The 60,948-nt window shown below is 66.4% G+C and overlaps 4 protein-coding genes across 20 annotated transcripts in view; all 4 read left to right on the top strand.

The window, feature by feature from the left end:
* Window positions 1-477: 477 nt before the first annotated feature.
* On the top strand, window positions 478-38,232 carry MTA1 (metastasis associated 1). Of its 3 annotated transcripts, none has more exons than XM_067708195.1 (21): window positions 478-637; window positions 14,268-14,335; window positions 18,827-18,920; window positions 22,046-22,096; window positions 22,494-22,620; window positions 22,790-22,853; window positions 25,196-25,313; window positions 28,337-28,439; window positions 29,214-29,313; window positions 29,939-30,127; window positions 31,448-31,522; window positions 31,656-31,714; window positions 32,106-32,221; window positions 32,463-32,614; window positions 32,705-32,894; window positions 32,989-33,078; window positions 33,974-34,126; window positions 34,257-34,292; window positions 37,017-37,048; window positions 37,336-37,487; window positions 37,576-38,232. In XM_067708195.1, the coding sequence occupies exons 1-21, from the start codon at window positions 610-612 to the stop codon at window positions 37,724-37,726; spliced, it is 2,148 nt and encodes a 715-aa protein (XP_067564296.1). In that variant the 5' UTR covers window positions 478-609; the 3' UTR covers window positions 37,727-38,232. The 3 variants fall into 3 exon arrangements, with proteins under 3 accessions (XP_067564296.1, XP_067564369.1, XP_067564222.1); XM_067708121.1 differs by lacking the exon at window positions 478-637 and adding an exon at window positions 1,085-1,370; XM_067708268.1 differs by lacking the exons at window positions 478-637; window positions 32,989-33,078; window positions 33,974-34,126; ... (2 more) ...; window positions 37,336-37,487; window positions 37,576-38,232 and adding an exon at window positions 1,078-1,370 and having other exon boundaries at window positions 32,510-32,614; window positions 32,705-32,844.
* A 3,540-nt stretch (window positions 38,233-41,772) lies between these two features.
* Window positions 41,773-47,242, top strand: LOC137207690 (cysteine-rich protein 2). Of its 3 annotated transcripts, none has more exons than XM_067707837.1 (8): window positions 41,773-42,124; window positions 45,101-45,195; window positions 45,278-45,335; window positions 45,692-45,832; window positions 45,915-45,983; window positions 46,063-46,157; window positions 46,468-46,525; window positions 46,608-47,242. In XM_067707837.1, exons 1-8 carry the CDS (start codon window positions 41,788-41,790, stop codon window positions 46,673-46,675), a joined length of 921 nt encoding a protein of 306 aa, XP_067563938.1. In that variant the 5' UTR covers window positions 41,773-41,787; the 3' UTR covers window positions 46,676-47,242. The 3 variants fall into 3 exon arrangements, with proteins under 3 accessions (XP_067563938.1, XP_067564111.1, XP_067564023.1); XM_067708010.1 differs by having other exon boundaries at window positions 41,946-42,124; window positions 45,150-45,195; XM_067707922.1 differs by lacking the exons at window positions 45,101-45,195; window positions 45,278-45,335 and having other exon boundaries at window positions 42,020-42,124.
* A 6,979-nt stretch (window positions 47,243-54,221) lies between these two features.
* LOC137207587 (cysteine-rich protein 1) lies at window positions 54,222-55,894 on the top strand. Of its 2 annotated transcripts, XM_067707639.1 has the most exons (5): window positions 54,222-54,382; window positions 55,284-55,378; window positions 55,450-55,507; window positions 55,588-55,634; window positions 55,760-55,894. In XM_067707639.1, exons 1-4 carry the CDS (start codon window positions 54,343-54,345, stop codon window positions 55,626-55,628), a joined length of 234 nt encoding a protein of 77 aa, XP_067563740.1. In that variant the 5' UTR covers window positions 54,222-54,342; the 3' UTR covers window positions 55,629-55,634; window positions 55,760-55,894. The 2 variants fall into 2 exon arrangements, with proteins under 2 accessions (XP_067563740.1, XP_067563820.1); XM_067707719.1 differs by lacking the exon at window positions 55,450-55,507.
* A 2,516-nt stretch (window positions 55,895-58,410) lies between these two features.
* TEDC1 (tubulin epsilon and delta complex 1) overlaps window positions 58,411-60,948 on the top strand; it is a 9,742-nt gene continuing 7,204 nt past the window's right edge. For 2 of the 12 annotated variants that reach the window (XM_067707446.1, XM_067707520.1), the window contains exons 1-4: window positions 58,411-59,156; window positions 59,254-59,410; window positions 59,623-59,825; window positions 60,115-60,270. In XM_067707446.1, coding sequence (XP_067563547.1) covers window positions 59,010-59,156; window positions 59,254-59,410; window positions 59,623-59,825; window positions 60,115-60,270 — 663 coding nt within the window. In that variant the 5' untranslated portion in view covers window positions 58,411-59,009. The remainder of the gene's footprint in view (window positions 59,157-59,253; window positions 59,411-59,622; window positions 59,826-60,114; window positions 60,271-60,948) is intronic. The other 10 variants (XM_067707205.1, XM_067707369.1, XM_067706871.1 and 7 more) reach the window with 9 other exon arrangements.

Below are 60,948 nucleotides of genomic sequence, written 5' to 3'. Positions count from 1 at the left end.
CAGTGGGGCAGGGACAAAGACCCCTGCCGTGAGCGGAGAGGGCCGGGCCGGGAGTCAAGAGGCCGCGGCTGGGCCGCTGCGCTTCAGGGAAGTGAGGGACTCGGAGGGGACCCTGCGACAGGAGGGAGGGTGGGAAGGAGGAGCGGGAAGCCCAGGAAGGACTCGGACCGGCGTGGACGGCTGGTGGGGGCCGCTGCGGGGAGGGGCTTGGGGAAGACCCCGGGGGGCGCGGGCAGGCGTCCGGGAGCGCGCGGCCGCGGGTCGGGTAACCGCCCACTCGGTGGGCGGTGGCGCCCGAGGCCCCTCCCTCCTCGCGGCCGCTCCTCCTCTTCCTCTCCCGCCCGCACCGCGGCCCTCGGTCCCTGCGCGGCCTCGGCGGCCTCGGCGGCGGCGGCGGCGGCAGCGGCAGGGGCGGCGGCGGCGGCGGCGGCGGCGGCGGCGGCGGCAGCGGCGGCGGCGGCGGCAGCAGCAGCGCGGCCCCTTTAAACCGCCCGCCCGCTCGCGCCCCCGCGCCTCGCGCCCGCGCGCCTCCATTTTCCCGGCCGCCCGCGCCGAGCCCCGCGCCCAGCCCGGCCCAGCCTGCGGCCTCCGCCGCCGCCGCCGCCGGACATGGCCGCCAACATGTACAGGGTCGGAGGTAAGGCCGCCGCCTGTCCGCCCGCCGCCGCCGCCGCCTTTATGCGCCGCGGGCCCGACCCTGCCACCCCGGGCCCCGCCGGCCCCCATCCCCCCAGTCCCCGCCGGGTCCCCATCCCCCCCGGGCCCCATTCCGTCCCCCATCTCTCCTCCCCTCCCTGCCTCGGTCCCAAACCGCCGCCCCGGGCCTCGCCATACCTCCGCCCGGGCCCCCTCTGCACCCCCTGCCCGGGTCCCCCGTCGTATCCCTCCCTCCCCCATTTTCCCTTCTTCCCCTTCCCCTCCTCCGCCCGCCTCCCCATCGGCCCAGCCCCCCCATCGGCCCACTTCTGGTCCCCTCCCTCCGCCTCTGCACCCCTCCCCCACTGCAGGCCGTCCCGGCTGGGCCGTCCTTCCCCTCCCCCGGCAGCGCTCACCCACTCTTCTATACCCCACCCCATCTCCTTCCCCTCCCCCCCCTTACTGAGCAGCCTGTTCCTCCTCCGCCACCTCTGCCTCGGCCATGCTCATCCCAACCCGAAGTGACCCCTTGGGCCGGCCCTCACGAGCCGGTGCGGGTAGTGGCCGAGCGGCGCACCAGGGAGGCGGGGGCTCTGCCCACCTGTTGGGGGCCGACCGTGTAGCCTGTTGGGCCCTGGCAGAGGAACTGTGGAAGGCTCTGAAGTCGCAGAGCATGCTTCCGGGCCAGCGACCTGGCGGGAGCCCCCGACCCCGGAGCAGAGCTGGAGCACATGGTCTGGGGGGGGCGGTGCTGGCTGTCCTCCTGGGAGCGGGAGTTTGGGGGCCGCAGGGGTGTGGAGTGCCCACCGGGGCAGGCAGGGCTGGCTCGGGTGCTGGGGTGGGGAGTGGGTCCCCTCTGGGGTGGGGAGCCCCATGCGTGGGAGCCCAGGGGCGGCTGAGCTACCCCTTGGGCCGGGCGTGTGCTTGGCGGCTTCCCCTAGCACGGTTCCCTCTCCGGGTCCTCAGCAGCCTGTGGTCACCCCGAGCATGCTTTTCTAAGACACCCCCAGACTTCCTGCTGCGTCCTGTTTCCCCAGCCCAGCAGGGAGGTGCCTTGCAAGGGTGCAGAAGGGGCAGGCAGCCCCCCGGTTAGGGGGTCGCTGAGCTGGCTGAGGCCCTGGGGGGCCGGCTTCCTGGGCTGTTCGTCCTCCCAGTTGGGCCCCAGGAAGCCGCCGGCTTTGGGCCTTGTCCCTCTTCGTGGGGCGGGGGCTCCGGGAGGCTGTGCCGCGGGTTTTCCATGGGGTTCTGAGCTGGTCCTTCACAGGGAGGTGAGGTGCCCACCCTCTCTGAGCCTGAGATGCTCACTTGCCCACCTTTGGTGGAGTGTGTCAGGGCTGAGGACGGCGCTGGCCTCGCTTACCAAGTGTCCTCTGTCCTCAGTCTGCGCGCTCTCTGGCCAGGTGACCCCGAGTGTCAGGCCAGCCTTGTCACCTTGGGCGTAAACCCCCATCTGTGCAGGGGGTCAGTGCAGCACCTGCTTGGCCGGCAGGCCCTCCCTTGCTCTCTCTGGCTCAGAGGTGGTCATGGGAATGGGGGCCTGTACCCCGTGTAGCTCAGGCCCCTGGCGGACGCCTGTGGGGAGCAGGCTGCAGTGTAGGGGCCCTTCTGGGAGGGGCCTGTTCATTTCCTAGCCTCGCCACTTCAAGCAGGAGCCTGCCGTCTGTGGATGGAGGCGGGAGGGTCACCCCCAGGACCGAGCCGCCTTCTCCGCCCCGGTAGCTTCGGCCTCTGCCTCACCCCAGCTGCGCAGCCCAGGGCTCCTGCCTCCCTTGCAGCTGCCCGTTCAGTGCTCCTCGAACCCGTGCCCTCTTGGGCCACCTTTCCGCAGTGCAGACCCCTCCTGGTCTCCTGCGCAGCCTGAGGCCCCTCCGGTCTGCCCACCCTCCAGCTCGCCCGGTGCCCCCTTGGGTTTAGCCAGCCGGAAGCCCCTCGGCAGGTGTGGTCTTACCTCCCATCCCAGGCGCTGGCCCTGCGGTCACATCGGCACGCTGAATAAACGAAGCAGTGTCCACAGAACGGAGGCGCCCAGCTCCTGGTTGGAGGAGGCACGGAGGCTGCAGGAGGAGGTGGCGGCGGCCGGGGGCTGGAGGCCCTCAGCTGGCCCCTGCTGCACTTTCACCCGCTGCCAGGCACTTCTGCCAGCCCCTGCTTCAGTGGGTGGGACCTCCACCGTGCCTGCCTGTGGGGACTGGTTCCAAGGGGAGCTGTCCCTGCCCCATCCAGGCCGTGGATGCCCCGATCGCCACTTGTGTCCACTCCTTGACGTACGGGCTTCAAGCCACCTATCCGGCTGCGAAGTCAGCGGGGACCTGGCCACCCTCAGACCTTCCCGTGCCTCAGTTTCCCCACGGTGTTGACCAGGATCTCTGTGTCCTGCGGTGCCTCCTCCAGGGGAGCGGTCTGCGTGTCCCCCGGAGGGTGTCCTGGAGGCCCTCCCAGGGCCTGCGTTGCAGGACCGCTTCCACTTGGACTCCCTCTTGGTCCCTGCAGTTCCGTCCCCAGTTTCTGTATGGAATCCCAAGGCGCTGCCCCAGGTCTGCAAGGCCAGTGGTTCCGGTGGGCGGGGTGTTGGCAGGTTGGCACCCTGTCCTGAGGTGCTGCTTGCTCGGGGTTGGGGGGCGGTGTCTGGATCTCTCAGGGCCCAGACAGAGGAAGGTACGCCCCTCTCTTGCTGGGGTTTGGCCCTGGCCTGGGGGGCACTGCAGAAGCAGAGTCTGGGAAAGCCCCCTCCCCGCCGCCCCTGTCGTCCCCACTCAGGATGCTCTACCTTTTCCAAAGGTGCCAGACTCAGCCAGGAAAGTGCAGGATGCCCGCTCAGTTCGGGTTTCACATAAACAGTTTCTTAGCGTAAGTTTGAGCCGAATACCGCATGGGAGGGACGTGCGCTAGGAAGTCGCTAGCGGAGCCCAGCGTTCTCTGGGTGGCCTGCATTCTGCCTGGCGGGCCGTCCCGAGGCCCTGCCAGGGTGTCTGGGCGGGGCGAAGGCATGGCTGCAGCTCTGTGCCAGCTGACTGGCCGGGCGGAGTGGGCCAGCCTGGGAGGGGACAGGGCCTGGTTCTTCCCCGGGAAGTGACCCAGCCTGGGCAGAGACTTGCCTTCGGCGGTGACAGCAAATGTGGTGGAGGAGGCCTGGGCGCGGGTGGCGGGGTCAGGGTCCACGAACCCTCTTCCTCTGGGGTCTGCGCTCTGCGTGGGGAGTGGGGGCACCTGGCCAGTCTTCTGGAACCAGCCGTGGACTGAGGGCACCACGGGCACCTCTTTTTGTCTCTGTGCAGAGACGTGCTGTCACGTTTCAGGACAGAAAGCAAACACCAACAGCTAGGAGCCACCGATACCACGGTCACTGGGGCGGTGGGTATGTTTTTAATGGGCGGGCTGCAGCCATCTCCCCTCAGGTCTCGTCTCTTGTTTTTCTTCTATCGTTGTAAGAAATTAACCCCCATTCTTTTGGATAGTTGATTTTTAAAAATATATTTTGAAAAGGTGATAGGAACACCCTAGTCCTCCAGGCAGCTTGACAGTGTCTCCGTTGCCCCTGCTGTTTTTGCCTTTGTCATCTGTATCCTGTCCTGTTGTCAGAAATGCTTCTTTGTTTGTTTAATTTTAACTTTTGACTAGGTAAGACACCCACACACGGGAGAATGCCAGACTTGTGCGGGGCCAGCAGGGACGTTCTCACGTGGCAGGGCGGGCACCCCTGCAGTGCGCAGTGGCCTTCCCAGGACGTGTGGACGTGGGTGCTGGCATGCGGGGCCCGAAGGGTGGCTTGGGTGAGGTTGGCACAGGGGCCCCTCCTCCCAGCTGTCTCCCGCTGAAGTTCGGGGCGGGGTGAGGGTGGTGGGGTGCCCTGAGGCCCCCCATGACCCCCAGCCTGCCTTCTCTCAAGAGTTTGATGTTGTACACAATGTCCTGTCCTGCCTTCCGTCTCTGTCCGCCCTGCACCCCTGTCGTCTGTCTTCAGGGAGCTGGGGGCCCGTGTCCTGTAGCAGTGGGCACAGCCTTCCAGGGGCTCTGGGGGCCCCTGTGTGGACGGACGAGGGTGCTGGTGCCGTCTCCACAGCCGGGGGGTCCAGGCTGACGTCGGGGTGAGGTTCCTGGGGAGGGCCTGGCGGGCGGGGCTTCCAGGGGTGGCCTCGGGGATGCTGCCCGTCGTCTTGCGCTGGCCATGCCCCTGCGGCCTCCCTGCTCCCGGTCAGTGGGATGCAGGTTGGAGCTGTACCTTCTCGTGGGACGCCTGCTCTCCCGGCCCTGCAGCGCCCTGATCCTCTCCTGGCTGCGATTCTTGGGCTGCCTGAGGAGATGACCCTTCTGAGCAGCTGGTCTGCTCCGTCTCCCCTACTTCAAACTGCTTAGTGGTTCCTGTGGTGGGGGGTCAACTCCCAGCATCTTCGGGGCCCCACGATTCGGCCCCGCCCTAGGGTGGCCCCCCATCGCCCCCCGACTGGGTCCTGGCCCTCTTGTTGCTGTGCGGGGGTCCCAGCTGGGCATGGGCCCCTGAGATGGAGGCCCAGGTTCCTCTGGGTGACGCGTGTGGCGGTGGTGACCGGAGGTGGGGGCTGCTTGCCTCGGGAGCGAGGGGCGTGGCTGCGGCACGCCCAGAGGGACCCCCGCGCTCGGCACCCCTGGAGGGCAGGCCCGCCACCTCCCTGCCCTCTGCAAGGCAGGGGTCCAGGCGGCCACACTGGCTCCCCGAGGGTCCGTCTGTGGACGTCGGGCAGAGTGGGCTCCTCGGGCTGCGCGGGCGGGGTTCCCCTGGGGGTCGCAGGAGGTCGCCTCTCAGAGGCGGCCGCACCCCGTGGGAGGGGACTGGGTTCAGCTCAGGGCCGCGGGGGGACGTGCTCCAGTGAACTCAGCCGTGGGCACCGGCCGGGCTTTCCCCGGCGTGCGGGTGAGGACGGCTCTGTCCCTCTGTCTGCAGAGATGTGCGGGACACCTGCCGTGCTCAGGCCTGGGACCCGGCCTCTGGCGCCCGCGTGACTGGCCATCAGCCTCCGCCCTGTGCTCCAGCCCCTGGAGGGAGGCCGGGCCCCGTGGTCATCGGCCACTTGCCCCTCCAGTCAGGGTCTGGCCTCCGTCCAGCGGGGTGTGTACGCGGGAGGCCTGGCTGGGGAGCTGGAGCCGCCGGGGCGAGGACAGAGGAGCGGAGGGGGCCCGCGTGCAGGCGTCCTGGCTCTGGGCTTGGTGGGGCCCAGGTGTAGCAGGTGAAAGCGGACATGGTCCTGCAGGGTCAGGAGTCTGGCTTCCTTCGGCGCCCCGCCGTTCCCGCCGCGGGGTCCCCAGCCCCAGGGGACCTGGTGGGAGGCGGTTCTGGAGGGATGCTGATGGGTCTGGCGGCCCTCCTGGGGTGTGCGCCCGTGTTCTTGTGGGGCCTCTGTCCCCGCTGGCTCCCCTCGCGCGGCCTCCTGGCTGTGACCAGCCCGCCCACTTGCTCAGCGGACACATCCTGTCCAGCCCCATCACTCCTCACGGATCATCTTTGCGAATCCGCCGTCTCCCTAAGGTTGATGTGTAGCGAGTGGAGCCACGAGGGATGGGTCCCCCGGCCTGTTTAGGACCATGCCACTTGAATTTTTGAGCTTTTAGTTGGAGATTTCAGTGTTTCAAGTGCCCCTCAGCATAGCCATGAAGTGCGTCCAGTATCCCTAAGCGCAGGGAGGCTACGGGCCCAGCACTCATGAATGGACGATGTGATGCGTACCGGATACGGTGTCTTTAAATGGACTCTCACAGAGGACAGGTTATATGTCGATCTGCTGATGAAGAGGTGACCCGAGGCTGGTGGGACCCTGACCCTGGGCTCCCCATGGGGCGATGGCTCAGTTCAGGATAGTTCGGTGTTAGTGGTGACATTAGGGTACATCATTACTAAGACAAATAGGAACGGTCTGTGTGTATTTTTTACATTTAAATTTGGGTCTATTGAAGTACACTTTTCAACACCCTTTTATGTGTGCGGTTCTTTGAGTTGGGCAGACGCACACCGTTGTGTAACTGCCGCACACGCTTCCACGTGTGTGGTCCTAAACAGGCCAGGAGGGGGAGGTAAGCGGCTAGACTGCTTCCACGACCCGAGTGTCCCTCTTGCCTTCTGTAGTCAGCCCGCCTGCGCCCCACCCCAGCTCTGGCAGCCCCGATCTGCCCCTGTTGCTGCAGATCGCCTTTACAGGGTGTCATGCAGCACGCTGGCTTCTTCATGGGGTGCGGCGCGTCCAGGACTTGTCCTCGTGTCGGTGGCTCATCCTCTGCTTGCTGAATAGGTTCCATCGAATGGACGCACCGAGGTGTATTCAGCAGCGAAGGGACATTGGGGCCGGCTCGGTCCCTCAGGCTGCTGTAACGAGGCGTGAGCCGCTGGGGGCTGGGCAGCCACAGATGCCAACTTCTTGCAGCTCTGAAGGCTGCAGGCCCCAGGTCAAGGCTCCAGCAGCCTCGATGTCTGGGGAGCTCTGTGGGGTCTCCTGTAAGAGCACTAATCCCACTGCGGGCCCCACCTACGCACCTCCCAAAGGCCCTGCCTCCAGATACCATGGCTTTGGGGTTAGGGTTTCAGCGTGACTTTTGGAAGGACCTGATATTCAGATCACAGCTGGGCCATTTCCAGGTTTTTTTATATATAATTTTTTATTTATTTATTTTATTTATTTTTGGCTGCGTTGGGTCTTCGTTGCTGCGCGTGGGCTTTCTTTAGTTGCGGCGAGCGGAGCTACTCTTTGTTGCGGTGCATGGGCTTCTCATTGCCGTGGCTTCTCTTGTTGCGGAGCACAGACTCTAGGCACGTGGGCTTCAGTAGTTGTGGCTCCCGGGCTCTGGTGCACAGGCTCAGTAGTTGTGGTGCATACAGGCTTAGTTGCTCTGTGGCATGTGGGATCTTCCCGGACCAGGGCTCGAACCCGTGTCCCCTGCATTGGCAGGCGGATTCTTAACCACTGTGCCACCAGGGAAGCCCCTATTTCCAGTTTTGGTGGTTGAGTGAAGCCGACCGTGAGCACCTGTGCTCAGCTTTGAGTGTGAACGTTTGTTCTTATGGGTGTTTCTCGTGGGTGAAAGTGCCCAGGGGTGGGGTTGCCTGGTGGAGTCGCCTGTCCGCAGTGCAGCCTCATTACTTTCCAAGGCGGCGGCATTATTTTCCTGTGCTCCCGGCAGCGATGCTGAGGGTCCTGGGTCCTCTGCACAGGAGTCTGACTGGCACACAGGTCATCTCACTAGAGTTTTGCTTCACGTTTCCCTAAGCATCCGTGCTGCTGGCCCCCTTTCCGCGTGTTTATTTGCCGTTCCTGTGCCTTTGGTCAGGCGTCTGGACAAATCCTTTGCCCGGTTTTTAAAATTGGAAAGAAGCTTACTGTTGAGTTGTGAGAGTTTCTTTTATATTCTGGATTTCAGTTGTTTACGAGATATGTATTTTGCAAATTTTCTCTTTTACAAGAGAGAAGTATATGAAGTCTGCCTACCCCAAGGTCACAAAGATTTTATCCTGTTTTCTTGTAGAATTTTTATAGTTCCAGGTTTTACTTGCAAGTGTAGGACCCATTTTGAGTTCATTGTTTCGTGTGTGGTAGAGGTGATGGTTCTCGGGTCCTTCCCCTTTTGCGTGTGAACGTCCAGTTGTCCATCTCCACCTGTTCACCTCTTGACCGCCCCCCCCCCGCCATCTGTAGGCACCTTGGTCCAACCCGTTTGCCATGGTGCCCTTTGTTCCTCCTCTCTTTTCCATTGATGCGGCCATGCTTGTGCCAATCCACGCCGTCTGGATTACTGTAACTTCACGGCAAATCTGGATCAGGTGGGAATCCTCCAACTTTTGTCCTTTTTCTTTTTGGTCGTGCCACGCAGCTTGCGGGATCTTGGTTCCCTGGCCAGGGACTGAACCGGGCCCTTGGCAGTGAGCGTGCAGGGCCCTAACCACTGGACCGCCGGGAATCCCCTGACTGTCCTTTTCCACGTTGTGGAGCCTGTTCTGGCGTCTCGGATTCCCCTGTAAAGGGTAGGATCAGCTTATTGGTTTCTACAGAAAGAAACTGTGGAGTCTTGATTGGGATCACGTTGAAACTATGGTTGAGATCAGTGTGGGGGAGAATTGGCATCTTCACCAGGACTGAGTCCTCTGCTACAGGGACTGGCAGGCTGCGGCCCACTGCCTGTTCCCGTGTGACTCATGAGCTAAGAATGGTTCCTACATTTTTAAACGGTTGAGAAACAAAATCAAAAGAAGAATGCTTTAGGACACATGAAAATGCCATGAAATTCAAATCGCAGTGCCCATAAATAAAGTCGTGTTGGAACGAGCCGTGCTCGCGCGTTTGCGTTTGTCCTCACTGCTCTGGGGCCTCGGTATGGCCGAGCGGCGGCGAGGTCGCCTCACCTGCTCACCTGCCCACCTGCGGTGCCGTCGTTGCGAATCACACCTACGTGTCGCAACTCAGCAACTCGGAGCCCTGTCTGCATCCCCGTCCCCGCCGGGCGAGCAGGGCACCCGGGCTTGGGAGGTGGTGGGTTTAGGGGCGTGGGCGCTGTGCCGAAGGGACGCAGCGTGTGTGGGTGCAGCCGCAGGGCTCTTTCACGGAAGTTCGCGAACCGGACAAGAGCCTCCAGCGGGGTCTGCTTGCTCATCGGCTGGGCAGGCGAAGCCGGTTACTGGTGGTGGCGTCATTCAGTCGTGGCGGTGGCAGCTGGCCGAGGAGCAGCCTTTGGGAGGCTGGTTGCCCGGGTTGAGGGGCTGGGAGTGGGCACGGGGTGCGCGGGATGGGCTCCCCATGAGGAGACCGGCCTCTGTGAAGAGTCCGCCTGGACCAGGCACAGCCGAGATGTTCAAAGAAGTGGGGAAAATGCCAGCCTCGTGCCGACTGAAGCGGGCTCTACTAGGATGCTGTGTCTGCCCGGCTGGGCTCGGGGAGCCGGGGGGACGTCGTTTCCGGTGCGGCCACCAGGGCATGGCGGGACAGGTCAGCCTGGATCGGAGCCCTCCCAGCACAGCAGCGTCCAGTCTGTGGGGCCTGATGGCGTGGAGAGGCGCGGGGCTGGCATCCTGCTCGTTGCACTGGGTCATCCATCCTCTCCTGTCCTTGGACATCGGGCTTCCTGGTGCTCAGCCTTTGGACTCAGGCTGATTCTCGCCACTGGCTCCGGTCCCCAGCTTGCAGACGGCAGATCATCTGACCTCTCAGCCTCCAGACCCACGTGAACTGACTCGTAGGACAGACTGCTATGTGCGCGAACAGAATTTGGTGTATGGAGCAGAACGGCTCGGCTGGACTCCTGGACAAAGCTTGTTAACACATCAGGTGCCTGGAGCCCGTGGTCCGTCGGGCTGCTTGTCAGCAGGCGTTTGTGCAAAATGTTGAGTCTCGTGCTTCATCCCACCTGTTGTGTCAGCGGTGAGCTGCACTTGACCTCGAGGAGTCAGCCGTCGTCAGTTCTGTGAATTTTTATCAGAAGTGGAAGCTGAGGACTTCCCTGGTGGTGCAGGGGTTAAGAATCCGCCTGCCAGTGCAGGGGACACCGGTTTGACCCCTGGTCCAGGAAGATCCCACATGCTGCGGAGCAGCTAAGCCCATGCACTGTAACTACTGAGCTCGCCTGCTGCAACTACTGAAGCCCGCACGCCTAGACCTAGGCTGTGCTACACAATAAGAGAAGCCACTGCTCGCCGCAACTAGAGAAAGCCTGTGCGCAGCAGTGAAGACCCAACACAGCCAAAATAAAAGGTGGAAGCTGAATATCTTGACTTGCCCTACCACGCAGCAGCTTGAGGGCGTAGCAGTGGTTAAATTTTACTGTGATTTCTTAAATTTGGGGCAGAAATTGGAATTTTTCAGAATGAGGAGAACACTCAACCACGAGTATCAAACGCTGAGTGCCTTTGGAAATTCGTTTCTGCTGCATGCTTGATGATGGCCCTTTGTGAACTCATCTCAGAATTGCATGAAATGGCCCTTCCTGCAGACTTATACTGTGGTACATCCATCTTGGTGATGACTGACGTTGTTTGAATCCCAAACTGCTTTATACGGTTTCTTACCGTCAGATGTTAAAACGAGAAATGGGATCTCCATTCCGACCCAGATTTGCATCGGGCATGTTTTCTGCGTTCAGACCACAGTCCCCGCAGTGTGTTCTGGGCCGCGGTGCGCGTGCGAAGGAGGTTTCTGTGTTTCAGAAGCCACGTAGCTGCCTTGAGGAGCTGCCCCACCATCTGTACTGTGTCACCTGCTGCAGTTCTGGGTCAGCAAAGCCATCACACTCATGGCTGAGTTTAGTACAACAAAAGGATATACACCAGAATCAGCAGAGGTAAAAAGGTCAAGGCTTCCAGCTGGCCTGTCCCAGGGCCCCAGGTGGTGAGACCACACGCAGCTCGATGTCCAGGCTGTTTATCCAGGTCGGTCACGTAGCCATGACTGACCATCAGCGTGGCTGGCCTTAGTGTCCAGCCCTCCGGAGGTCAGGTTGATCTCTGGCCCACCACAGATCACACTGTCGGCATGGTCTGTGTGGCCCGTGCCCCCAGGTGGGCAAAGGCTCCCATCAGGCAGGACCCTCCAGGGGCTTTGGGGCAACCTCCCAGGAGCAGGTCAGGGGCCACACCTTCCTTTGGATGTGCAGGGTGTGGATGACCCAGGCCTGCTTGGGTTCACCCTTCACTGCACAAATGCTGAAAGGGAAAGGTCGAGAGAAATCTCAGAGAGTCCAGTACGAGTGTGCTCAATTAAAATTTCATGCTTGCAGATGGATATCGTTGTTTGGGTACTTGTTATGCAGAAAGACATAGAGGCCGCGTCACAGGTCAGCATTAACAGGGACGTTGCGATGGGTTTTCGTGATCCAGAACGTGAACTTGAGCCCCGATGAAGCAAATTGTCCTCCCCCAAAGCAGAATTCCTTAGTAGGCCAGGATTATCACAAAAAAGTATACTCAATTATTATTGTTTGGATTTTAATGTCATTGGCAGAATGTTTGTGGAAATGTATTACGTTAGTACCCAAGTGATGTCTTTGGTTTAGCCTCTTGTTGTGCGAAGCCTGAAGTATTTACTCTCTGGCCCTGTACTGAAAAAGGTTGACGGTCTGTGTTTTGATCCATGATGTCTTATGTTACGATTTATTTAGATTTTGTTGGTTTTTCTCAGTAGCGTTTTGTAGTTTTCAGCATACAGATCTTGGCACAGAGCTTTTGATCTTCAGAGATCTGTAGGTTGTTAATACTTCAGTACTTGTGTGAGCTATTGGAAATGGTACTTTTAATACACTATTTTTGTATCCTATGAGCTTGCTAAACCCTCACTCGTTCGTTTTTCTTTTTTAAGTGAAAGCAGGTTTATGGAGAGGGCAACGCATGCCATAGGCAGAATGCAGTCCATCTCAAGGCACGAGCGGCCCCTCACTCATTAGTTTTAATAGCTTTTTGTAAACTCTGGGAATTTCACTGTGGACAGTCATGTCCTCTGCATTTAGAGAGTTTTCTCTCTTCCTTTCCAATCTGTACGCCTTTCATGTGTGTGTTTGTTCTCCTCGTGGCACCGACCAGGACCTGTGGGTGAGCAGCAGTGCAGGGGATCGACTCCCGTGCCCTCTTCCGGCTTTCGGGGAGGGCACCGTGTTTTCATCAGTAAACGGGACTTCACTGTAGGTTTTTGGTAAACGCCTGCTAGCAGGCGAGGATGTTCCCCTGAATTCCTAGTTTGCGTCAGAGGTTTTTTGTTTTTTAACAAATTTATTTATTTTTGGCGGCGTTGGGTCTTCGTTGCGGTGCGTGGGCTTCTCATTGCGGTGGATTCTCTTGCGGAGCACGGGCTCTAGGCACGCGGGCTTCAGTAGTTGTGGCTCGCGGGCTCTCGAGCGGAGCCTCAGTAGTTGCGGCACATGGGCTTAGTTGCTCCGCGGCATGTGGGATCTTCCCAGACCAGGGCACCCGTGTCCCCTGCGTTGGCAGGCGGGTTCTCAACCACTGCGCCACCAGGGAAGCCCCTGTGTCAGAGTTTTTATCAGGCATTGTGTAGGTTTCGTCAGCTCTTCTGCATCTGTTGAGATGGTTTTTCTGCTTCATTCCACTGCTGTGATTTCGACGTGTCCCCAGGTGTGACTCCCAGTGGTCAAGGGGCGTTGTCCCCTTGCTGGGTGGCCAGCTTCCATGTGCAGAGGTCGTGCTGAGAAGCTGTGCTCCAAGTTGGTGAGGGGCGCTGCCCTGTGGTCTCTCGCGGTGTCCGGCCTTCTGAGCCACCGGGGGCTCCCTGCTCTAGTGCTTTCTGGGAGAGTTCGTGTGGGCTGTGTTCAGCCTCCCTTCCGTGTTCGGTGCGATTCACCAGCGACGCTGTCTGGGCCGGGGAGGGGCTGGGGCTTCTCCCCTCCCTTCGTTCTCCCTTTGGAAGGCGGTTGCCTCTGCGCTCCGTCCTCTTCGCGGGTGCAGGGGAGGCTCGTGTCTCCTCCCGCTGCTGCTGCCTCTCCCCCTCTTGCCTCTTTCTTTGTTCCCCACCTACCAAAGCACGAGTTACAGGCGGTGAAGCCCAGTCCTCAGAAGCTCAGGGCAGCTGCCGGCAGGTGTGTAAGTGCCGCCCGGGCACAAGACGCACAGTCCCCCGAGCCCCCCGCTGCCCCGTGTCCAGGGCACCTTTCCTGGCGCTGCCGGGACTCTGTCGCTGGACGCAGACCTGCTGTCTGCCTCCCGGGGGAGCGTTTGGGTGGTTTCCAGTTCCTGACACGCAGGAGTAATTATTTCAGGTTTAATTTGCTCTTTATCTAGTTTCTTAGAACGAAAGCTTGGATGATTGATTTGAGACCCTTTTATAAAAACTGCTTAGTTGAGATAAAATCTACATGTGATAAAACCCGCCCATCTGGAGTGTACGGTCCAGTGAGGTGCAGCGTGGCCGCAGTCGCCCTGAAACAAGCTCGTGCCGGCCGGCCCCTCCCGCAGGCCTCTCTTTGTCCAGCCAGCCTCCGGGCACACCCCTCCTGTGATCCCTCTGGGGTCTTCACCTCCGTCCGGGGGCACCTGGGCCGTGTGCACATGCAGGCCTCAGCGGACTCCAGCCAGGACAGCCTCCCGGTCAGCCGTCCCCTGCGGGGCTGGTCTCGCGGCTGTCCTGGGCTTTCCCGGGTGGACCCCGGGGCCTCCCTGAGCCAGAGCCCCACTCGCCCTTGGGGGCGTTGGGGAAACGGAGAGCACGTGTGGTTTTTCTGTGAGGGGAGCCTGTGCTGACTTGAAGTCTGGGGGACCCGGCAGGGCGGCAGCACCCTCAGGACCCCGCTCCCCTGGGCCCCCGACCTCGTGCCGCCCCGGCGAGCTCCGTTTCTCCTCCACCCGGAAAGCCCCGGCCTCCGTTCAGCTCTTTTGTCTTTGGAGGAGAGGTGGTGGGACGCCGGGGGATGTGCATGGGGGGATGGCCGGGGCCTGGCAGCCTCCATGCCGACGTGGTCTCTGGGGCCGGCCGTAGCAGTGCCTGTGACCGTCCTTCCCGCCCTGGCGGTGCCGCTCTTGGGGCCCCCTCCGGGCCGGCTGCAGCCCCCGCGGCCCCCCACACCCCGCCTGAGCCTGGCCCCCGCCTGCCGCCGCAGATGCAGCCGGGCCGCGGGCGAGCGGGGGGCCGGCTCCCAGGCTGGCGGACTCGCGAGGCTGACGCGCTCTCGCCCGTTTGCAGACTACGTCTACTTCGAGAACTCCTCCAGCAACCCGTACCTGATCCGGAGGATCGAGGAGCTCAACAAGGTAGCGTGCGGCCCCGTCCCTGCTGGGGGGCGGGGGTGCCCCTCCCCGGAGAGCCCACCCCTGCGGGTCCCTGGTAGGGTGTTAGGAGAGGGTCTGGGTTGGATGGTTCCAGCTGAGGAGTGAAGGAAGCCGCCTGGGTGCCCACAGCCCGAAGGTCCCCTGCCCGTCTCCCTCCTCTCTCGTCCCACGTCTGCCGAGCGTCCTGGGCAGGCGGTTACGAGTGGATTAGGGGGCGGGGCCCTCCTGGGCCTGGTGGGGCGCGGTGGGCGTGGGCTCACAGGTTCAGAATGGCCTCTTTGGTCAGAGGAGTGGGCGCTGTCCCGTGCAGACCCCCAAGCCCGGTGGGGGAAGCCCCCCCACGTCTCCTGCCGCCCTCCTTAGTTGGAGGCGTTGGCGGGGGTACTGGGGGAGAGGGCATCGGTGTGACCCTCCTCTGAGGCCACGGCTGCGGCCACGGCGGTGCCCGGTCGGCAGGGCCCTTAGCTCTGCCGCTTCTCTCTCCCCTGGTTCCTGCAGAAGGGCGGCTGTGGACCCCCGCCCTGGAGCAGCCCCCGTCCCGGAAGCCCTGTTGTCACTCGTGTTGGCTAGGGGCCACCTTGTTGTGCCTCCGTGTGGCCAGCAGGGGAGGGGCTGCTTTCCTGGACCTCAGGCCTTGGGGCGGTGCAGCCGATTCTCAGGACCATGTAGGGTGGGGCGGGAAGGTCAGGGTGCCGGTCTCCCAAGGATCAGACTAGCCGTGGCGGCACCCCCACCCTAAGGCCGTGCCTGCTGGGACCAGGAGATGGGCGGCGTGCCCGTGCCCCGAAGCCTCAGCCCCGGCCTGGGCGTGTCAGTGACCGGGGCTGGGGGCGGTGGCCGGATGTCCCATGAGGCCACCACACCGCTGGAACCAGTACGCTGGCGGGCGCCTCCCCCGAGCCCTGCTTTCCGCCCACTGGAGCCGTAGGGCGGAGGGTGCAGCCCGTGCCCGCGGCTGCGATGGGAGCAGGTGTCTGTCCCGCCCCACCCCGTGCAGATCACTGAAGGCGTGGCTGGGGGCCAGGCCTCTGCGTGGAGTCGTCCTGGCAGGCGGGGCCGTGGCAGCCTGTGGTCGCAGGGTGGCCACGGTGCCCTCACTCTGGCCGCGACACGCCACGTGTGTGAGGGAGAGGCAGTGCCGCCCCGTGAGGGTGGACGCAAGTGTGGGCACCAGGAAGCTCTGCCGGGTGGGGTGGTGGAAAGGGGCGTGGGTCCAAAGCACCGGGGAGCACGGATGTCTGCTGTGGCCCTCGGGGTCCTCGGAGCCCTGCACCCCTGCTGGCCTCCCCTTCCACCCCACGGGGCATGGGGGCTTCGTCCCGGCTGGAGAGGTGGGCACAGCCCAGGCGATTGTAGTTCAGGCAGGGGCTGAAAACGGGGTCAGTTTGAGGGCCCTCCCCTGACGGCCCCAGGATGCTGGGCAGCCTCGTGTGCAGAGGGAGTGGAGACGGAGGGTGCTCTCTGGGGGCAGATCTGAGCCGCTGGCGTCGCGTCCCAGCAAAACGCCTGCTCTCAGCCTGCGACCTGGACGGAGCAGGGAGGACGGCTTCCACCGTGAGATCCATCAAAAGAAACCGAGGAGAGAGCTGATGAGGGCGCAGAGGAAACTGAGGCCAGACGAGCCGGGGGCATCCTCAGAGAGACGTGGCGGCCGCTGTGACTGGGGAGACTCGGGAATGAGAAGAGGCTCCTGGAAGTCAGTAGCAGAAACTGGGACGAAAACACAGAGAGAAAACTCAGAAAAGTAGAGAGTCCTCCAACGGCCCAACGTCCAGTTAGTAGGAGTCAGAGGAGACGAGGGCCCTGCAAGCAGAGGAGTGGCCTGAGAAAATGCCCCCACCCCAAGGTCCTCCAGAGCCACAGCCCCGTCCAGCCCCCAGGACAGCGGGCGCCCCGGCGGAGGGCACCCTGCGGGCCGCTGACCAGTCCCCATGCCGCCGCCCAGAGCAGCGGGGGGTGGCGCGGGGTCCTGGCGGGGCCCTGGAGCGGACCCTGGAGTGAGCACTGAGGGGTCAGGAGGAAGGGGGGGCATGTAGACTGGGGCAGGGGGCGCGGGGTTGCTCTGCGCTTTGTCTCTTTTCTGTAAATGAAAACAAGTCTAAAATGAGTTTCCTTGGCAAAGCCCAGCTCTTTTGAGCCCCTCGGAGCCCCTCTCCTGGGCAGTGCCTGACACCAGTTCCCCCGGCCCTCCCGGGACCTTTCAAAGTAACTGTCGAGTTTTCTTCTTAGAACTTTGATTGGATGTATGTGGCATTTACGTTGTTTTCATGAAGAGTTGAATCTTTACACTGCTGGAGAAAATTGCTGTTGTGAAAGCAGGGGGAAAGGCTGGCGGGGGGGTGAGAACGGGGGTGCGTGGAGGGGGGCGCGGAGGGCAGACCCTCGGGACAGGCGTGGGGGGGGCGGCGTGGGGACCAGGCCCCGTGCGGGCCGGCTGGGTGCCAGCCAGGCAGGAGAGGCCCAGAGGGGACCAGAGGACGGGCGGAGGCCTCCCGGGAAGCCTCTGTCGTGGGATTAGAAGCCAGGTTTTAGGGAGGCAGGTTGGACTGTGGGGTGTGGGAGTCTCCGAAAAGTCCAGCAAAGATGAAAGGCAGACGCCGCTGACCCCAGTGGGACATCTCCCCGCATCCCACGTTGTCCTCCAGCAGGGTCCTCCTGGGGGGCCAAGGACCCCACTCCGCCTGCTCCCGAGCCGTAGCCACCCCCAGCCTGTGGGAAGGCCCCCTGCCGTCCTGCCCTCGCTCCCGGGCCGCTGAGCCGGCCTCCGTGGAGACAGGAAACGGGCGAGGGTGCCCTGCGGTCGTCCCAGCTTTCCTCCCACAGGCCCTTTGGGACCCCAGCCCGGGGGGAGATGCAGGCAGGTGCAGGAGACACGTGGGGGGTGTGAGGGGCGAGGCAGCAGGGGTCCAGGCAGAGCACCGGAGGGAAGAGCGCTCTGGAGCCCTGGGTCTCCAGGGTCCGGCCCAAGCCAGGCTCGCAGAGCTGAGGTTGTGCGGAGCAAAGCACAACCCCAGGAGGTGCACGTTCTCGGGGGCCCCTGGGAGGGGCTGCACCTGGTGTGGATCCAGGAGGGGGCATTGCTGCGACTCCACAGGCCCGCTGGGGGCAGCCTCCGTGGCTCAGAGACTCAGACAAAGCCCTGAAGACGCAAGGCCCAGGTGCTCCTGGAGGCCGGGACCGTGGCTGCCGCGGGACGCTCTCGCGTGGTCCTTCTAGACTCTGTCCAGTTGCTTCTGTGGTCCTGACGCGGTGTCAGATCATCTCCATCGTGTTGAAGGCCCCTCGTCGTTCCAAGCTCAGCGGACAGTCTCCAGGACCATTTCTACGAGGCGCTTTTCGGTCTGGGAATCCCATCTTGCAAAACTCTGGGCACCCTTGAACACTGCAGATGTTTACGGGTCTGACACAGCCGTGCCGACAAGCTGACAAGTCGTGCTTCTAAAAACCCAGTCTCCACATGCCGAAGACGGACGCGTCATCTTCAGGCCCTCACGCTCACTTGTTTTGATACTTGATCTCAGCTTTCCTGGAAGAATTCTGCATGCCCTTTCTATTCCTTCGTGGACTGGAGTGAGGATGGTTTTCATCAGCGTGCACTCTGCAGTTTTGTGATGAACCTGTAAAGCAGCGGAGTTGATAGCACTTTTAACTTACGCTCAGTGATGTGAAAAATTCCGAAGGCTTTTTCTTGGGAAAAATTCCTGGTCTAATGGAATTTAATAACTAAAAGGGAAATACTTTTCATAAAGATAATTTTGTTTAATGTTATAAATGCTGCTGTGCTAAACTCTACAAAGATTAGAATTGTGATAAAATCCTTGCATTATTATTAAAATTTTTGTAAACTTGTTAGTTAAGAAGAAACACGTTCTCGGTATGAGGTTACCACCCCGCGGGCCTCACGGCGTCCTTGCTGCTGCTCGTTCTGTCCACGTTCGTTGGACGCTTTGCAAGCCCGGGTGCGGGAGCTGCCGGGTGGAGGTCAGTCCTGGCCGCTGCCGCCCATCCTGGTGCCGAGGCCGACGCTGAGCCCCGCCGCGCTGCCCTGCCCCTTGGAGGCGGGTCCAGGCCTCAGGGCCGCGCCTCTCGGGTGCTGCCCAGGTTTCTGCTCGTGGCGGGTGACGGAGGTCCGCAGTCGTTGTCCTTGATCACACCCCCTCTGGTGCCCGAAAGGAAGGGGCAGCTCCCGAGGCCAAGGCAGAGCTGGCCTTTCTGGTGGCCGGGGTCCACCTGGTGTCCTCAGGCGGCTCGGGATAGGACAGGAGTCGGGGGTGCAGACTCGGTTTAGGTCCGGTGTGCGTCCCCTCCGTCAGCCAGCGTTGCCGCTGCCCTCCAGGGCCCTCCCTGGGGCATGGGCTCCGCATGACGAGCCCGTCCCTGGTCACACCTGAGGCCCCGTCTGGGGGACACCCCTGCGGGGAGCCGCAGGCCCGCGGGGGCACGCGTGCCTTAGACCCTGCCTTGCTGTTGCAGACGGCCAACGGGAACGTGGAGGCCAAGGTGGTGTGCTTCTACCGAAGGCGGGACATCTCCAGCACGCTCATCGCCCTGGCCGACAAGCACGCCAGTGAGTTTCCCAGCCCCCCTCTCCAGCCCGCCTGTAGCTGCACCTCAGCCCCCGGGCGGGTGTAGACTGAAGTCCTTGCATGTCCCTGGGGCCTCCTTCCTCCTCTGAGAAGCGACCCTGGCCGTGCTTGTCCTAGGGTGTGGCTGCGCTCATCTACCTGAGGAGTTTAATTGGGGGACTTTGCAGATCCTTGGTTGGACCACTCCTTGGATGGCGCAGGGAGTGCTGGGCCCTGGGCTCCAGGCCTGTGGCGGGGAGGGGCAGGGCCGCTGGCGCTCTTGTCCAGGCCAGGCCTCTGCGCCACGCAGGGTGGCCGCAGGCTGTGCAGCCGACCCTGAGGGAGCAGCCGGTTCTTTGCCGGCCTTGTCTGGCCTCATGGGAGGATGGGATCCCACCTTTGGGTTTTGGCCTCTGTCAGCAGCGTCCCTGTGGCACGCCAGTGGTGGACCCTGAGGCTGTGCCCAGAGGGGACAGAGATGGGATACAGTGCCTCTCAGCCTCCCACCCTAAAGCCTGTGCCCACCACCCCAGCACTCTGGCCTCCCGGTGCCGAGGAAAAGAGCCGGGGTCTTGGGGGTGCACAGCTGCGTGGCCCAGTGGAGTGGTCTGTGCAGTCGCTGGCCCTGCAGGTGTCAGCACGCGGGCTCGCGTTCATGCTGTCAGGACGCTGACGGGGGCCTTGGGGGTGGCCCTGGCGGTAGGTGACCTGGGGGTGTCGATGACAGAGGATCTCCTCCCCGTGTCTGCTGCTCAGCCCAGAGCGACTGCAGCCCCTGCCCCTCGGCACACGGCGCGCTGTGTCCACGGGCCCAGGCTCTCCTGCTCTCAGGCCCCCGGGGGGAGCTTGGCCAGGTGTTAGGCCCTGAGACCCGTGGGAGGAGGGGGTCCTGCAGAAGTGTTGGAGCTGGCAGGGTGGGCAGAGGCCCTGCGGTGCCGGCGGGGCTTCTGCGTGCAGGGAAAGCTCCTTGCCGGGGACTTAGAGCCAAGCTGCAGGGAACACGTGTCACACGCACGGGGTGTGCTGCTCTGAGGAGGCCACCCGCTCCCACCAGCTCACCGCCTCTCAGTGCGGGGCCTCGGCTGTTTTCTCAGGAGCCTGTACTGCCTGCTCCGTCTCGCAGTGGTTTGTGCAGAAACCACGTTTCTCGGGGTTGACTCTCCTGGCGTGCGCATCTGTGAGCTCACTGCAGCTGGGGCGAGGCTGGTCCACCTCGCTGCCCAGGGCCTCGCCCAGCGTCAGGGCATGGGTGTAGGGACACTCTGCGGGCCCTTCTGGCAGGAGGGGTAGAGACCCAGGGGAGCCCACTGCACGGTCAGATTAGCTATTCGAGTTTCTTCTGGGCCCGGGGGCCTGAGGGACAAGCTTCCGCCCTGCCCCTACCAGGACGTCCAGCCCCTGGTGCAGCACAGATGCCCTGGGGCCACACAGGCCTCCCCGGAACGGTAGAGCCCTTGCTGGGGTCTCCAGGCCACATTCTGCTCCGCCACGGCCCTGTCTCGAGGTGTGTGGCCCCCTCCCACAGAGCTGTCCTGAGACCAAGGCCTTGCCCGAGGGGACAGTGGGCACAGGTGACAGGTCCTCCCTGCAACCCCCCAGAACCAGCTGCAGGGGCTCGGGAGAGCCAGTAGGGTGTGTGAGCTGAGCTGGCGTAGGGTGGGAGCCCAGAGCCTGCCTGGGCCTTGTGGGGAAGGCCCCCCAGCTCTGAGCCCAGGGCCCGGGCACCCTGGATCCCAGAGGGAGGGGCTTTTGTGCCAGGGGCCATGTGCCCTGGGTTCCTAGAGGCCAAGCGCCACAGCCCACGCTCGTTTGAGGGTCCGCTGGGGACAGGGTCTGGGGGCTGTGGGGAGGCTCTCTCCTGGTCTCCCGGGGGCTGGAGGTTGGCCTGGCCCAAACCCTGGCCACCCCTGAGGCCTTAAGCGTGGCCCTGGGGTGTGCGTTGCTGGGTCCCTCCTCACCGTTGCTGATGGCAGGGAGCCCTGGTGGGCTGGGGGTCTCAGAGCCACTGTGAGCTAGTTTCAGGACAGGGAGGGGTGGTGCCTGCAGACCCGGAATGGATGCCCAAGGGCCTGTCGCGGGCAGGGGCCAGGGTGGCTGCCCCCGGCCCGGTCCCTAGCCATGCTGCGGGGCCAGCGGGGCCGTCACCGGACAGGCGTGAGCAGGATAAGGTGTGGGGGTGGTGGGCCGGCTTCCGGGTGCTTGTGACGTCCCCGGGAGTGGGCAGGGAGGTGCCGAGGCCAGGCTCCCATCGCCCACGGCCCGGGCAGACTGGCCCTGCCCCTCTTCCCCCAGCGCCCCCGCCCCTAGCCTTGACCTCCGTCTGAGCTGCTGCAACCAGGGTTTTTTTGGGGGGGCGGGGGGCGTGTCCCCTGCCCAGGGGCACCAGGACTCCTTGCAGCCACCACAGGAGGGCAGCAGAGGGCCAGGGGCCTTGTGGTGGCCCAGAGCCTGGGGGGGCTGGGCTCCACGCCCCTACCTTTGGGTCTTGGGGCAGAGGATGGGTTTCGCCATGCGTCTGGCTTCCCCCACCCCACTGTGCACGACCCCAGACCGCCAGTGTGTGTTTGGGGGCACTCCAGCCCCAGGGCTGCATGTGCTGGGGTCCACATCGTGGAGACCTTCCACAGCCCCACCGCATGCCAGTTTCGAGTTTCAGGCTTTCCCTGTGCCCATCGATGGCCCAGCCCTGGAGGTGTGGCCGAGGCCCCCCGGATCACCATCCGCAGGCAGGAAGCACGCGTTGCTGACTGGCCTTGGGACACGTCCCCCGCCCCCGCCCCCCCACGCTGTGGCTCGGCCGTGTCCCCCGCCCCGTCCTTGCTTCTCCCGACTTCGTAGGGGCAGGTGTGTTCTGTGTGCAGGTAGCAGGGCCTCGCTGCCCAGGCTTGTCTGGGGCTCTGCTTGGAGAGTCTTGGGCAGCGTGGGCGTGGGGTTGGCAGGAGCTGAGGTCAGCTAGTAGGGATGTCCAGAGGCTCAGGTGTTCTCTGTCTTTGGCTGGGTGGTCCGCGGCCCCCTTGTCCACCCTGCTTCCTGGCCTCACAGCCCTCAGTCCAGGCCGGGCAGGGAGTGAGTAGCGCGGCACGCTGTCGCTGACCCGCCATCTGGGTGCTGTCTGTCTGTTACACAGCCCTGTCGGTCTGCTATAAAACCGGATCGGGGGCCGACAACGGCGAGGAAGGTAAGAGCCGCCCCTGCGGGAGGGTCCTGAGGTCTGTGCGCCGGGCTGCCCGTGTGCCCGCGCCTGTGTGCCCTGCTGTGAGGCAGGCCTGAGGGGTTCCTGGTGCAGGGAGGGCTGCGGGGCATGGTGGGTCCTGCCCCCCTGTCCTGGACGTGCAGCAGCTGCTGTCTCGCTTTCCCTTCTTTCTCTGACGTGCTGCTTCCCGGGCCAGCACAGGACATTGTCCTCCTTCCTGCTCAGATGCCCGGGGCTTCTGGGGTGCGCTGCGGGGACCTACACTGCCACCTGCCCCGGGTCCAGCGTGGGGAGGGGCCTGTGCAGCCAGCGTGTGGGCCTTTGTCCAGCCGCCTGAGCGTGTGTCTCTGGGACCAGCTCACAGGAGCTCTGTGTCCTTCAGGTGAAACAGAGGAGGAAATGGAGAACCCAGAAATGGCAGACCTGCCCGAGAAGCTCAAGCACCAGCTGAGGCATCGAGAGCTCTTCCTCTCCAGACAGCTGGAGTCACTGCCCGCCACCCACATCAGGTACCCGGGGGCCGGGGGCGGGCCCGAGGGAGTCCCGCTACCCACGTCAGGTGCCCGGGGGCCGGGGGCGGGCCCGAGGGAGTCCCGCCACCCACGTCAGGTGCCCGGGGGCCGGGGGCGGGCCGAGGGAGTCTGCCCAGCTCCCCTGACGCGCGCCCTTATCTTACAGAGGGAAGTGCAGCGTCACTTTGCTCAACGAGACTGAGTCCCTCAAGTCCTACCTGGAACGGGAGGTGAGGCCCGGCCGTGGGCTGGGGCTGGGGCTGGGGGGGGGCAGAGGCGGATCCTGGCTCCGCTGGTCTGGTCTGGGTGGGCGTTGCTGCTCCCACCTCACGCTGGGCTCAGGCCCTTCCCCGCCCGTGGCGCCCTGAGGCCAGGCGCCGTCACGGCCCTTCCCGGTGTCCCGTGCAGTCCCCACTCCTCGCACCTCCAGAGTGAGGGCCCAAAGTGGGCGTGACGGCTCCCGGGGGTCTGCTCTCCCCACCACCCCCCGCCCCCCAGGAGGGGCACGACTCGTCCTGGAGGGGACGATGGGACCCGTGCTGGCCGCCGTGGTCGCCGTCAGGCTTCCCCAGCGGGCGTGTGGCCCTGCAGCAGTCCAGGCCACCGTCTCCAGTCTTCGCTGGGTTGACCCACGACTGTGTTGGCCAGGCAGCCAGAGGATTTCTGAGCTTAGGAAACCGAAACCGTAGTGCTGCCAGGGTCTGGGGCCAGGGCACCGACCTCCTCATCCCAGACCAGGGTGGGAGGGGAGCCACGGCGGCCGGTGCCTGGGCCTTGCTGTGACCCCCGAGCTGCTCGCCCTGAGCCCGCGGTGACACCCAGGGCGGGTGCGTGCTGCCCGCCCAGCGCCCCTCCCCCGAGGCGGAACTACCGAAAACGTCCCCAGAGGGTGCACGCGTGAGTCCTGGGAGCAGCGAGAAGCGTGGTTGGGGACGATGGCAGGCCAGCGGGGTCAGGAGCGGCGCGGGCACGGGTGTTAACCTAGTGGGACAGGTCGCAGTGTAAGGGAGCTCCTGGGGCCAGGCGAGGAGTGGTTGTGGGTCCGGGGTCCCCTCCCTGCGTGTCCCCACGCACTGCGGGCTCCCCTGGGACCTGCGTGCGGCCACCCCGCAGCTCCTAGCAGGAGTGTCATCGTCTGTGGGCGACGCTTGTTCTCAGCCACAGTTCCCTCTCCCCGAGGCAGGGCCCGGCTCTTCCTGGGGGCCCAGAGGGGCAAGGTGGACGGGGGGTCGGACCGTGGACCATGGCGACAGCAGTCCAGCGAGGGAGGGCAAGCCCGGTGCCGTGGCCTCACCGAGGCCTGACTCCATCAGGCGTTGGAGCACCACCAGGAGGACACTGCCTGGAGTCGGCGCTGAAGAGCCCCCAGGGCAGCCCGGGCTCCAGGGAGCCGCCGCGTGCCTGCCCACGGGACAGAGCAGGGGCCGTGGCCCCCAGGCGTGCGTCCACTGGGGGCTGTTGTCTGCAGTTTAGAAAGACCCCTGAGTGACAGCCACACAGAGGTGGTGACGCGGAGGGACGGCCGTGAGCAAAACGGCGGCTGTGAACCACTTGGTGTCCGGCAGTGGCGAGCGCGTGGGCCCCGTTCGGGGACCTGTGTGTGTCCTGGGCGCACGCCTCGTGGTTTCTGCTGCTCTCGCTCACCTGTCTAGGGGTGGGTGGCTCTTAGCCTGAGACGGCAGGCAGCCCACTGGGACGGCCTCCCCTCCCGGTCTGGGCGGCCCCGGGCAAGAATCGACTGACTGCGCCCAGGCCCGCCATCCTGCTCGGGCCTCAGGGAGTCGGTCCTCGGCTGCGGGTGCAGCCGCAGCCTGCACGGACCCGCACCCAGAGGAGCCCTTGGCGCCGACGCAGGAGCTGGCCGCCGCCGGGGAGCAGAGGCCGCGAGAAGCAACCACAAGGGACTAAGAAAGGTGGCACGGGGACACGGGGCCAGGTAGCAGTCCTGGCACGGGGTGCCGTGACCCTCGGTGTACACGGGGAGACCCCCGGGGAAGCCCAGGGTCGGCAGGCTGGTTTCTGCAGAGCAGCCCAAGCCAGCTAAACGCAGCTTCTGAGAAGCAGCTTCGGCACGTGGAGTGCCAGGCAGCGAAGGGCCAGGAGGGCCGGACTGTGCCAGTTCCAGCCGGAACAGCCTGGGCGCAGGTGTGTGGGGTGAAGACAGGCTCCGAGGCTGAGGGCCGCAGGCTGCTGCTCCGCTGACAGCTCTGGGCACCGAGTCCAGAACATTCTGTAACGTAACCCCCTTTGTGTACATCTCCTGTGACAACTGCACGAAAACGGCACTATCTTCTCAAAGGACGTGCCCAGAATCTGTCAGCTTCGTCCCCAGATGCCTTCGGATTTTTGTTGCTGTGAAATGCTCTCATAAACTCAGTTTTCAAACTGTTGCTGTGGTGGGCACGTGGCAGTGTGGGGAACTGGCGCCACAGCCGCCTCCCCTGCGCTCTCAAGCCTGCTGACCCGTCAGCTCTCTGTGTCTCCCCGACGGTCGCCCCTCCCGTCTGCTCACCTCCCACGAGCGTGGCCGAGGGTGCTGTGTATTGACGCCGCCCCGTGTGCTGTTTTCCAGGACTTCTTCTTCTACTCTCTCGTCTATGACCCCCAGCAGAAGACCCTCCTGGCTGACAAGGGGGAGATCCGTGTCGGGAACCGGTACCAGGCGGACATCACCGACCTGCTGAAAGAAGGTAGGGTGGGCCGGGGGGCTGGCGGGGAGGGCGGGGGCCTCTGGGTGTTGGGATGGGGCGGCAAGCCCCAGGACCCCCAGCAGGAGGGGTCGTCGGACCCTCTCTGGCACCTGCAGATTTTGTTTCCTTTCGTCAGTTGTTTTCATAACCTTTTCGAAGCCCTTTTTCTCTCCCAAAAACTCGTTTGAATGGATCTGCCTGTTTCACTGACTTCTGGCAGGTGGTGCCGTCCGCGAGGCTGAAGTGCACGGGGACGCGGTGGCAGCTCCCCTGCCCTTCAGTCCTCAGCAGCCGGGGGGTCGTGGGCGGGCTTAACTCCCAGCTTCTCAGCCCGTTCTGTCCCCGACCAAGCTGCCCAGGCAGGAACGTGGACCCGCGGTGACCAGCAAGGCCGGTGCTGTCTGGCTTGGGGCGCCGTTTGGCGGGCTTCCTTCTGGGGCCATGTGGTTGAGCCCGGGTCACTTGGGTGGTGGCCACATTCAGGCAGCTCAGGTTGACCGGGAGCACGGCAGGGTCCGGGCCTCGTGGTACCCGCCACCTCCCCTCCCCCGCTTCCTTCCTGCGCGGCCGCGTAGTTGCTGTGCGGCAGGCCCGACGGCTGACCTGCGCACTTGCTTGCCCGGGATGGCGCTCTCTTCGGAGCCTGTGCTCCTGCGGAGTGGTCCCCTGTGTGCAGGGTCATCCCCGCGTGGCGCCCAGGTGTCCCTCAGGAGCGCGGTGTCCTCCTGGCGAGCATCCCCAGCACCTGTGGGGCTGCGGGTTGGGCTTGGCTCCCCTGTGGTCTGTGCCTCGGTTTCCCCTGTGCTGTAGAAATGCCAGACGTCCCTTCTTTCCGTGGCTGCTGCTCCTTTCGGGGACGCAACTCCTGATCCCCAGAAGCTGCTCCGCTTGACCTAAACATCCGCTCTCGGCCTGTGTGCATGTTTCCTGCTGCACACACGCGCACGAGCGCACACGCGCGCCACACCTCCCACGCATGTGCATCTTACACACACATACACACACACACTTGCCTCCCCCGTTGGTTGGTCTTGGTCTCTGTCTCTGTCTTATGGGGGTTCCTGCCGCCGGTCGGATGTGAGAAGGAGGGCTAACGGGAAGCACCTGGTGGGGGCGGTTCCCTTTGTTCGTGGGTGTCCGGCTCCGTCCCAGGTGGGGTGAGGCTGCCCTTCCCACCAGCCCTGGCGCTCTGCCCTGTGGTCCTGCCCTGGGGCCACTCGCGTCACTTGTGGGGGCCCCCGCACTTGCGCAGAGTCAGATGCGCTGGCCCAGCTGGTCTCCTGGTGCAGCCCGTCCTCCTGCTGGGGGGGTGCGCCTGGCACCCGGGCCCCGCTCCAGGGATGGGCATCCTCCAGTGGCCCCGTGGGGCCTCCTGGTCTACACCATCCCAGCCAGCCTGGCTGAGGATAAAGGGCCACATCCAGTGGGAAACAGCGGCGGCCACAGGAGAACACTGAGTGGCTGGAACGTCCGAGGACTTTGCTTTCTGGCCAGCCCTGGGTGCTTGGCGGGAGGACGCGTCTCTGGTCTCAGGGTGCCCCGGGGAAGCCCTGCCTGCAGCCCCAGGGCCAGGGGCGGCATCCCTACAGCCCTTCCTCCTCCCGACCCCTGGGCTGCTGGGGCGAGGTGGGGTCGGCCTAGGCCTCAGTTCCCTGTTCTCCTCCTGGAGCCTGGACCCTTCCCAGCGGGTGAAGCTGTGCCCCTGCCTTGGGCGCGTGAGGCGTCTGCAGGTGCACCAGCGGGCTTGGGCGCCAGCTGGGGCCACAGCTAGCTGTGCCCGTGGCTCTGGGCTCAGTTGCCCGGCAGTCGCTGGGGGCTGGTCGCGGCCTGCAGACCTTGGATCCAGGAGTGGGGGCCCTGCCTTCCTTGGTACCCACTGTCCCTGGGGAGGGCTCTCCGTGCCGAGTCACCACCAGGAAGGAGCCTACCCACGACACCGGGAAAATCCCACCTGTGTTCGTCCTACAGATGCAGCCCCCAGGACCCCGACCCCTCAGATCTCTTCGTTCCCACCCCCGGGTCGGTCTGCAGTGCAGGGCTTCTCTCCTGTGAGCCTCTGGCTCGGCGCCGTCCCCTGGGGCCTAGCAGGGCCTGACCTTCCCCGGGGCGAGGGAGCACGTATTTCCTTGGTGACTTCCAGCCGTGCCCGGCCCTGCATGACCGCGCTCGCACAGGGCTCCCGCGGGCTTGCTGAGTGCCGTGAGGGGTCCTGCCCTGGGTCTGGAAGTTGGTCGCCACAGAGAGCGACAGAGGCTGAGAGGGTCTGCAGACGTGCAGGCGGAGCGCCTGAGCTGAGCGGGGTTGTGACCTCGGGGCGGGCGTTCTCTGGACCCTCGTGCTGGCCTCGTCTGCCCCTTGCAGCCTGGAGCACGTGGCAGGTGGCGCTTGGCATGGGCAGCTGCCCAGGAGAGAAACCCTCCTGGCTGGGCCCTGAGCCCCATGCCCACCGCATACAGGGTGAGGAGTGGGGCTCCCGCCTGCAGAGGGAAGAGGCCCCAAGACGGAGGCTTTTGACGCCGAGGGCGCCCTTGGGTGGCAGGCGTGGGTCCGCACTGAGTTGACATCAGTGTCCTCGTTGTGGCAGGGCTGCCGCTGGGGGCTGGGCGCAGCCGCACCCCACCCCGCAGAGCCTCAGAGGAAAGAGTTGATTGGTCAGGTCCGAGCCGCTGCGCCCCTCTGTCCAGCTGGCTGTGCTCCCTGGGCCCTCCCGACGGCACCTCTTCAAGCTCCTCCACGGGGGCCGCGGGCTGCCAGCCCCAGGCGCCCACTGTTTCCAGAGGTGAAGGCCATCGTGTGTTGAGCGCGCCCTGGAGCACTGGGCCCGACCGCCCCGTGCGTGCACGTGCCTGCTCGCGTGTGTGTGCGCACGCGCGCCGTCGCCTCATCCCTGGGCTCACTCGCCCTCCCAGCCCGCTCCCCGCCTCAGCGGCCTGGTACCTCGTCCAACCCTGGGCTCCAAGCGGAGCTGCGGGGGTCTTCTCACGGCCTCGGTGTTCTCACCGCGCAGTGTTTCGTCCTCCTAGGCGAGGAGGACGGCCGAGACCAGGCCAAGCTGGAGACCAAGGTGTGGGAGGTTCACAACCCGCTGGTGGACAAGCAGATCGACCAGTTCCTGGTGGTGGCCCGGTGAGTGCTGGGCTGGGGCGGCCACGTCCTGCCTGACCCCCGGGCGCAAGCCGGCACGGGGCCTGAGCCACTGCCCCGCCCCTGCGGTGGGCGTTGGGTGCCTGTCCTACAGGGCGTCCCCCAGTGAAGGGCCTGGGAGGTTAGAGGGTCCGGGGCCCTGCTCTGTTGAGACCCCCTCGTGGCTCCTAGGGAGGCCTGCAGGGTGGGGCCTGGCCCTTCCCTGAAGGTGGAGCCGGCTCTGGGGGGCTGCTGGGTCCCTGGGTCCAGGAGGCAGCCCGACCTGTGGACCTCAGGGGCCGCCTGCCAGCCGAGGCCACGTAAGCCGGCCGCAGATGGGGGCTCTTTCCCCGGACGGTAGGGCTTGCTCGTCCGGCTCCGGGACTGGGCACATGTGGCCTGGAGGCGCAGGGCCTCCTGGGCACAAAGGGGCAGCCCTCCGAGGAGCAGCTTCTGCCCAGGCCGGCCCCCCAGGGGTCCCTGGGCTGGGACAGCAGGAGGGGAGCTCCTGCGAGCACACGGGGGCCACACGCCCAGAAGGCGCCTGGGCCGGGTGCCGTCGGAAACAGTGTAGGAATGGGGTCCTGAGCCTCAGGACCTGAAGGCTCTCTTTTGTAAGAAGAGGTCTGCAAGGTCTCAGAAACGACGTCCCCGCGCTCCAGACCACAGTGTTCCTTCCCGAGACAGCCGAGTCTGGACGCCTCTGCGTGTCTGGCTTGGTCCGGCCGCTCCTCCTGCTTGTCCGCTCCAGTGGTCAGCGTCTCTCCTCCTCCCCAGCTCCGTGGGCACCTTTGCACGCGCCCTGGACTGCAGCAGCTCTGTCCGACAGCCCAGCCTTCACATGAGCGCCGCGGCCGCCTCTCGGGACATCACCCTGGTAAGTGAGAAGGCCATCGGGCAGCCGCGGCCCTGTGCGTCTGCTCAGATCAGCAGCCGCTGCCCGGGCGGCACAGCCCTCCCTGGGGGGCACAGTGCAGGGCTCTCACTGCCCCTGTGTGGTGACCCTGTCTCATGCTGGTGAGAGGCTGCCGGCCGGCACGTGGTCAGGCCGTACTGGGCCCTTGCTGGTCTGCGGGCCGCACGTCCTCAGCCCGCCCTTCTCTTTCCACACTTGCCACCTCAGAGGCAGCGGCATCTCCCAGAGGACGGCTCGTGCCCTAGGCCGGCCCCTCCTGCCCAGGGCACTTTGGCCCTGGGGTCAGTCACCCACTGTCTGCCGGCTGAGCCCCCCCCTCCTGGAGTCCCGCCCCTGCCGAAGTGGGCCTGGGAGCACACCTGCTCCCCTCTTCTGCTCCGAGCAGCTTGGCCTGTCCCTGTGCTCTCCCCAGAGGCCCCCGGCCGCCCCCCCGAGACTGTCCGTATCCCCTCCCAGGTGGCAGGGAGGGCCAGCCCCTGGGTCCTGTGGCCTCCCACACGGCCCGGGTGTGCCTCCTGCCTGGGGCCGGGCGGGGTGGGGTCGCCCCAGCTCTGGGGCCCAGGCGACCCCGCCTCTCCTGCTGCAGTTCCACGCCATGGACACGCTGCACAGGAGTGTGTACGACGTCGCCAAGGCCATCTCGGCCCTGGTGCCGCAGGGCGGGCCCGTCCTCTGCAGGGACGAGATGGAAGAGTGGTCGGCCTCGGAGGCCAGCCTGTTTGAGGAGGCCCTGGAGAAGTACGGGAAGGATTTCACTGACATTCAGCAAGACTTCGTGAGTACCGGGGCGCAGGTTCAGGGCCCTGCTGTGCCCGCCGGGCCGCCGTTTTTCCGTCCCCTTGTCTGTTAGTGGCTCCGGAGGAAACGCCCAAGGCCGCCTGCTGGGGCCTGGGCTGAGCCACCAAGGCGAGGTCCACGCTGGTGTCGCCGGGGTCCTCGCCGGGCCTTGTTTGACTTGGTTCGTTTGGCTGTGTTGGTTGTTCTTAAGTGGCCGAGCGTCTCCGTGTACGTCCTTGCTTTGTGTCCCTTGCAAGTGTCCACCAGTGAGCCCGTGGGGATTCCAGCACCGGCAGGGCCTGTGCCCTCAGGGGCCCCTCCTGCCCTTACAGCCCCTGAAATACACTTGAACTCATCTGAAAGGTGGCCAACTGGTGGTCACTCAGAAGAGCGCGCCTGTGCAGAGAGGGCGGCAGGGGCGGCCGGGCCGGCCTGACCGCGAGCGCCTAGGAGGGGCCGGGATGCAGCGGCCTCGCCAACATCTGACTCTGAGCAGCACCTCTGCAGTAACGGACGAGGCTGATGCCATAGCACGCACGTCAGAAGGCAGGCGGCAGGCACTACTGAGGGTGGAGAAGCATGTCGGTCCCCAGAGGCCATCAGAGGGACCCGCGCAGCCCCTGGTGCCGTGGACACAGGCCGAGCCCAGACAGCCGGCCCGCTGTGCGAGGCAGATGCACGGAACGTACTGAACACCTAAGCAGGGCAGCAAGGCCTCCTCACACGGAAACAAGCGCAGCGAGGAGGCGGGCGGGACATAAAGCACTCAGCTCGCCACGCCTCCCGCACGTCCCGGCCCCGGTGCGCACAGAGTCTGAATTGTCGACACGCCCGGGAGGACGTCGTGGGAGAATCCGCGCCGCGGGACTCGCCTGAGACTGGCCCGGAGGTGGCGTGGAAACGCAGGGGGCGGGATGGCAGCGGCAAGACTCTGACGGCCACGCTGGACTCACAGGCAGCCTGTGAAGCCCAGAGGTGGCGCCCGCACAGCGGGGGAGCTGGGACCCGGGAGCAGAGTGACCGCGAGGACGTACAGGGGAAGCGTTGCAGCCCACGGTCGTGGGTGGGGCTGGTGTCTGGGCGTCCAGCGCCTTGCGCGACGGGAGGGGGCACCCACCGCCGACCGAGCAGGGCAGAGGTGCCGAAACCGGGGAGGAAGCTCTTGGCGTTGAATGGAGTGTGCCTGAGAGGGAGAGAGAGAGGGCAAGGCCTGAGAGGGGCCCTGACGTGGGCTGGGGGGAGGCTTGCCCCCTCCTGGGTGGGGTTAGCGGCCCCGCCATGCCCCCGCCCGCCCCCTGACGTGCCCCTCTCCCCCCAGCTCCCCTGGAAGTCGCTCACCAGCATCATCGAGTACTACTACATGTGGAAGACCACCGACAGATACGTGCAGCAGGTGAGGGCCCGGCCTGGGCGGGGGCCGAGGGGTCCTGTGGGAACTTTAGGGTGAGGGGGCAGCGTGGGGACTGGGGGATGCCCTCTCCAGACCCACCTGCTGGCCGCCCTGACCCTTTGTTCTGTGTTTGAAGAAACGCTTGAAAGCAGCGGAAGCGGAGAGCAAGTTAAAGCAAGTTTATATCCCCAACTAGTAAGTACGCCCCTCACGGCGCCGTCCCGCGTCCCACGTGGCCCCGTGGTGCCGTCCTGGCTGAGTCCTAGAGAGAGTCGGGGGCCTGTCATCGAAGCCCGTGGTGGCCCGGGGGCAGAGGTGGGGACAGCACAGGGCATCAGGACGGGACCCCACCCGGCCTGGGGTTCAACTCTGAGCTGAGCTAAGCGCAGGCAGATGGAGCTGGGGTGTCGACAAGGTGGGAGCTGCTTCTAGAACTCGAGGGGAGAAAGATCACACACCCTCAGGCAGGGGTCAGCGTCTGCCCTGTGGCCAGGCAGGTCTGGACTGGGGCTGCCGGGCCCCAGAGCCGCGCGCCCAGGGCTTGGTGGTCCCGTGACGTCTTCCCTCTCTCCTTTCCTTACCTAAGTAACAAGCCAAACCCGAACCAGATCAGCGTCAATAACGTGAAGGCAGGCGTGGTGAACGGTGCCGGGGCGCCAGGCCAGAGCCCTGGGGCCGGCCGGGCCTGCGAGAGCTGTTACAGTAAGTGCCCCGCCTGGCATCTGGGTGCCCCTAGCCCACAGCCCTGGGCGCCCCTGCACTGCCCTGGGGCCCAGCCTGGGGGCGGTGGCCACGCCCTGCCGGGGAAGCCCTCTCGGGGAGTACCGGGTGCCCGGGCCCACAGGGTGGGTGGTGGGCGCGGGCGGGCGACAGCTGTGTAATGCTCTCTGCCGTCACTGGTTCTGCTTAAGAATCCGTCTATTTCCAACTTTGTTGTCCGTAGCCACCCAGTCTTACCAGTGGTATTCTTGGGGTCCCCCTAACATGCAGTGTCGCCTCTGCGCATCTTGTTGGACATATTGGAAGAAATATGGTGGCTTGAAAATGCCAACCCGGTTAGATGGAGAGAGGCCAGGACCCAACCGCAGTAACATGGTAAGTCGGCCCCCCACCCGCCCCAGCGCGCGCCCCGCGGCCCGGCCTGCGGTCATGGCGCTGTGTTGGGGCGGCCCGCCCCTCCCGCAGAGCCCCCACGGCGTCCCAGCCCGGAGCAGCGGGAGCCCCAGGTTCGCCATGAAGACGAGACAGGCCTTCTATCTGCACACCACCAAGCTCACGCGGATCGCCCGGCGCCTGTGCCGTGAGATCCTGCGCCCGTGGCATGCCGCCCGGCACCCCTACGTGCCCATCAACAGCGCGGCCATCAAGGCTGAGTGTGAGTGTCCCTGCGGGAGGGGCGCTGGCGGGGCTGGCGGGGACGGGGTGTGCAGCCCCCGCGGGAGCTCTTACCCGGGCCTCGCACCCCACAGGCACGGCAAGGCTGCCCGGAGCCTCTCAGAGCCCGCTGGTGCTGAAGCAGGCCGCGCGGAAGCCCCTGGAGGCCGTCCTGCGGCACCTTGGTGAGCCTGCTCTCCTCCAGCGCAGCCCTGGCCCCCCCCCAGGGGGTCCCAGCCTCTCCCCACCCTGCTCCCCTCGCCCCTGCAGTCCCCAGGGATCTGGGTCGGGGGCACTGGCTCTTGTGATGCCTCTGAGCCTGGATCTCCCGCGGGGGCTTCTCCGCGCCCCACGCCCCAGGGCAGGGTCACGGCTGGGTGGGAGACGTGCACTCCTAGGCAGCAGCCTGCAGAGAGGGGCCTCGTGGCCTGGGGACCCTGAGCCCTTCGGCTGGCTTTGCCGCCCCGCCCCGCCCGGCTTGTTCCTGGGCCCTTGGCTCGGCTGGGCTCGGCTGGCCTTGGCTGGGCTTGGACGAGGGCGGGGCTTCCCCTTCGTGAGGGACATTCCAGAGCCGGGAGCTCCCGGCAGCACTTGCTGTGGAGTCTCGGTCCCGGGGCTGGCCTCACCCCGACCCGACCCATGGGAGGAGGTGGTCTCTGTTCCCTGCGAGCCCCCCAGGGCTGTGGGACCTTGGCAGGTGTGAGCCCGTGCCTTCCAGGCCGGCGCTCGTGGGCTCGTCCTCGGCCAGCCAGCTGGGCCGTTAAAACTCATCGTCTGTCTAGTGGCCAGCCCTGTGCCGTCAGCTCCGGTGGCCGCTGAGTGGACCTGCTTGTTTATGGGTATCTGGAGCCTGTAAGCTGCCGGTGGTCCCCGGTGTTGCGGCCCTTTGGCCAGGGCTGAGGAGCCAAGGAGCCCGGCCCCAGCAGCTGTCCCCGCTCGCAGGATGCCCGGGGGTGCTGGCCTGCGGTGCCCTCCAGGGCCCTGGTCGCCATGGGCCTGGGCTCTGGCAGCCCACAGTCGGGCGGCAGGGCTGCTGCCGAGGGCCCGCAGTGCGCCCACCTGCCCGCGTTGCCTCTGCAGAGACCCACCCCCGCCCCCCGAAGCCCGACCCCGTGAAGAGCGTGTCCGGCGTGCTCGGCGGCCTGACCCCGGCCAAGTCGGCCCCCGTCATCAACAACGGCTCCCCTACCATCCTGGGCAAGAGGAGCTACGAGCAGCACAACGGGGTGGACGGTGAGTCCGGCGGGGCCTTGGGCTTGGCCAGCACGGCCTGTGGCCCCGGGGCACCCGACCCTGGCCCCCGCCGCGCCCGCACCCGCTGACCGTGTGTTCTCTCCTCTCTCCTGCCGCCGGGCGCTGCCAGGCAACGTGAAGAAGCGCCTCTTGATGCCCAGTAGGGGTAAGGCCCGGCCCTCCGCGCGTGCCTGTGTGTGCTGTGCTCACGCGTGCGCGGCGGACGGCTCAGGGCACGTCCAAGGGCAGTCCACGCGGGCTGGGCCGCACCCTGCTGCCCCGGCTCCTCCCGATTCACCTGTCGCTCGGCAAAGACCGGAGCGCTGCCCCTCGGGCCCCCAGCTCGCCCAACGCTGCCTCCTGCCCCGGGGCCTCCGGCTCGCGGGCCACCCCTCCTTCCGGGCCCAGCGCCGGTCAGTGGACTGTCCTCGCTCCGGCGGCCCTGGTGCCCCCGCCGCCCGCCTGTACTGTCTGCTGTCGTGCTGCGACTGTCCGCATGCCGCCAGCCTCAGCTTGCGTGGCCGCCTGCGCTGTGCTTGCAACCCTGCCTGCGCCCCTGCCCCAGTGGGGGGCTTTGGGACCCTGGTCTCCTCGGGGGGCAGGTGGGACAGAGCTGTGGTGTGGCCGGCATGGCTGGGTGGGGGTCGGCGAGGCCCGGGTGGACGCTCAGGTCAGGGCCCCGCATGGAGGCGCGCCCAGGGCTGAGGGTCCCAGAGCTGAGGCAGCAGTAGTGCCCTCTCCTGAGCGGGATGGGATGCTCGTAGGGTGTGCGCTAGGGCAGCCCTCTGTGGGACCCTCCTGCCGTCGGCGCCTCTGGAATGTGGCTCCTCTCACCTGCCCAGGGCCCGGCTTCTGCCCCCTCAGCTGGCGGTGGGGTGTTCGTGGGCTGGGGCTGCTCTAGGAGGGTGTAGCCACTGTGGCAGTGTGGGATGTGTCAGACCTGGGTGTCCCAGGGCCCCCCGGGGATTTGCCTGCGGCCGGACCCGTGTGTGTGTGTGTGGGGGGGGGAGGTGAACAGGGAAGCAGCTGAAGGGAAGAACGTGGCAAGTGCACTCGGAGCCCCTCCTGCCAGCCTCTCATGACGGCAAGGTCAGGTCGGGTGTGGGTACCCCAGCTCCATGGGGCAGCAAGCATGGACACGTCCAGAGCCCTCCCCAAGCTCAGGACTGGAGGGCTACTGGCCCCAGGGGTCTGGCCGAGGCTTGGCTGTCCTGGGATCTGTGGGAGGTGGGCCGGACATGGGGACCCGGGAGGTAGCAGCGGCCAGCGGCCACTGGCCCAGCCCTGTCCCCTGTACGCTCCCTCTCTCCGCTGTGTCTGAGAGCCCCAGCAGGCACACCCTGAGGGTCAGCCGGGGGTACTGGTGCCGGGTCCTGCCATCTCACCCCATCTGGACACAGGCTCTCGCCTGCACCAGGCCCCGCCCCCCCCCTGCCCTGGCTGCCTCACCCACGACCCTGCGGTGGGGCTCTGAGGGCGGGGCGCTAGCCTGCTGATCTCCCTCCTCCCCCCCATAGCCTTCGGGCGGGGAGGCTGTCGCAGCCCCTGGTCCCAGCAGCGGGGCTGGCTGCTCATCTGCCCCTGCGACAGGTGCCCTGGGGATGGTCTGATTACACCCACAGAAGGGGGTGAGGGGCCGCGTGCTCATCAGCAGGCAGCTTTGGGCTTTGTGGTCCGACCTGTGAAAAAGCCGTTAGTTAGCGGGAGGGATGAAATCTTTTTGCTTCTGTCGGGTTTTCCGAGATCGATGTGCTTCCATACCTATCTACTTCAGCCCCAGCGTGCAGATCCCGGGTGGGGATATCGGGGGCTGCACATGAGCCCTGGGAGGAGGCCACAGCTGGCCTCCTGGGGTGCTGTGGGGCAGCGGGGGCAGCAGCGGGTGGCGGGAGCTGGCTCTGGGCGAGGCCCGGCCTCTGGCACTGGTGGGGCCTTAATGGGCTAACAGGCCCACGGACGCGCCTGCGGCTGCATCCACCCTCTGGCCTGCCGCATGCACGCGCTCCCCCGTAACGCTGACCGTGTGCTTTCTTTCCTCCGCCACCCATCCCTCTGGTAGGCACCTACCTGGGTAAGTAGCACAGGGCCTCGAGGGCTGCAGGCCGGGTGCCACGGCCCCTCCCTCTGCCCTGCCGGGGTTGGGGTACTCCAAGTTAGGAGGCGGTGTGCAAAGGGGAGGGCTGGACAGCTCTTCCCTGCTCGTCAAGAGACGAACCGTGGCCAAGGGGCCCTTTTGGGAGGAGCTGGTCCTGGGAGGCCTCTGGCAGGACGCAAGTGGTGGAGACCAGCCCTCGTGGGCACGTGCTCCCACGGCCGCCCACAGACTCGCCCCACGTGTGTCTGGGAGCCACAGGTCTCGGGCGCCCGTTGGGAATGTGGACTGAGACCTGGGACGGCGTCTTTCCCCTTCAGAGGGGCAGCTGCTTGTGGCTGCAGACCCCCGGCCATGGGGTGGAAGCACTGGAACCCTGGCCAGAGCCTGGCCTCCTGGCCACTCGAGGAGCTTCTGTCAGCTCCTCCCTGGGTGGCTGGCCCCAGGGTTTGCGATGGGGGCTGGGGGCCCCTCGGGAGGAAGCCCGGGGTCGCCCGGCCTCCTGGGGTCTGAGTGGTGCTGCCCGGGGAGTGGCCGCCTTGCAGAGGGGCTGCCCGGCGCCACTGTATTTATACCCACCGTAGACCAGGCCCCGGTTGTCGCGGCCCAGTCAAGGGAGCGAGCTCAGATCCGAGACTCCGGGCCCCCACCCAGAGCGCCGCCTGGGTGCGGGCTGTGGCTCTGGGGGGACCTGGCCCCAGGTCTCCTGCTTCTCGGCTGCGGGTCCTCAGCGAGCGTGTTGAGTGCAGGACGTGCCTTGCCTTGGACCTCACAGCCTGTTCTCCTCCCTCTTGTCAGGTTTGGCGAATCACGGACAGACCAGGCACATGGTGAGAGGGAGGGTCCCCGTCCTCCACACTCGTACACACGTGTGTTCCCACAGCTCCCGCGGGCCTTTGGGGGAGGCCCCCCAGCCCTGCAGGCGCTGCATGGGAGCATCTGGGAGGCCCAGTGGGACCAGAGAAGGGGCAGGCGGCGGGTCTCCATGGCCCTCGGAGGGCCCCCTCCCCGCCCGGGGTGGCCAAGCCTCCATGCTCCCCGCTGGGACCGCCACCTCGGGCTTTCTGGGTGCCCACGTGGAGGCCCCGGGCTGACCCCTGGCGCCTCCCCACCGCAGGGACCAAGCCGGAACCTGCTGCTCAACGGGAAGGCGTACCCCACCAAGGTGCGGCTGATCCGGGGGGGCTCCCTGCCCCCCGTCAAGCGGCGGCGGATGAACTGGATCGACGCCCCCGATGACGTGTTCTACATGGCCACCGAGGAGACCAGGTGGGGCCTCCAGGACCAGCGGCGGGCAGGGGGCAGGGGCCACCGTGTCCGTGTCACTCGTCTGCGTCACTCGGTGTCTCGATCACAGGAAGATCCGCAAGCTGCTCTCGTCCTCCGAGACCAAGCGCGCGGCCCGCAGGCCCTACAAGCCCATCGCCCTGCGCCCCAGCCAGACCCTGCCACTGCGGCCGGCCCCGCCAGCGCCCGTCAACGACGAGCCCATCGTCATCGAGGACTAGGCGCCGCCCGCCTGCCCGCAAGGCCCTCCAGCCGCAGACCGCGCCCGCCCGCCACCCGCCCGCCGCCCCGCCGCCCGGTTTCGGTAGTGCCCCCCCCCGCCCCCCCCGCCCCCCCTGCAGAGAGACTGCTCCTCGGCCCCCAGCGGGGGTGGGGGGGAAGCGCCGCCTAACTTACTCCAGGGCCGCCGAGGAGTCACCTTTTTAGCTTGTGTTTACTTTTTGGCCGGAGCGGAGCTGAGGGGCCGCCCCAGCGCTCGCCCTGCGACGCGGGCCTGCGGGCCGGCCGGGAGTTTCCTTGTGTTCTGTTGAAGGTGCCATTTTAAATTTTATTTTTATTACTTTTTTTGTAGATGAATTTAAGCTCTGTAACTTACACCTGGAATGTTAGGATCGGCGTGGCCAGTGGCCAGCCGAGCTGCCTGGTGGGGTTGGCCCCTTGTCTTTTCAAGTAATTTTCATATTAAAAAAAAACAAAGAAAAAAAACTCATAAAAACAAAAAATCCAACTAGCCCTTTCCGTGTCTTTTGTCCCCAGTCCTCTCCCTGTCTTGGGCCCACCTCACCCTCAGGGCAGAGCCGGCGCTCCCAGCCTGGGCTCCCCCGGCCCGCCATGGGGGAGGACGCTCAGGGAGAGGCACTGGCGAGCAGCGCGTGGCAGGCCTGGCCCGCATACCTGCCTCCCGGAGGCCCTGGCCCGATGCCCACCACCTGGCCCTGGGAGCAGGGAGAGGTCCAGCCAGGGCTCGCTGGCGCTCACTCGGTGGCGGGGGCAGGGGTGGGGGAGCGGAGACCCCCTGTGTCTGTTCAAGGCAGGGGGTGGTCTGGACCTGGCCTGGGACCCAGACTGGCAGGTGCCTGGCTTCCGTCGGGGCAGCCAGCCTAGCTGGGTCAGCCGGCCGGCCAGCCTGCTCCTGGCAGAGCCCTGCCCCAGCTGTCTGCGGGTTTTTGCCAGGAACTGCAGGGCCACCCCTAGCAGGTGTGGAGTTTCCACAGGGAGGGCTCGCTCAGATTTCAGCAAGTCCGCTCTCAGACATCCTGCCTCGGCTGGCCCCCGCACAGCCGCTCCGGGCCCAGGGGACAGGTGTGGCCAGGCCGCGGTGGGGAGGGGTCTGGGAGCCACGCTAACCTCCGCCAGCCGAGGGGCTCCCCTCCGTGAGCTCTGCCTCCTGTGCCTCCAGCCCCACTGTGACGCGTGGGCATCTCAGCTGGGGAACTGAAATAGAAACCACCCTGCTCCCTCGCTGGAGACAGATAAGGGGCGTCCTGGCCTTCCAGGACCCAGCTGCAGGGCCCCGCAGGGTGGCGGGCCAGGGTGTCAGAGGAGTGGCTGTGGCACCCGCCCCCCGCCCCCCGCCCCCCCACAGCCAATTCTAATCTGCAGTCCTGGCACCACCCCTTGCTGCCCCTGCTGCCCCAGGGCTTCGTTGCAGTGTCAGCCGAGGTGCAGTGGGGGGTGGGGGGGTGCGGCGCACAGGCTGGGAGGCCAGGCTGGTGACCTTGAGAAAGACACTGGCTTCCTCCGGGGCCTTTTCCAGTCCTGGGGCCTGAGGATGGGGTGGGGTGGGGACGGGAAGGGAGGGTTCTCCCCAGGCCCGGTACTGACTTCCCTTCCCCCAACCTGGCCCTCCCCCCAGGCTGGTCGAGATCTCCGTACCAAGGACAGGCAGGCCCTGCGGAGAGCCAGGAGCCGGGGGTCCCCCGCCCCCACCCCAGCACTGTGCTGGGCAGGGCCTGGGCTGCGTGTCCGCCTCTCCGCTGCTGGGGGGTCTGAGCCGAGGCTTAGCGGCGGGGTGGGAGGCGGGTGTGGGCGGGGGGAGCAAGCTCTTGGGTGCCCAGGAGTGTTTGCCAGCTTTGGTCTGTTCTCGTGGGCCTGGCAGGGGGCTGTAGCCGTCTCCTCCACAACCCCCAGCGCCAGGGCCATCTCAGGGGGACAAGAGTCCCCACAAGGGACTCAGCCTGGACGCCTGCCCACCGCTGGGCGCAGCCCTGGGGGTCCTGTGGGAGAGCGAGACTGGGCTCCTGCGTGTGCCATTTGCCAGCGCTGCGGCCCTAGGGGAGGGGCCTGCCTTACCACCTGGCCACCTGGCCTGGCCACCTCGGGGCAGGCCCTGCCTGCTTCCCACGAACTTGCTGTCCTCACCCAGCCCCACGGCCTGCTCACCAGGAGCTGGCCTGGCCTGTACCTGCCCCAGTCCCTAGCCCTCAGTGGCCTCAGAGGCAGATGCCGCTGCTCTGTGTCCCGCGATCTGTGCCCCTTCCCGCCAGGCCCACAACAGCCCCGGTGCCACCAGCCCAGGCACTGCAGCTGGGTGGCAGGGCACCTGCGCCGCCCCACTCTCCCCTCCCCGGCTCCAGGGCATCTGGCCAGGGCCCAGCACCATTCCCTTGCTCCACCCCCATTCGCTCTCCAAGCTGGGCGACACCAGTGCCCAGCCAGTCCGCCCTCCACAGCAGTCCTGCAAATTTCAGGGGCGGGGTGGAGTCACGGAGGCTGATGCCCGGGGGTCCCCGGGGGCTCCCAAGCTACAGAGGAGGTGGTAACAGGTGCCAAGTGGGGGGCAGTGGGCCCATGAATTATTCAGAGACACCGGACACCCAGCCTGAGCCAGGAGCGGGATGTGAATGACTGACCTGCAGGCCACCTTGTCCAAGAAGGGGGGCCCGCTGAGGCCTCCTCTCTGGTCTCTGCCCTGGCTGGCTCGGGGCCAGAGCCCGAGTGCGAAGGGAGAGGGGGCCGGCCAGGCTGGTCAGTTAGGCCTGAGGGGGGCCACATGTTTCTGGGCTGTTGTCCTCACGGAAATGGCACTGGCTGAAGGGTGTGGGTGCAATGGGTGGGGGCACCGCTGGGAGCAGGGCCGCGGCAGGGCTGCCATGAAACTGCCCTGTGAGACTGGCTCACCCAACCACTGTGAACACGCTGGCACCAGGGGCCAGGAGAGGCGCCGGACGCCACCAGGCAGAGGAAATGGGCAGTGGGGGGCAGACCTCAGTGTCCAGCACAGAGCCTCAAAGACAGGGCAGGGGGTGAGGGGGCTGGAGCCCGCTGCCCAGCCTGGGCCTAGTCGTCTGGGCTTGGGGGTCTGTCCATCTGCCGGACTTGAGGCTCAGCTGGGGATGGAGGTCCAGAGGAGAGCCCATGAGGAGGCAGAGCCCCTGGGAGGTGGCCCCAGCGTCCTCCAGGTCCCCCAGACCCCGGGGGTTAGGGCCGGGTCCTGCATGGCTCCAGGTGCAGGTAGGGAGAGTGGGAGTGGTCAGGCAGGTAGGTAGGTCCCTGTTGGCAGGAGGGCTGTGGACCCCGGGGAGAGACCCCGAATGCTGGCAGATCCCTAGCTCCCCGGCCCTCCAGGAGGGTGCTTCGGCACCACCAAGCTGGAGGTCAGAGGCCCTGGGCCCTAAGCTAGTGGGGTCCAGACGAGGGATGCCCGTGGCGGGAGCCGGGGGAGGGGATAGGGGTAGAAGCTGACGGCAGGGTCCGCCCATTTGGCCGGCCACAGCACCCGCGAAAGGGGCACTCCAGGGGCCCCAACATCTCCTCTCCCTCCTCTCCTCCCCTCCCTACCGCCCTCGGGTGGGAGAGCTTGGGGAGGACAACTTCAGAGCCTGCAGCACAGCCCCGCGGGTCCCCTCGGTGCCAGGCATCCCCTCCCCAACCCCCTTCCAGCAGTTTCTCTCGCGCTGTTTTTGGAAGTGGCAGGCGCCCTGCCCTCCACCCGCTGGGCCTTCAGCACCACTGACAGTGTTAGGCGGGGCCGGGACCGGGCCTGGACCGGTGGCGCGCCCGCCCGGAATCCCGCTCCTATCCCACCGCAAGGCCGTTGCTATAGAAACCGAGCAACAAAGGGAAGCGGGGTGGCGGCGCGCGGCAGGGTGGGGTAGGGTTCCCTTGGGGACTCGGGCGCCAGGACCGGGCAGGGCGGACCGGTCCGCCGTCGGGGAGTCAGTCTGCTTGTCCCGACGCCGCCCTTCCGGGCCGAGGCCCCCGCTGGCCAGGACGCCCCCAGTCGAGGGGGCCGCGGACTCCCAGCCCCACCCGCGGCCCGGCTGGCTGCCCCAACGTTGCCATGGAAACAGGCGAGGACAGGGCGGGCCTGGGTAGAGGCCACCTCGCGCGCGCGACCCAGGGGCGCCCGGCGGGTCCAGTCGCCCCCCATCCGCCCCTGCAGGTGCGCCCCCGCCCCCGCGGCGCCCGGACCCCGAGGGCGGGCTCCCGACGCCCCGCCCCGGACGCAGACCAATGGGGGCACAGACAGCCGGTCGGGCGGGGCTGGCGGGGCGGGCGAGGCGGCGGCGGCGGCGGCGGCGGCGGGGAGACGGGCGCGGGCGGAGGACACGGGCTGAACGGGAGCGCACCGGCCATGGCCTCCAAGTGCCCCAAGTGCGACAAGACCGTGTACTTCGGTGAGTGCCCGGGCCCGGCCAGCACCCCGCCGCCCTTCTCGGTCCAGGATGCGCGGCCCCGACCCGGCTCGCCGCGCTGCCCACGCGGGTGCGGCTGAAGGGCGGAGCGGCGACAAGCTGGGGGCGGCCACGCCCGAACCCCGAAGTGGACGATGGGGGTGGGGCGGGGGCCCGAGGCCCGGCGGGTGGGGGGGCGCGTGGTCCCCCCGAGAATACGCCCGGGCTTGGGGGAGAGCTCTGGGTTCGCGGGCGCATCGCGGTTCTCCCGGCGGTGCCGAGCGGGGCGGGGTCGGGCGGGGCAGCAATCTCCGGGCGCTTCTCGCGCGCTCCTGTCCCTCTCGGCCGTTTCGCGCGGACCCCAGTCCCGCCTTCCGCGGACACGTGGCCGGGCTGGCGTGGCCTCGACCCGTGACCCCCAGCCCCCACCCCGACCTCTGCCCACGCGGGGCTGGGCTAGGGCTGGGCTCTGTCTGGACTCAGTCCACGCGGGGGCGACCTTGGCCTCTACCTCCTGCGTGTCCCAGCGCGCGCCTTTCCTTGGTTCACGTCCCCCCAGGACTTTCCCGGGGGTGAGGTGACAAGCGAGTCCCCACAAGCAGGAGAGGACGCTGGAGCCCAGGTGGCCAGGCCCCCTGCTTCCTCACGGTCAGAACAGTGGCATTCAGGAGGAGGTAGCTGGGTAGGAGGGCGTCCTCTCTGCCAGGATGCCCCCTGGGTTGGCGGCACCTGCCCCCCGCCAGCACTGGCTCACCCACACTCTGGCGCTCTGACCCTGTTGTCTGGCTCACCCACTCTCGCTCATCCTGGCTGATCCGACTTTGCCAGGGCGGCGAAGTCCCTGCCCACCGAGCCTCCCACCAACGCCCACACAGACAGACTTGGTGGCACAAGCCAGGATGGCCAGAAGGGCAGGGAGAGACAGGGACAGACGGGGGATCCGATCCTTCTGTTGTCATCCTAAGGGCAGTGGTCCGGGTCTGGACTGGGGACAGGCCGAGGTGAAGATGGCCACTTGGCTTCCCAGCAGGCCAGAGCTCGAGGAGGAGGCCAGAGGAGGCCGACGTTGTTTGCTGTTCCCAGAGGGGAGGGACCGGATTTGGCCTGGAGTGCTTCTGGGCTGGCTGGAAGCCGAGGGGCTTCCGGATGCCTCCCCAGAAGTCCGCCCAGCCCTCTGTCCCCATCCCAGACAGGGCTCATCCTGTAAGGCTCAGGGTGGGGGCCAGCGCCAGGGTCCTCCTGCCAGCCCCGCTGCCCGCAACTTTGCTCCCAGTCATGCTAGCTCAGGACCGGGCCGACAGTCCCGTGGACAGCCCGGAAAAGCGCTTCTGCCTGCTTGGGCGGCCGCCGGCTCCCAGCAGAAAACAAAGGCGGCTCAGACTCGGCTGGCTTCTGTCCTGGTCTGGAGGCCCTGGTGGAGGAAAGGGCTGGGGGCCAGACCCTCCCACCCCCAATCAGGCTTCACCCCAGCAGCCTACCCCCAATAAGGCTTCACCCCAGCAGCCTACACCCCAAGCGTGTGCACAGTGCAACCTGGGCCAGGATACCCCAGGGTGACCTCAGGGACACCAAGCCTTTGTGTCCCCAACAACCGTGCAGCCGGGTGAGGGCCGTTTCCCTTCCGAGCCATTAGGCTCAATCGATTCTGCCTTCCCAACTTGGGCCGGTAATGTGTGGCCGTCGACCTGGCCAGTGGGTCTGAGGGTCATTCCCCTGCCCCCAGGTGGCCACATCCTACAAACCAGCCAGTGGTTCTGGCAGCCCTGAGCTGCAGCTGCCTCGGCCGCCGCTGGCCAGAAGGAGAACTGGGAGAGGATCCGAGCCCGCCTTGGGCTCAGCCAGCTCCCATCTGCCCTGGCATGGACCTGGGGCGAGGCCTGGCCAGCCTGCGTCCCAGCCTCCTTGGTGGAGTGGCCAGAGGGATCTAAGCTTGTGCTGCCCCTGGCCGGGGCCAGCAGGTTCCACCAGGGCCGTGGGGAGACATCGCTCAGGGCTCCGAACCTGGGCCACCAGGGGGACTCACTGCCCTCCAGCAGCACCCACAGGCCACCTGGGGCTCGGGGTGCCCCTGGCCAGGCTCTCTCTCCCTGCTCTGCTGGGGCCCTGGGGGAGGCCTGGCCCAGGTGGGGGCCCCTCTGTGAGGGGGACCAGAGGAGCCACTGGTCCTTGGCCTCTTCTTGGGGCTTGGCCAGATTCTGCCAGGGTGGAAGGGGCCCAGCCCACCTGACCCCCCTGCTCCCCTCCCCGATGCCTCTGGCCGGGCCCCTTTCCAGTTGGGAGGAATTCCAACTCAGCTCCGGCCTTTCTTCCTGCCCTCTCCTCCGCCCTTTTCCTGCTGTGCTCCCCTGGGGAAGCCTCAGCTTCCGTCCACTGGGAGGTGGCCCAGCAGCCCCAGCCTGGGGCAGGGGACAGGGAGGGGCCCCAACGTGACCCTCAGCAGCTGGTCTCAGACCTTGAGTGCCAAAGCAGCAGCCAGAGGCGGGGGTGGGGGGGCGCTCAGAGCTTAGGGAGAGGAAGCCAAATATAGACAGGCAGGCGTCCTGTCCCACGGGTGTCCCATGGTGGCGACAGGGACTGGCCTCTCGCAGGGGTCTGGAGGCTTGGGGCCACCCTTCAGCGGGGGCGCTCTGCCAGCTCCATTAGGGCCTGATTGGAGGGTTTGGGGATGTGTGTGAGGGAGGGGCAGGTGTCCTGGTGAGGGGATTAGCAGGTGCTTGAGCTGGGACCCCGTCCAAGTTCCCTGCTGCAGCCCGTGACCCAGGGTGATGAGGGTGCCCGAGACCCAGAGGGAGAGCAGGGCCCCTGGGGAGCAGAAGGTGGTTACGGTGGGGGAGCAGGCAGGTGCCACGTGGCTCCTGGGTGGAGATGAAGGGGACCCGGCGCAGAGGCTGCCCAGGAGCGGGCAGGACAGCGGGGGCAGCAGGCGGCTGAGCGCGGGAGGGCAGGAGGGCGCTGGCCCTGACCCCTCTCCCGCCCCAGCTGAGAAGGTGAGCTCCCTGGGCAAAGACTGGCACAGATTCTGCCTCAGGTGCGAGCACTGCAGCAAGACGCTGACGCCAGGGGGCCACGCCGAGGTGAGCCCCTCCCCCGGGCAGGGAGGGGGGGGCCGGGGAGCCCAGGCCCGGCCCCCGCCCTCATGCCCTGCCCTCTGCCTAGCATGACGGGAAGCCCTTCTGCCACAAGCCCTGCTATGCCACGTTGTTCGGACCCAAAGGTGAGCCTGGGTGGGGCGCCACGGCGTGTGATCTACTCCAGCGCTGGGGGACGTGGCCAGTGCCGATCCTCGGCCCAGCAGAGACTTGGGGCTGGCCTGGCGGGACGCTGTGGACCCTCGGATTCCCCCGGCCCCCTTGTCTCCTTCCCCATGCTGGCCCCTCCCGTCCTTGAAGGACCAGCATCCTCCGTGCCTTTCCCGGAAATCTGCAGCCCACGGGTGCCCTCTGGGTGGGGGTCCTGACCCCACAGTGGGCCGTGGAGGACCCTTTTCTGAGAAGTTGGGGGGTGGCTGTGAGGGCTGGGTGGTGGGCGAGCCCACTGGCCACCCCCCCTACAGTGCCTGCCACCTCACAGGGGTGAATATCGGAGGTGCCGGCTCCTACATCTACGAGAAGCCCTCTGCCGAGAAACCGCAGGTCACTGGCCCCATCGAGGTCCCCGTGGCCCGAGCTGAGGAGCGGAAGGCCAGCGGCCCCCCGAAGGGGCCCAGCAAAGGTGGGCTGGGCTGAGTTTCCGGGGGCAGGGGGGCCGGGGCGTCGGAGCCGCTGTGCCCCGTCCTGACTCCTCCCCCTCCCAGCCTCCAGCGTCACCACGTTCACCGGGGAACCCAACATGTGTCCTCGCTGCAACAAGAGGGTCTACTTTGGTGAGTGGCCGCGCCCACCCCCAGCCTGGGAGGTCTCCGCCAGGGGGGCCCCCGACCTCACCACCTCTCCCGTCCCCAGCCGAGAAGGTGACGTCTCTGGGCAAGGACTGGCACCGGCCGTGCCTGCGCTGTGAGCGCTGCGGGAAGACGCTGACCCCAGGCGGGCACGCGGAGGTGAGAGGGGCGCCGGCTGGACGGTTGGGGGCGGGGCGCGCAGCTGCCGGGGACGGGAGGCGGGGGAGGGGGGTGCCGGGCGGTGGGCGTTGTCCCCTGGTGGCCAGCCTCGTGGCTCGCGTGCGCGCAGAGCTGCGTGGCGTGGCGTGGCGGCGCTGTCCTCCCCTCCAGCTCTCCCAAGGTAAGCCGACCTGGCCAAGGCTTTGAGAACTCGAGGGTTCAGGGAGACCCGGAGGAAGCCACCAGGGGGAGTGGGGAGTGTGGACTCCGTGGCCCTCGCTTCTCACCGCCCCCCCCATCTCGTCCCTAGCACGACGGCCAGCCCTACTGCCACAAGCCCTGCTACGGAATACTTTTCGGACCCAAGGGTGAGTGTGGCCAGGAGGGTCTGGGATGCGGGGTCTCCCTTCCTCCACCCCTCCCCTACCACCCTTGCCCCTCTCCCCACAGGGGTGAACACCGGAGCTGTTGGCAGCTACATCTATGACAAGGACCCCGAGGGCAAGGTTCAGCCCTAGGCCCGCAGGCCCTTCTGCGGGGCATTGGCCCGCCTGCGCAGGCCCCTGGCCAGGGGCCCACTGCTTGGCTACGAGGGGAGAGTGACCGCCGCCCAGTCCCACCTCAGCACCTGCGAGTCCAGGGCCTGCGTGTTGGGGAGGAAGCCCCTGAGCTGACTCCAGAGCCCTGCCCACCAACCCTGTCTCCCTGGGTGTGTCTGCCTTTGTGTCCCCAGCCACCCGTCACCCCTTTTGTGTCCTCCTGGCCCCCCGTGTCCCCATGTCTGTATCTCACGGCCCACACGTCCCTGAACGTCCCTGTGGCCTGGGTGGGTCTTTCTGAGGTGGCCGCCCCACGCTCCCCCTCCTGCTGCCCGAGTCCTGCCCACAGTGTTATTTATGCTCCCCCTGCCCGTGACAGCCACAGCCACGCCCCTCACAGTGTCCCAAGGGTGGAGGGACATCCCTGCCAGGAGCCCTCTGCCCGCCTCCCACCCTGCCTCGCAAGCGCCCGCCCGCCGCCCTCACGTGGCTCACATTCGACTGCCGGGCGTTCTGCTGTCAATGAAAGGTTTGAGGATCGCACAACCCCGCACTGTGTCTGTGTCTGTGTCTGTGGCATGGGTGTGAAGCCGGGATAGCGTCCCTTCGTCCGGGGGTCCTCTTCCCAACGGCGGTGGTCGTGGCTGGGAGGCGGGGAGGCGCTGATTTAGGCTGTGGTGCCGACACTGAGGTGGGCTGGGCCCCTGAGAGGGACCAGACTAGCTGGACGTGGGGAGGGTGGGAGGCATCCGGGGGTGGGGTCCTGGTCCCCAGACATGGGCACCAAAACCAGGGGGTCCTCTGATCCATCAGAGACCCAGAGGGAGAGGTCAGCCTCGGGAAAGAGCAGAGGGCATGGCATGTGGAGGGAGAGGGGGCAGGTGAGCAGAGGAGGGGTCCTCTGCAGGGGGAGAAGCCGGTGAAGGGTGGTCAGGGACGAGGAGGAGCCTGGAAGTACAGAGGGTTTGGGGGAGCGAGGCTGAGCGTGGTCGGCCGGCCCCGGCATTGGTGGGAGCCCAGGGACAGAACGTGGGCAGTCTGGAGGAGAGGCCTAGGGGCTCCTGCCTGAACAGCATCTGCGTCTGGGCTTGCAGTGTTGATGGACTCACCTCTGGCCTCCCCAGGCTGTCCAGGCTCTCTCTGCCTTTGCAACCGGGAACTCTCAGTAGCTGGGAGGAGGCCTCTCCTCCTCGTCTGCCTTCCCTTTACCTGCTGGCTCCCGGGCAGCCCACCAGAGGGCGCCCCTTCTCTTCCACGCTGGGCGCGGGGGCAGAACCCTCGGAGACCTGCCCTCCAGTGCTCAGCCCTGCCCTGGCCTGCTCCCAGCACCCCACCCCCAGATGCCTCGCCCTCCCCGAGCCAGGAGCGTCATCCGGGCCTGCTCAATCTGGGCCCGTGTCCCCAGCACCATAGGCAGCCGGCTCCCCACGTGCCCTGCCCCCAGGGACAGCTCCCAGCGCCCCAGCCCGTGGCACAGGCCCGTGCCTGGCCCGCCCTCCAGTACGCGGGCCCAGACACAGCTGAGCCTGGGTGCCCGGCTCATTGTCCCTCGAGCAGCCAACCGTGTCCCTGGGGTGGAGGGCCGGCTCCTGGTGTCTGCAGTGCCAAGCCGCCCTCCTCCTGGCCAGTCCAGGCGCCCAGCGTGGGCGGCAGCGTCTCCTCGTACCTGGCCGGCGCCTGGAGCGCAGCCAGGATGTGCAGGGTGGGTCGGCCTGCCCTGGGGATGGGAGGCGCTGGAGCAGGTGCCCCAAGGGCGCCCAGTTCCCACCCCAGGCAGAGGGGAGGTTCGGGCAAGCACGCTCGGAGGAGGGGCTGGGACAACACCCCTCCACATTCCCACCTCCCTCCCGCCAGCACGAGGCTCCTTGGTTGGGGGGTCGTTTGGGGGAGAACTCAGGCTTCCCTGAGCACCCCCAGGCCCGCCCTCGCTGAGGGCTCCCGGTGTCGGATGGGAAATTCCTGTCGTCCGGCCGGTTAGGGGCTGCTGAGAGCACAGCCGGGGCCCCTCCTCCAGGAGGCTCCAGGGGAAACTGCGTAGGGGAAGACTTGATCTGCGGCGCGCCCTTCCCCCAAAGCCGGGGAAGGGCGGGGCCTATTCTCGTGTGAAGGCCCGCCCTGGGGGGGTGGGGCGAGGGCTGCCGGGGTCGCCTGGAGGGAGGATCGGCCCAGCCCTGCCAGGGACGCAGTGCCCTCCCACTGCCGGGTTCTGGCCCGGGAGGGCGCGTTCCACTTCCTGCGTGCGGAGGGGGTCGCGCCTCCGTGTTTGTTTCCGCGGGGTTGTCATGGAAATCGGGGCGGGGCCGGTACCGTCTGTCTCTTCGCGGTCGCTGGGTGTCGTCGGTGGGGGCCGCGGGTGGCCCTGCGCTGCCGGGGCTCTCTTGGTGACACTAGCTCCAGGAAGCCTCCCCACAAGCCAGGTGTTTCCTCGGGCGCCCCTGCAAGACGCAGGGGAGGCCCGTACGGTGTGCCGCCTTCTCCACCTCCCCCCACCCCCGCCCGGCCTCCACCCCCACCCCTCCAGCCCGGTCCCAGCCAGTTGAGGTGGCCCTGAAATGCCATCTAACCACCTCTGTTCCATCCAGAACCCCAGGGCTGGGCACAGCGCCCGGGCCTCCTCCGCCATGCTGCTCCCCAGCTGTGCCCCACCTCCCACCGGTCCAGTCTTCCCCACTTCCTCGCCAGGACCCTCCAAGACCCACCCTGCACCCCATTTCAGACCTGGGCCCTAGCTGGTACCCCCACCCTCCAGGCATCTCTGTGGGGACTGCAGCTCCCTCGGCCCCCACTTCCCTGAGGCCCAGAATCCCCTGCCCTAGGCCCCCACCTTCCCCTGGGCCTCTGCTGTTGGAGGCTCCCTGGGGACCCCACCCAGCTAGGCTAGCCTGGCTGAGCTGCTCTAGGCCTGAGGGAGCATGACCTTTTTCCAAGCACCGGCGCACTGGTCATGGGCTGTGGCCCCCTGGGTGCTAAGGGTCAGGAAGTCACCTAGTGCCTGTGACCCCGGCTCTGGGCCTCTGGGAGCTGGGACAGGCAAGGACTGGCGGGAGACCGGGGCGGCCAGGTGTGGGCAGCACGTTTCCTCAGGGCCCAGCTGGCTGCAGGGGTGGGTCTGTGGCCCTGAACATGCCCAGCTGCTGGGCTGATGAGGCTGGAATTTGAGGCGCTGCTGCATGGGCTTTGGCTCCAGGGCACAGAGATTCCCGGAACTAGGCTCAGCCTGGGGTGGGGGTGGGGGGAGGGGGAGGGCAGGGCGGGCTGAGGGAACTCAAGGCTGTAGGTGCCCGCATCCCTCTACCCCAGCCCCTCTGCATCCCACGCCTGCTTCCAGCAGAGGAGGAGAGGGGTCTTCTCCTACCCTGGCCAGGCCGTGGCCTGGTGGACAGGATCAGCGTCCTTCTGGGAAAGCACAGAGTCCGTTCCCTTCCGCAGCCCCAGGGCCGCCCGGGGCAGGACCTCGGGCCAGACAAGGGGCCCCGGGAGACAAGCTGTTAAAAATAGGCCCTGGGAATGTCTGAGTCTCCACGACTCAGACTCAGCCGGGCCTGGGGGAAGGGCAGGGAGGGGTGGCCTCTGGGGGCAGGAAGCCAGCTCTGGCCCAGGGCTCAGCAGTGGTCCTGGAGCACATGTTGGCCCTGCAGGGCATCTGGGTGCAGGAACACCAGACAGGCCCTGCTGGCCTCCAGCCCTAGCAGGGGACATCCTTACACCTGTCCACACTGAGGAGGGAGCCCGGAGACTGGGGCACTGGGCACTGGGTGGGGGCTTTGAGAATGGTAGGGAAGAGGCCAGAGGCAAGTGTCACAGTGTATGGCATGGCGGGGGGGGGGGGTGGGGGGGGGGGGTGTGCCGGGGGGGGGGTGTCTGTCCAGCCCTGAGGGGCAGAGCTCTCCTGGTGGATTCCTCAGCGGTCACTGGGGCCCAGCCGTGCCTTCACCAATTCTCCCGGCGCCTGGAGGGCCCCAGCCTGGCCCTCTGCATCCAGCATTCTGCGGCAGGGCAGGGTCCTGCCCCGTTGCCATCTGGGTCTCCAGCTGAGCCTGGGCGGAGCTTCAGCAGGCGAGGGCGCGGGAGTGCGCAGAGAGAGGGTGAGCGTGTGGAGGTGGCTTTGGCCAGGCAGCCAGAACTCCGCAGTGACCTCCCCCCGGTCTCAGGGCCCTGGATGTCCTTAGGCTGGCTTGGGGCAGGGTGGACATTCCGGGCACAGAGCAGCCTGGGGCAAGTAGCCGTCCTGGCCGCGGTCCCTCACACTCCAGACGCAGCCCCTGTGCCTCCAGCCAGTGCTGGGAGGGAGAAGAGCGCAGGGCCACGGTGCTGGTAGCGCTGGGGCGGGCTGCATCTTGGGGTGTGCGAGGTGCTTCACTCCGTGCCTTCCATGGGTTTGTGCAGCAAATGCCACTAGGGCCCCAAAAGAGTAAGGAAAGGGGTGGAGGGCCAGGCAAGGCAGATCTGGGTCTTGAACTGGACCGGTGGTCCCGAGTCTGGTTGACCTTGGGCCAGGCCATTGCCACTCCCCCACAAGTGCATCCTGGGCAGGTGAGCCCATGGAAGCAAGAAGCCTGTTCCTGGAGGGACTGTCAGGGCCCTGATGGGCACCCAGTCAAGCCTCAAATGGGGGTGTGCCTGGCCATAGAGTCTAGGGGGCTGAAGGATCTGTCCACCCACCACAGTCCCCCAGTGCTGGGGGGTCTGCAGCTGGAGGGGTCCCCACCCCCACAGGTGGGCAGGACAGACAGGGAGCTGGGGGAGTTGAAGGGACACGTCAGTCTGTGACCGAAGCTTTGGGACGGTTCCGGGCAGTGTGTGTGTGTGTGTGTGTGTGTCTGTGTGTGTGTGTGTCTGTGTGTCTGTGTGTCTGGAAAAACCATGCTATGTAGCAACCAGAGGGCAACGCCCATGGCCCTCGGCCCCCCCTGGCATCCTCCCCACCGGGGCCCGTGCTGTGACCATGGCAATGGCAATAACAGCGGGGAAGGCCAAGAAGAGATTCATCACCCTGCTTATCAAGGGGGGGCTCTCAGCTCCGCCCACCCCCAGGGTCAGGCGGGTTTGGAGTCCCAGTGTTGGTGGTGTGGAGGCGTCATCCCTGGGGCCAGGTGTGTGGAGGGCAGACAAGCCGGCTCACAGCCCCACCTGGCCCGGAGCCCTGAGTGGGCTGGGGGTGTGGGCCGGGCAGAAACATGGGAAGGCAGCTGCTCAGAGAAGGGCCTCATGCACGCATGCCCCGAGAGACACCCTGATGGATACGCCCACCCAGGAAGGCCCTGGGACACACGCGTGCGCATCCAGGCAACCTGTCGGTCACTGTCCCCCCCCAGCTCATCATCCCGGTGGAGTTGACCTCTGCCTGGCACACCCACTTGGGGCAGCCTTCTCAGGGATCTGCAAGGCGGTGCGTGCAACACGTGTGGCCTGATGCCCGGGATCTGCTGTGACAGACGCCCACCTACCCCAGAGTGTCCTGCCCCGTGCCCCCCGCCCACGTGGTCCTCTCCATCACCAGGGGTCTTTGCCCTTCCTCCCCTCTCGCTGCTTCTACCTGTCTGCATTTCCTAGCTGTGTCTGTGTCTCCGTGTGCCCCGTCCACCCCCCCACCCCCCGGCACTCTCCTGCTTTCTTTCCTGCCCACCTTGCTCTCTGGATCATGGAGCCAGGAGATGAGGGAAGCCAGGACCACCTCCTGTTCCTGGCCTGGCCTGGTGGCATCAGGCGCAGGCCAAGGAGACATCAAGGGCCGGGTGGGGGTTGTGGGAAGGTTGGGCCGGTGGTGTCGGCTCCAGAAACCATGCTGAGGTGCCCCTGTGCCAGGCAGAGAGGGTGTTGAGGCTCCGGGCCCGGAGCTCCACCAGTGTAGGGCAGGGCGTGCACCGCCTCCTGAGGGCAGCGGGCAGCCGGGCACCGGGGCTACCCACCTTGTGGACCCCGGGGCTTGCACAGCTCCCGGGGTGGGGGGGCAGAACTGTGGCCTCAGAGAGGGGGTCCCAGGGAGGTGGGAGTGACTGGAGAGCGGTGTGGGGGGCCCGCCGCGGGAGTGTGGGGTCCAGTGGGCCGTCCTCCTCACCGAGGCTGGGGTGCGGCCGGCCTCCCTTACCCTTGAAGGCTTGGAGCTCTCACCGTCACCCCGACCCGGGCCTGGTGGGGCGCCGTCGGGGTGGAGGCAGCCACGGCTTCCACTCCTGGTCCCGTTGCCAGACTGGGGGGGGGGGGCTGCTCGCAGCGGGTGGTAAGGGTGAGGGCGTCACTGCGTGGGGAGGCCGGGGCTCCTGGGCCCTGTCAGAGGATGGTCTCCAGCACCCTCCATGGGGACAGGGCCTGGACAGGCCCGGAGATGACGTTTTGTTTGGCGAGATGGTTGAGGGCACGTGAGGACGCTGGTGCTGGTAAAGGTTCATGGTGTAGGATGGAGACACGGCTAGGGAGGTGGCCTGGGTGACAGTGATGGAGGAGGGTTGGCCCAGGCAGAGTCCCACAGGGCACAGAGCACTGGGACCCCACCCAGGCCTCCACCTCAGCCTGGGCTAAGGGGCAGATGGGAGGCTGGCCAGCCGCCTCCCCTCGAGGGCCCCACCCCCTTGAGATGCAGGCCTCTCCGCTGGTCCGCAGAGGCTGGCCTAGGACCCCGCAGCCCGCGAGAGAGCCAGCCCCCTAGGTCTTCCCCCATTCCTGGGGCGGGTGGGGTCCGCGGTCTCTGCCTGGCACGGCGGAGGCTCCAGGGCCGCTCCCGCTTTCCTTGGACGAACGACTTGGACCACCGCTCTGCACTCGGCGCTTCCCGCAGAGATAAAGACCCCTCCCCCGCCGGCCCCGGCATCTCCCAGACGGCCTGGGCCGGCCTGGGCGTCGCCGCATCCACTTCCCGCCACAGAACCCCCAGCCCCCGCAGCCGATGGCTGTCCCCGTGGAGAAAATGGATGCCCCGTCGCGGAGTCCCCTCTTCTGAATTCCCTGGGGACGTTCCCGCTGCGGTCCGATGGACTTCCAGGGGCGGGTCTGAGGTGGGGCGCGTGAGAGAGACCGGTATGTCCCTCGGGGGTGGGGAACTGGGGCGGGGCGGAGCGGGGCGGTCCTCCTGGCCCCGCGCGTGATGGAGGCCGCGGGGAGTTCCTGGGGGAGGGCTACCAGGCTGAGACTCCCCTGGCAGGTGTCCCCAAACCTCCATCGGGGGAAGGGGACACGCTGGTTTGCATCTCTTTGCATTTTAGAGGTGACCGGTTCCCTCCCTGGCTCCGGCATATCTGGGGCTGGGGGTGGGGTGCTCCCTCCTGCTCTTGGGGAGCCCCACTGCCCCAGATCCTGGACCCGGCGAGGCCAGAGTCCAGGGCGAGGGGCGGGGCTCCTCCGGGTGCGCCAGCCCCGCCCCTTCAGTGAGTCCCCACGGATCTCCTGCACTGCTCGGATCACGCTCTGTCGTCGGCTAGGCCCGGGTCGTACCCCAAAGCGGGCGTGGACCAGATGACCTTTCTCGGTCTGCTGGCTTGGGTCCGAGGCCTCCGTGCCCAAGTCCAGGGCTCAGGGGGCGGGGCGCTAGGGGCGGGTCCCAAAGGGGCGGGGTCCCGGGGTGCTTGAAAGGCGAGGACCTGGCGCGACCCACCCAGTCCCGCGCTCCGCTCTGCTTCCGCCCAGCCACCCGACCCGGACCCGGCGCCACCATGCCCAAGTGCCCCAAGTGCAACAAAGAGGTGTACTTTGGTGAGCGCACTCCACCCCCACCCTCCCCGGCTCGAACTGTGGGTCCCTGAGCCGCCCCACGCGGAAGCGCGGCCCAGGGTCCCCGCCGCGGGGCCGCTCAGGTGGGCCGGGGGCGCAGGGGGACTTGGGGCACCGCCTCGGGGCGACGCCTCAGCCTTGCCCGCGGCCGCCTGGATGTGCGGGTCGGGACCCCTGCGTCGGACGGCCCTCCATCTCTGTGCCCCGCTGTCTCTCCGGGTCCCTCTGGGCCTCCCGTCTCTGAGTCTGCCCGTCTCTGGGTCTCCCGTCTCCGGGTTGCGCTCTCTAGCCTCCTCTCGCGCGCGCCCTGGGCGGGGACCCCGAGGGGTAGGAAGGAACGCGGGGCTCTGGCCGCCCCTCCCAGCGCTAAGTAGAAACAGACGCGGAAACCGGCGTCCCGGGCGCGAGACCAGGCGCGCTCAGATCCCGGGCGCGGCCTTCCTGTCCCGCGCCCCGGGGCCCACCCAGGGGAAGGGCAGGAGGAGGTGGGAAGTCCCCCCGCCTCGCCACGGGGAAGGGCGCCCCTTAGGCCCCACCGCCGTCACCGGTGCAGAGGCGGAGGGCTCAACCCGGTAGCCGGCCCGGGTCCCGACCCAAGGCCCCCTCGCCTCCTCCTGCAGCCCCACCCAAGCCCTCAGGGGCGCGCTCAGGGCCGGCGCCCACCCCCGCTAGTTGGGCGGGACTGGTTGGGGACTGGAGGTGCCCCTCTCCCCCCGTGGGGCACAGGTGCCGCTGAGACCTTGGGTGGGCCACCGGGCATGCGTGGGCGAGGCCTTGAGCAGAGGTGGCTGGAGAAGGCGCTGTGCGAGCAGGTGGGTGTGCCCCGTGTCCCAGGAGCAGTGTCTCACCTCACGGGGCGGGGGGCATGTCTGTCCCTCTGCAGCTGAGCGGGTGACCTCCCTGGGGAAGGACTGGCATCGCCCTTGCCTGAAGTGTGAGAAATGTGGAAAGACGCTGACCTCGGGGTCTCACGCCGAGGTAGGTGGGGCCTGGAGGGAGGCCGGGGCATGGGGGAGGGGTGACAGGCCCTCATGCGCCTCTCTCCGCAGCATGAAGGCAAGCCCTATTGCAACCATCCCTGCTACGCGGCCATGTTCGGCCCCAAAGGTATGCTCCCCGCAGCCCCCACCTGACCCTGACCTCCACAGCCCCTGGCCACCCCTAACCCGCCCACTGCTTCTCCGCAGGCTTCGGGCGCGGTGGGGCAGAGAGCCACACTTTCAAGTAAACCCAGGTACACCCCCATCCCCCTTGCCCTGCCCAGCCCAGCCAGCCCTGAGAGTGGGGTTCCCCCACCCTGAGTGAGGACCGACCACTCCTGGGGCCTGCACTCACCTCTGTCCCTGTCTCTCTGCACAGGTTTTGGAGACCCCATCCCTGGCTGCCCGCCGGGCCGCTGCCCCTCTAGGCCGATGGCAGGCCCTCCCCACAGGCACCTGGGGCTCCCCTGTAGACCCTCAAGCCCTCAATAAACCCGGACACTTGGAAGACCTACTTGTGTGTGCACTTCACTGGGGGAACAGTGCAGGGGGCTGCACCCTGCCCCGCACTTGCTCTTCCTGCTGCAGCCAGCCTTGCTGCCCACTGCCCTGGTGGGGGCGGGGGTACTCTGCCAGGGAGCCACCCTGGACAGCCCCGCGTTCAGCCCTGCAGATGCCCCAGCCCTCCTCTGCAGCTCTGGGATTGGTCAGCGGGAACATGAGGCTGCAGGGTGAATCCGCTGAGCTGGTTCCGTTTTTGAGAAGCTTTGGGGAGCTGTGGTGGGGAGCCCTCTCCTGCCCTCCCCACTTCCTGCTGCTCCTCCCTTGTCCCCATCCCCCATCCCCACCCTGCCGGACTGGGCCAGCCGTGCATCCACCCAGACACCTCATCTGCCCCCGTGCCATGCCCAGGGACTAGCAGGTGGCCGGCTGCCCAGTAGGGACTAGCAAGCGGCTGGCTGTCCGATGCGGACTTTGAGGTGAGGACTGGCTGGGCGGCAACGGCTAGGGGCTTTCTGAAAACTCCTGTTTCCGTTCAGGGAGCAGCTGCAGACTGGGCCACCCTCAGAGCCCTCGCCGTTCCCCCCACTGGCCACTCACACTCCGGCCCTGGCAGACGGCCACTGTCCCAGGGCTCGGCTGATCTAAGGAGCCCAGAGAGGTCATCTCAGCCTTGCAAATGCCCTCAGCCCTGCCCCATGGCTTGGCTGGGGGTCCGGCAGGCCTGAGCTGGACAGGCGTGGGGGGCCCCAGGGCAGTGTGTGGGGTCACGTGCGCGCGTGCATGCGTGTGTGTGCGCGTGTGTGAGATTTGTGATTCATAGAATTCCAAGGGGTGGGAGCTGGAGTGCTTCTGGGGACAGATGCAATTCAGCGGGGGAGGCGGGAGCAGAGGATACTAAGTGAGGCCCGGTTTCTCAGTGGTGGGGTGTGGGGGGTGGAGGTGTCATCTGGGGGCCCAGCAGCTAAGGGCTTGTGGCCAGAGCAGGCACAGAGGGGGGAGTGGGTGCACTGGAAGGTTCGCGCCGAGCTGCTGGGAGGTGGCCCTGAAAAGGCAGCAGAAACTCCTGGCCCCTCCGCCACCGCGTGGCTCAGTCTGGGTGTGGGGGGCAGACTTGGAGTGAGCGCTCAGAGCGCTGAGGCCCACAGGGAGAGTGGGTCAGCCAGGCCTCAGGCTGGGGAGGAAGGCACTCGGAGCAGAAGGCCCAGCAGGTGCAAAGGCCGGAGCGGGAAAGGGCTCATCGGGTCCCAGACCCAATGCGTCAGGAACCATACTGGGCGAAGGCTCCAGGGTGCTACGGCAGGCCTTAGCAGCATGGCCTCTGCGCTGTGGAGACAGAAGGCAGGGCCAGCCTGGAGGCCTGTGCTGGCCCCAGCCCCAGCTCAGAAGGGGACTGGAGGGGACTGAAGGTGAGGTGAGGGGCATACAGCAATACCCCCGTGCCTGTGGGGGAGGAGGGCTCTCGGGAGGTAAGCTGCCCTGGCACTTGTCAGGTGGCCACTGAGACAGCCTCCTGGGGTGGGGGTGCCCGGGTCAGAGGCCAAGTTCTGGAGAATGGGTTAGTTCCAGGGGGACACAGGGAGTGAGCAGCTGCTGTGCCTGAGACGGCAAGGGGAGCTGGTGGGGTGGGGGGGTGGGGGCGGGCAAAGGTGAACACCAGGCGGAAGGTGGGGCGTCAGGCGTGACCGCACTTCCTGTGGGCTTGGTGAGGGCTGGAGGGGGGCTTGTCTGGGGAGCACTTGGGATCCAGGGAGTCCTGCTTCCTTTCTCTTCATCACTTCTCTTTCCCTTCTTCTCTCCTTCCTTCACTCTGTCCTCTTTACAGCTTTATTGGTGTATAATTTCATACCGTAAAACTCACCTATGCACATTCGATGCTTTTTAACCAGTTCAGAGTTCTGCAACCGTCACCACAATCCAGTTCTAAACCATTCTCCTTAACCACAAAAATTCCCTCATGCCCATTTGCTGCCACTCCCCAGTCCTGGTCTCTTTCCAGGCCACCACTGACCTGCCTCCTGTCTCTGTACACTTGCTTTTTTGGACACTTCCTATAGATGAAAGGCACGTACAACATAGTGTTTTGCATCTGCCCTCCTCTGTGTCTGCGCTTCCTGGCACTTTGACCCGCCATCAGTGGTGCCGAGAGGGTTCCGTCCTAGGGCTGACTGCCCAGCTGGCGGCCTTTTGGGTTGTTTCGGTTTGGCTGTTAGGAACAGAGCTGCCTTGAATGTCCGTGAGTGGGAACACGAGTCCTCACAGGTTCCGGGCACTGGAACTGTGGGGTCGTCTGGTAGACAAGTCTAGCTCTGAAAGAACCGCCAAACTGCTTTCCAAAGTGGCTGTGCGGATAGTCCTTTGAAGACTGTCTCTTCAATGGCAGGAAGGAGAGGCTGAAGGTGCAGGGCAGAGGGAGGCCGGGGTGGGGTGGGGATGGGGGTAGGGGGTAGGGGGTAGGGGGCTAGCCGGACAGACGATGGACTGGACGGGGAGGGGCCAGGCGGGGTATGCAGGCGTAGGTTTGAAGGGGGAGAGAGTCGCCGGCCGTCCGGGAGGAGCACCCGCCCGCGCGCTGCGGGGTTGAGCCGTCGGGGTACGTCCCCCGGTACCCGGGCGCTGGCCCCTGCGTCTCCGGCCTGGTACGCGCTGCGGGGTCCCAGGGCTTCCGGAGGCCAGAGAGGGCTTCCGGAGGCGGAGGGTCGCTCCCGCGTGTCGGTGGCGCCTCTCGGCCGCAGGGGGCACCCTGAGCGCCGCAGCTGACCCTCCGGCGGTTGCTAGGCTGCCATTTGGTGCAAGGGGCTGATTGGTGGGGTCCGGACGAGGAGAGTCAGGTGTTGCCGCGATTGAGTCGCGGAGGGCGGACCCCGCGAGGCTCTCAACGCCGATGGGTCCCCGACGCACCGGAAATGCTTCCGCACCGGACAGAACAGACAGCACTCAAACGCCGGGGGCACCGCTCATTGGGCAGGAGCTAGAGGCGCGTCTCAGCCTACTCGGCGGTTGGGCGCGGGCCCAGCAGAGGCGGCACCTGAACGGTGACTGGGCGCGGGGACGCAGCTCTCGCGGGGATTGGTCGCGGGGACGCGGCGGCGGCGGCGCGCAATCTGAGACAGGCGGGCGGACGCTGCATGGGGCGGCGGCGGCGGCGTCGCCGGGTGGACCCGGCGGACGCGGCCCGGGCCCTGCCCGAGGCCATCGCCGCATTGAGTCAGACTCTGCCCGCCGGACCCAGCCCCGAGACCTTCCGCCGCGCCAAGTTCGACCGTCCGGAGGCGGTGAGGCCAGCAGGGCAGGCGGCTGGGGCCAGTAGGGCTCCGGGAGGACGCAGGGACGCCGCCAGCCCCGCTGACCGTCGCTCTTTGATCCTCGCAGGCCCCCGCGCTCTGGCGGCTGCTCTTCCGCGTGCTCTCGCCGCAGCTGGCCGACGGCGCCTCGGCCTCATTCTCCCCGGGTAAGGCCCGCCTGGTAAGGCTCTGGCCCCGCCCACCCAGAGAGCCCCGCCCACTGCACGACCACGGGACAGCCCTCCGTAAGGCCCCGCCCACTGCCCCGCCTCCCCGATGAGACACCCCGTCCCTCCGCGTGAGCCTCTCACCTTCCCGCCTCCAGGTTAGGTCCCAATGCCCCTGCTAGTCCCTTCCAAGCATGGTCTCTGCTCTGCGTCCCGCGGGGGTCCCTTAGGAGTCTGGGTAGCGTCACCTCCAGTGGGTGTCCCTCCTGAGCTGGCGTCTCCTACCGCAGAGGCCCAGGTCCGCTCTGTGAAGTTGGCGCTGCGCACCCAGGGCTACCCTAGGCGGGCCCTGGCACAGCTCCCGGACGACGGCTCCCAGGGCGGCCGCGAGCTGCTGCTGGCCCTGGCCTGGCTCCTGGCCCGCGGGCCCCTGCCCGAGCGGCTGCTGACCCAGAACCGCGTGCAGCTGGGAGACGAGATGCCCGTGTGCGAGGTGGGTGAGGGATGAGTGTGAGCCGCGCCCAGCCCGGGCGGGAATCCTGGGTGTGGGCACCGGACCGGCGGGGTCAGCCCTGTGGGGGTCAGTGTTGCTGCCCCGAATGCCCGGGTGAGCACTCGGAGGCAGATGAGGGCCGGGGACGTGCCCACAGGCTCCTGACCCAGCTCTTCCTGGCGCCCCCGGGATCTCTTGGCTCTCACTCCCAAGGGCTTCCTTTCTCTTTCCCCTTCGTGGTCTCTGCCTGGGGTGTGAGAGCAGTGCGTGACCCTTGCCCCCTCCCCAGTGCGAGGCCCTGGCCAGCCCTGGCCCTCCTGCCCCCAGCGTGGAAGCAGACGGCTGTGTGGACATCCGCCACCTGCAGTGGCTGATGGGAAAGCTGCGGTTCCGGTGGCGAAACCTGATGGCCAGTCAGCAGGAGCAGTGCGCCCTCCTGGGCAAGGTAGTGCCACGCATGCGTTGTCCACCCAGGGGCAGCTGTCCTCTGTGCTATAGAGGCCTGTCCAGCATTCCCATCTCAGGCTGGCGCCCAGCCTTTGGCTGAATGTGGGCCTTCCCAGGCCTGGCTGGGAGTTGACCTGTTGGGCACAGCCTGGGGTGGCCCAGAGCCTGACCCTAGGGCTCCATGTTGTCCAGGAGGGGGCCTAGAGCAGGTGTTGCTGGACATCTATGGGGCAGGGAATCAGGGGGGCAGGGAGCCTGCAGGGTCGACCTTCCTGTCCCCAGAACTCCCTAGAAGCTTCAGACTCTATGTCACTGAGCACCAAAGTGGGCCCTGGGGAGCCACTGCTGCCTGAACACGAGATGGCGAGGAAGGCACCCCCTCCCACCGCATCCTGGGTGTGGGCTCACGGGCGGTGGGCAGCTCCTGTGGGCTTCCGAAAGGCTGGTAGGGCTCAGCTGTTGGGGCACAGGTGTCCCCACAGGTCCAGTGCATGGTCTGGGCTGAGCGGTGGCTGGGCAGGTAGCCCAGGGTTCGCACCAGCGCAGAGCTCTCTGGTGCTGGAACACCCCGCCTGGTGCTCTGCCCCTGGGAGAGGGTCTTTTGCTCAGCTAGCGTTTCCTGGGAGCCCTCACTGCCTCTTGTCTGGGCTCCAGCTGCTCCTCTGTGTGAGACATG

The sequence above is a fragment of the Pseudorca crassidens genome, chromosome 1 (genome assembly GCF_039906515.1).
Source record: "Pseudorca crassidens isolate mPseCra1 chromosome 1, mPseCra1.hap1, whole genome shotgun sequence".
In the NCBI taxonomy this organism is placed as follows: domain Eukaryota; kingdom Metazoa; phylum Chordata; class Mammalia; order Artiodactyla; family Delphinidae; genus Pseudorca; species Pseudorca crassidens.
The sequence above is the reverse complement of the archived record's forward strand: the minus strand, read 5'-3'. Positions and strand labels throughout refer to the sequence as shown.

Excerpts from the sequence above, each read along its gene's own strand:
- MTA1 (XM_067708121.1), top strand. The coding sequence starts at position 1,139 with ATGCTCATCCCAACCCGAAGTGACCCCTTGGGCCGGCCCTCACGAGCC. Across the intron at positions 22,621-22,789 it reads CTGCCCGCCACCCACATCAG|AGGGAAGTGCAGCGTCACTT; the intron begins GTACCCGGGGGC and ends CTTATCTTACAG. Across the intron at positions 32,615-32,704 it reads GACCCAACCGCAGTAACATG|AGCCCCCACGGCGTCCCAGC; the intron begins GTAAGTCGGCCC and ends CCCCTCCCGCAG.
- LOC137207690 (XM_067707837.1), top strand. The coding sequence starts at position 41,788 with ATGGAAACAGGCGAGGACAGGGCGGGCCTGGGTAGAGGCCACCTCGCG. Across the intron at positions 45,833-45,914 it reads CCCGAAGGGGCCCAGCAAAG|CCTCCAGCGTCACCACGTTC; the intron begins GTGGGCTGGGCT and ends TCCCCCTCCCAG. Across the intron at positions 46,526-46,607 it reads AATACTTTTCGGACCCAAGG|GGGTGAACACCGGAGCTGTT; the intron begins GTGAGTGTGGCC and ends CTCTCCCCACAG.
- LOC137207587 (XM_067707639.1), top strand. The coding sequence starts at position 54,343 with ATGCCCAAGTGCCCCAAGTGCAACAAAGAGGTGTACTTTG. Across the intron at positions 55,379-55,449 it reads CCTCGGGGTCTCACGCCGAG|CATGAAGGCAAGCCCTATTG; the intron begins GTAGGTGGGGCC and ends CTCTCTCCGCAG. Across the intron at positions 55,508-55,587 it reads GGCCATGTTCGGCCCCAAAG|GCTTCGGGCGCGGTGGGGCA; the intron begins GTATGCTCCCCG and ends GCTTCTCCGCAG.